At 41.4% G+C, this 72,089-nt stretch overlaps 5 protein-coding genes across 5 annotated transcripts; 4 read left to right on the plus strand and 1 right to left on the minus strand.

The window, feature by feature from the left end:
* Positions 1 to 13,773: 13,773 nt before the first annotated feature.
* On the plus strand, positions 13,774 to 14,667 carry LOC135498405 (uncharacterized). The gene has a single exon (XM_064788660.1). It carries the CDS (start codon positions 13,774 to 13,776, stop codon positions 14,665 to 14,667), a length of 894 nt encoding a protein of 297 aa, XP_064644730.1.
* Positions 14,668 to 15,397: 730 nt separating this feature from the next.
* Positions 15,398 to 40,137, plus strand: LOC135498406 (uncharacterized). Its single transcript, XM_064788661.1, has 2 exons — positions 15,398 to 17,248; positions 39,523 to 40,137. The coding sequence occupies exons 1-2, from the start codon at positions 15,398 to 15,400 to the stop codon at positions 40,135 to 40,137; spliced, it is 2,466 nt and encodes an 821-aa protein (XP_064644731.1).
* A 7,777-nt stretch (positions 40,138 to 47,914) lies between these two features.
* LOC135498407 (uncharacterized) lies at positions 47,915 to 48,979 on the plus strand. Its single transcript, XM_064788662.1, has one exon. It carries the CDS (start codon positions 47,915 to 47,917, stop codon positions 48,977 to 48,979), a length of 1,065 nt encoding a protein of 354 aa, XP_064644732.1.
* A 165-nt stretch (positions 48,980 to 49,144) lies between these two features.
* On the plus strand, positions 49,145 to 50,631 carry LOC135498409 (ATP-dependent DNA helicase PIF1-like). Its single transcript, XM_064788664.1, has 2 exons — positions 49,145 to 49,771; positions 50,002 to 50,631. The coding sequence occupies exons 1-2, from the start codon at positions 49,145 to 49,147 to the stop codon at positions 50,629 to 50,631; spliced, it is 1,257 nt and encodes a 418-aa protein (XP_064644734.1).
* Positions 50,632 to 67,360: 16,729 nt separating this feature from the next.
* On the minus strand, positions 67,361 to 67,909 carry LOC135498410 (uncharacterized). The gene has a single exon (XM_064788665.1). It carries the CDS (start codon positions 67,907 to 67,909, stop codon positions 67,361 to 67,363), a length of 549 nt encoding a protein of 182 aa, XP_064644735.1.
* Positions 67,910 to 72,089: the final 4,180 nt, after the last annotated feature.

Below are 72,089 nucleotides of genomic sequence, written 5' to 3' on the forward strand. Positions count from 1 at the left end.
ATAAATTAATCAAAACTAGAAATATATAACACAATTGGGGCAAATTGCGAATGTATGCCCCCGCTCTGGTGTGTTCGGTGTGTTAATATGTTCATTGCGCGCGTTATTTAGCCTATAAATATGAAATTGTGGCTATAAGCGCACCTCGAATATAAGCGCAGTGCGCTTATAAGCGCATAAATACGATAATATCTTCTCTGTGGCTGTTTATGAAATTTTGTGGAGGCTCTCAAATAACATCCACAATAATATGGCTGTTGACTGGGCTAGTTGGTCTGACAATAGACATGCACGTGAACAGCAGTTTTTGCCGTTTCCAAGGCGATTGCCTGTTAGCAATTTACACAGAAGATCAGTGGGCAAGCTGTTGACCCTGTTACTGGAACAGCATCAATTATGCGATCGCCTGGAATCAGTCACAGAATATCTGGTACTCAGGAAGTTAAAGACTAGTCACTGCCGGGTAGCTAGTGCAATCTGCTAGAATCAGTCACAGAATATCCATTGCTTACATGCTAATGAATAACAACTGTCAGGCTATTTATCCCTTCTCCTGGTGTCAGTCACAGAATATCCAATGCTCGGATATCAATGAATAGGAATTGCCTAGCTATTTATCTCATCTCCTGATGTCTGTCACAGAATATCCAATGCTCGGATATCAATGAATAGCAACTGCGTGGCTATTTATCTCATCTCTTATCTTATCTCATCTCAGCAAAAATCTAAGATGGCGGCTGGATGCCATTTTGGATTCTGGAATGCGCCCAAAATCGATAGAGAAACTCCCCTACTGAAGACCATTACACCACAAAAGTTTGAAGTGTGTCAAACCTCTAGTTCTTCAGTTAACAATCGGAATACCAAAATCTAAGTTGGCAGCTGGCAGCCATATTGGATTTTGGAACATGCCCAAAATTGATAGAGAGCATCCCCTGAATGACCATTGCACCACAAAAGTTTGAAGTGTGTCAAACCTCTAGTTCTTCAGTTAACAATCAGAATACCAAAATCTAAGTTGGCTGCTGGCAGCCATATCGAATTTTGGGTCAGACCCAAAATCGACAGGAAACCTCCCCTACACAACCTCATCACACCACATAAGTTTCAGGTCTGTCACTCACTTGGTTCTTGAGTTACAGGTCGGAATGCGAAAAACCAAGACGGGCCTGGCAGCCATCTTGGATTTCAGATCGGGCCAAAAATGGATAGGGAACCTCCCCTACACTAGGTTATAACACCACATAAGTTTCAGGTCTGTCACTCACTCGGTTCTTAATTTACGGGGCGGAATACAAATCACCAAGTCGGGGACCTGGTGGCCATCTTTGATTTCGGGTCTGGCCCAAAATCGATAGGGAATCTCCCCTACCATAGACCATTACGCCACAAAAGTTTGAAGACTGTTGGACCTCTGGTTGTCCAGTTAACGAGCGGAATGCCAAAATCTAAGATGGTGGCTGGCGGCCATCTTTGATTTCGGGTCGGGCCCAAAATCAAAAGGGAATCTCCCCTACCATAGACCATTACGCCACAAAAGTTTGAAGACTGTTGGACCTCTGGTTCTCCAGTTAACGAGCGGAATGCCAAAATCTAAGATGGTGGCTGGTGGCCATCTTTGATTTCGGGTCGGGCCCAAAATCAAAAGGGAATCTCCACTACCATAGACCATTACGCCACAAAAGTTTGAAGACTGTTGGACCTCCGGTTCTCCAGTTAACGAGCGGAATGCGAAAATCTAAGATGGTGGCTGGCGGCCATCTTTGATTTCGGGTCGGGCCCAAGATCGATAGAGAACCTCCCCTACCATAGACCATCCCACCTCAAAAGTTTGAAGACTGTTGGACCTCTGGTTCTCTAGTAAACGAGCGGAATGCGAAAATCTAAGATGGGGGCTAGCGGCCATATTGGATTTTGGAACGCGCCAAAAAACAATAGGGACCCTTTGACACACTAGGCCTACACCCCCTAAAAATTTCAAGTCAGCCGAGCAAGGGGTTCTTGAGTTATAGTCTGGAATTCAGTGCGGCGGACGCGGACGCGGTGGCGGCGGCGGCCGGAAACCAATTAAGAACATAATGCCCCCACTTAAGCGGGGGCATAATTAATCAAAGAATGCTCTTTATAAACATTGGAAGGAAATTTATGGTGCAATAAATTAATCAAAATTAAAACAGTTTAAAATTAAAACAGTTTTCCATCTCCTAGACTAGTTGCCGGCCAAGGCTTAGGAGGCAAGTCTCCCCCGGAGAACTTCCTCCACTGCCCAAGGTGACTAGTCACTTGTGTGTCAGGTCGCCTGGGTGTCTAGTTCTTTTCAACCTGTTTCAAGCCACATCAAAGTGCATGAACGTTCACTTCCAAGTTAAGAAATAACATAGACAATTTAGAAAGGGAGATGAAGTGCAATACCTATTGCCCCTTTAAGAGTCACTACAGTGTGGTGCTGCCACTTTCATGTCAACGGGTTAACAGATGTAAACAATGCAAGTTTGATAAAAGAAGCAATTACACTGTCTTATATCAAACTTGCATTGTTTACATCTGTCTTATTCAAGTGAAAAGTACCCCCAATCCAGCAAAGGACAATACTTCAACATAATAGTCTGGTAAAACATACATCACATGCTACAATATAAGATGTTATATGATTTGCTCACCAAGGCAAAGGAGGCGGCGCCTGCAAGCACGTGGCTCAGGCAAAACATATTTATGGTACAATAAATTAATCAAAATTAAAATAGAGTTTAAAATTAAAACAGAGTTTTCCATCTCCTAGACTAGTTGCAGGCCAAGGCTAAGGAGGCCAGTCTCCCACGGAGAACTTTCTCCACTGCCCAAGGTGACTAGTCACTTGTGTGTCAGGTCGCCTGGGTGTCTAGTTTCCACGAGGCTATGCTAGTGGAGAACTGGATGGCGGTTGGCTCTAGATGAGCTCATCCGCTCTGGGTGACTAGTCACCCACCTGAGACAGGTGGCACTGGCTTACAGGTTACCAGTGGCAGGTAGCTAGCCTGACCTAACATTAAATCAAAGAATGATCTTCTATAAACATTGGAAGGAAATTTATGGTACAATAAATTAATCAAAATTAATTAAAGAATGATCTTTTATAAACATTGGAAGGAAGTAGGGATAAATTATATTTCAGATTTACTAAGACCAGACAAAACAGTGATACCTTTTGAATCACTGGGACTAAAATCAACCGAATGGTTCAAATGGAGAGGTTTAATGGATGTTATTATAAATAAGATTTGGGGTTATAATTTTAACACTATAACAATAATGTAAGATCTACGCAGAAACCGTAGAAGTCTAAGAGACAATCATGCCCAACGGTATAAATCAGCCTCAAGTGACTGATGCCTACCTGTAATCAGCTACAGGTGACCGATAGCGACATAAGGAGATCAACCGGACTGGTGAAACCAGTAGATCGCTTGGATTTATAAACTGCGAAGGCATCTTAAAGCCATTGACGCTATATTTCCATCAACCAAATTTCAGGTTGCGCAGCGTTATGTTACCTCTATGACGCATGTCCAGGTTATGTCCTAAATTTAGTATTTCTGGTTTAAACTAAAAGTATGGACTTTCATGTATCATGTTCAGATGTCTAAGATAAGTAAGACTTTTCTTTTCAACCTGTTTCAAGCACCATCACAGTGCACGAACGTTCAGTTCCAAGTTAAGAAATAACATAGTGTAATCTCTATTGCCCCTTTAAGAGTCACTACAGTGTGGTGCTGCCACCTTCATGTCAACGGGTTAACAGTGTAATTGCTTCTTTTATCAAACTTGCATTGTTTACATCTGTCTTATTCAAGTGAACCGTACCCCCAATCCAGCAAAGGACGATACTTCCACATAATAGTCTGGTAAAACATACAACACATGCTACAATATAAGATGTTATATGATTGGCTCACTAAGGCAAAGGAGGCGGCGCCTGCAAGCACGTGGCTCAGGAAAAACATATTTATGGAACAATAAATTAATCAAAATTAATCAAAGAATGCTCTTTATAAACACTGGAAGGAAATTTATGGTACAATAAATTAATCAAAATTAAAACAGAGTTTAAAATTAAAACAGTTTTCCATCTCCTAGACTAGTTGCCGGCCAAGGCTTAGGAGGCAAGTCTCCCCCGGAGAACTTTCTCCACTGCCCAAGGTGACTAGTCACTTGTGTGTCAGGTCGCCTGGGTGTCTAGTTCTTTTCAACCTGTTTCAAGCCACATCAAAGTGCACGAACGTTCAGTTCCAAGTTAAGAAATAACACAGACAATTAAGAAAGGGAGATGAAGTGTAATCCCTATTGCCCCTTTAAGAGTCACTACAGTGTGGTGCTGCCACTTTCATGTCAACGGGTTAACAGTGTAATTGCTTCTTTTATCAAACTTGCATTGTTTACATCTGTCTTATTCAAGTGAACCGTACCCCCAATCCAGCAAAGGACGATACTTCCACATAATAGTCTGGTAAAACATACAACACATGCTACAATATAAGATGTTATATGATTGGCTCACTAAGGCAAAGGAGGCGACGCCTGCAAGCACGTGGCTCAGGAAAAACATATTTATGGTATAATAAATTAATCAAAACTAATCAAAGAATGATCTTTTATAAACATTGGAAGGAAATTTATGGTACAATAAATTAATCAAAATTAAAATAGAGTTTAATATTAAAACCGAGTTTTCCGTCTCCTAGACTAGTTGCCGGCCAAGGCTAAGGAGGCCAGTCTCCCACGGAGAACTTTCTCCACTGCTCAAGGTGACTAGTCACTTGTGTGTCAGGTCGCCTGGGTGTCTAGTTTCCACGAGGCTATGCCTGTGGAGAACTAGATGGCCGTTGGCTCTAGATGAGCTCATCCGCTCTGGGGGACTAGTCACCCACCTGAGACAGGTGGCACTGGCTTACAGGTTACCAGTGGCAGGTAGCTAACCCGACCTAACATTAAATCAAAGAATGATCTTCTATAATCATAGGAAGGAAATTTATGGTACAATAAATTAATCAAGATTAATTAAAGAATGATCTTTTATAAACATTGGAAGGAAGTAGGGATAAATTATATTCCAGATTTACTAAGACCAGACAAAACAGTGATACCTTTTGAATCACTGGGACTAAAAGCAACCGAATGGTTCAAATGGAGAGGGTTAATGGATGTTATTATAAATAAGATTTTGGGTTATAATTTTAACACTGATAACAATAATGTAAGATCTACGCAGAAACCGTAGAAGTCTAAGAGACAATCATGCCCAACGGTATAAATCAGCCTCAAGTGACTGATGCCTACCTGTAATCAGCTACAGGTGACCGATAGCGACATAAGGAGATCAACCGGACTGGTGAAACCAGTAGATCGCTTGGATTTATAAACTGCGAAGGCATCTTAAAGCCTTTGACGCTATATTTCCATCAACCAAATTTCAGGTTGCGCAGCGTTATGTAACCTCTATGACGCATGTCCAGGTTATGTCCTAAATTTAGTATTTCTGGTTTAAACTAAAAGTATGGACTTTCATGTATCATGTTCAGATGTCTAAGATAAGTCAGACTTTTCTTTTCAACCTGTTTCAAGCCACATCAAAGTGCACGAACGTTCAGTTCCAAGTTAAGAAATAACATAGTGTAATCCCTATTGCCCCTTTAAGAGTCACTACAGTGTGGTGCTGCCACCTTCATGTCAACGGGTTAACAGTGTAATTGCTTCTTTTATCAAACTTGCATTGTTTACATCTGTCTTATTCAAGTGAACCGTACCCCCAATCCAGCAAAGGACGATACTTCCACATAATAGTCTGGTAAAACATACAACACATGCTACAATATAAGATGTTATATGATTGGCTCACTAAGGCAAAGGAGGCGGCGCCTGCAAGCACGTGGCTCAGGAAAAACATATTTATATTATATTTATACAATAAATTAATCAAAATTAATCAAAGAATGCTCTTTTAGACATTGGAAGGAAATTTATGGTACAATAAATTAATCAAAATAAAAAACAGAGTTTAAAATTAAAACAGTTTTCCATCTCCTAGACTAGTTGCCGGCCAAGGCTTAGGAGGCAAGTCTCCCCCGGAGAACTTTCTCCACTGCCCAAGGTGACTAGTCACTTGTGTGTCAGGTCGCCTGGGTGTCTAGTTCTTTTCAACCTGTTTCAAGCCACATCAAAGTGCACGAACGTTCAGTTCCAAGTTAAGAAATAACATAGACAATTTAGAAAGGGAGATGAAGTGTAATCCCTATTGCCCCTTTAAGAGTCACTACAGTGTGGTGCTGCCACCTTCATGTCAACGGGTTAACAGTGTAATTGCTTCTTTTATCAAACTTGCATTGTTTACATCTGTCTTATTCAAGTGAACCGTACCCCCAATCCAGCAAAGGACAATACTTCAACATAATAGTCTGGTAAAACATACATCACATGCTACAAAATAAGATGTTATATGATTGGCTCACTAAGGCAAAGGAAGCGGCACCTGCAAGCACGTGGCTCAGGAAAAACATATTTATGGTACAATAAATTAATCAAAACTAATCAAAGAATGATCTTTTATAAACATTGGAAGGAAATTTATGGTACAATAAATTAATCAAAATTAAAATAGAGTTTAAAATTAAAACAGAGTTTTCCATCTCCTAGACTAGTTGCCGGCCAAGGCTAAGGAGGCCAGTCTCCCACGGAGAACTTTCTCCACTGCCCAAGGTGACTAGTCACTTGTGTGTCAGGTCGCCTGGGTGTCTAGTTTCCACGAGGCTATGGTAGTGGAGAACTAGATGGCCGTTGGCTCTAGATGAGCTCATCCGCTCTGGGTGACTAGTCACCCACCTGAGACAGGTGGCACTGGCTTACAGGTTACCAGTGGCAGGTTGCTAACCTGACCTAACATTAAATCAAAGAATGATCTTCTATAAACATTGGAAGGAAATTTATGGTACAATAAATTAATCAAAATTAATTAAAGAATGATCTTTTATAAACATTGGAAGGAAGTAGGGATAAATTATATTTCAAATTTACTAAGACCAGACAAAACAGTGATACCTTTTGAATCACTGGGACTAAAAGCAACCGAATGGTTCAAATGGAGAGGGTTAATGAATGTTATTATAAATAAGATTTGGGGTTATAATTTTAACACTGATAACAATAATGTAAGATCTACGCAGAAACCGTAGAAGTCTAAGAGACAATCATGCTAAACGGTAAAAATCAGCCTCAAGTGACTGATGCCTACCTGTAATCAGCTACAGGTGACCGATAGCGACATAAGGAGATCAACCGGACTGGTGAAACCAGTAGATCGCTTGGATTTATAAACTGCGAAGGCATCTTAAAGCCTTTGACGCTATATTTCCATCAACCAAATTTCAGGTTGCGCAGCGTTATGTATCCTCTATGACGCATGTCCAGGTTATGTCCAAAATTTAGTATTTCTGGTTTAAACTAGATGTTATATGATTGGCTCACTAAGGCAAAGGAGGCGGCGCCTGCAAGCACGTGGCTCAGGAAAAACATATTTATATTATATTTATACAATAAATTAATCAAAATTAATCAAAGAATGCTCTTTATAAACATTGGAAGGAAATTTATGGTACAATAAATTAATCAAAATTAAAACAGAGTTTAAAATTAAAACAGTTTTCCATCTCCTAGACTAGTTGCCGGCCAAGGCTTAGGAGGCAAGTCTCCCCCGGAGAACTTTCTCCACTGCCCAAGGTGACTAGTCACTTGTGTGTCAGGTCGCCTGGGTGTCTAGTTCTTTTCAACCTGTTTCAAGCCACATCAAAGTGCACAAACGTTCAGTTCCAAGTTAAGAAATAACATAGACAATTTAGAAAGGGAGATGAAGTGTAATCCCTATTGCCCCTTTAAGAGTCACCACAGTGTGGTGCTGCCACTTTCATGTCAACGGGTTCACAGTGTAATTGCTTCTTTTATCAAACTTGCATTGTTTACATCTGTCTTATTCAAGTGAACCGTACCCCCAATCCAGCAAAGGACAATACTTCAACACAATAGTCTGGTAAAACATACGCCACATGCTACAATATAAGATGTTATATGATTGGCTCACTAAGGCAAAGGAGGCGGCGCCTGCAAGCACGTGGCTCAGGAAAAACATATTTATGGTACAATAAATTAATCAAAACTAATCAAAGAATGATCTTTTATAAACATTGGAAGGAAATTTATGGTACAATAAATTAATCAAAATTAAAATAGAGTTTAATATTAAAACCGAGTTTTCCATCTCCTAGACTAGTTGCCGGCCAAGGCTAAGGAGGCCAGTCTCCCACGGAGAACTTTCTCCACTGCCCAAGGTGACTAGTCACTTGTGTGTCAGGTCGCCTGGGTGTCTAGTTTCCACGAGGCTATGGTAGTGGAGAACTAGATGGCCGTTGGCTCTAGATGAGCTCATCCGCTCTGGGTGACTAGTCACCCACCTGAGACAGGTGGCACTGGCTTACAGGTTACCAGTGGCAGGTAGCTAACCTGACCTAACATTAAATCAAAGAATGATCTTCTATAAACATAGGAAGGAAATTTATGGTACAATAAATTAATCAAAATTAATTAAAGAATGATCTTTTATAAACATTGGAAGGAAGTAGGGATAAATTATATTTCAGATTTACTAAGACCAGACAAAACAGTGATACCTTTTGAATCACTGGGACTAAAAGCAACCGAATGGTTCAAATGGAGAGGGTTAATGGATGTTATTATAAATAAGATTTTGGGTTATAATTTTAACACTGATAACAATAATGTAAGATCTACGCAGAAACCGTAGAAGTCTAAGAGACAATCATGCCCAACGGTATAAATCAGCCTCAAGTGACTGATGCCTACCTGTAATCAGCTACAGGTGACCGATAGCGACATAAGGAGATCAACCGGACTGGTGAAACCAGTAGATCGCTTGGATTTATAAACTGCGAAGGCATCTTAAAGCCTTTGACGCTATATTTCCATCAACCAAATTTCAGGTTGCGCAGCGTTATGTAACCTCTATGACGCATGTCCAGGTTATGTCCTAAATTTAGTATTTCTGGTTTAAACTAAAAGTATGGACTTTCATGTATCATGTTCAGATGTCTAAGATAAGTCAGACTTTTCTTTTCAACCTGTTTCAAGCCACATCAAAGTGCATGAACGTTCAGTTCCAAGTTAAGAAATAACATAGTGTAATCCCTATTGCCCCTTTAAGAGTCACTACAGTGTGGTGCTGCCACCTTCATGTCAACGGGTTAACAGTGTAATTGCTTCTTTTATCAAACTTGCATTGTTTACATCTGTCTTATTCAAGTGAACCGTACCCCCAATCCAGCAAAGGACGATACTTCCACATAATAGTCTGGTAAAACATACATCACATGCTACAATATAAGATGTTATATGATTGGCTCACTAAGGCAAAGGAGGCGGCGCCTGCAAGCACGTGGCTCAGGAAAAACATATTTATGGTACAATAAATTAATCAAAACTAATCAAAGAATGATCTTTTATAAACTTTGGAAGGAAATTTATGGTACAATAAATTAATCAAAATTAAAATAGAGTTTAAAATTAAAACAGAGTTTTCCATCTCCTAGACTAGTTGCCGGCCAAGGCTAAGGAGGCCAGTCTCCCACGGAGAACTTTCTCCACTGCCCAAGGTGACTAGTCACTTGTGTGTCAGGTCGCCTGGGTGTCTAGTTTCCACGAGGCTATGGTAGTGGAGAACTAGATGGCCGTTGGCTCTAGATGAGCTCATCCGCTCTGGGTGACTAGTCACCCACCTGAGACAGGTGGCACTGGCTTACAGGTTACCAGTGGCAGGTTGCTAACCTGACCTAACATTAAATCAAAGAATGATCTTCTATAAACATTGGAAGGAAATTTATGGTACAATAAATTAATCAAAATTAATTAAAGAATGATCTTTTATAAACATTGGAAGGAAGTAGGGATAAATTATATTTCAGATTTACTAAGACCAGACAAAACAGTGATACCTTTTGAATCACTGGGACTAAAAGCAACCGAATGGTTCAAATGGAGAGGGTTAATGAATGTTATTATAAATAAGATTTGGGGTTATAATTTTAACACTGATAACAATAATGTAAGATCTACGCAGAAACCGTAGAAGTCTAAGAGACAATCATGCCCAACGGTATAAATCAGCCTCAAGTGACTGATGCCTACCTGTAATCAGCTACAGGTGACCGATAGCGACATAAGGAGATCAACCGGACTGGTGAAACCAGTAGATCGCTTGGATTTATAAACTGCGAAGGCATCTTAAAGCCTTTGACGCTATATTTCCATCAACCAAATTTAAGGTTGCGCAGCGTTATGTAAACTCTATGACGCATGTCTAGGTTATGTCCTAAATTTGGTATTTCTGGTTTAAACTAAAAGTATGGACTTTCATGTATCGTGTTCAGATGTCTAAGATAAGTCAGACTTTTCTTTTCAACCTGTTTCAAGCCACATCAAAGTGCACGAACGTTCAGTTCCAAGTTAAGAAATAACACAGTGTAATCCCTATTGCCCCTTTAAGAGTCACTACAGTGTGGTGCTGCCACTTTCATGTCAACGGGTTAACAGTGTAATTGCTTCTTTTATCAAACTTGCATTGTTTACATCTGTCTTATTCAAGTGAACCGTACCCCCAATCCAGCAAAGGACGATACTTCCACATAATAGTCTGGTAAAACATACAACACATGCTACAATATAAGATGTTATATGATTGGCTCACTAAGGCAAAGGAGGCGGCGCCTGCAAGCACGTGGCTCAGGAAAAACATATTTATGGTACAATAAATTAATCAAAATTAATCAAAGAATGCTCTTTATAAACATTGGAAGGAAATTTATGGTACAATAAATTAATCTATATATTAATACCGAGTTCGGATATTTGTGATGGCTCCTGTTTGAGTTACACCCGTTAGAATTGCATGTGAATTGAGGTGCAAGTGTAGTTTTGAGTGCTGTTTGTTTTGAAACCAGAACCGCCGTCCCACGTTCACTGAAAGACCTGATTGAGCCCCTTTCTGGGGAATGTACGCTACGCAAAGCGGGTCGCTTGGTTCGACTAGCCGCCGTCAGCAGGAGTGGCAGCAGTGGATGGTCTGCGAACGGTGGCTAGCAGTACCAACAGCGGGGAGCGTGCATTTTTGGCAAAGTACGCCGTGTACGAAGTGTATTTGGCATCTTGGTGGTATATATTGTGAGGTGAATGACAGCATTGAAGAATTAGTGAAGCCAAATCGGAATTACCGCCGCTTGAATTACCGCCGCTTGAATTTTTACGATTGATTTTGACAACGCTGCGATAGACAAATGACTGCTCCCCATCGGACTTCGACATCCGCCCCCCTCAGTCATCATTGCTAGAGTATTCGATCGACCACGACTACAGTTTGAATGTAAGAATTTTTACCACCACTTACATCATTCCCACTTACATCATTTCATGTCGAAAGTGATGAAATATACCCCTTGACTAAAACTCCTGTTGACATGGGCCTATACGCATGACGCCCGTGTCGTGCGAGTACGGTGTCTGGAAATACACACAGTGCCACAGTGCATTGTACAATCGATTGTCGGACGCTTCACGTTATTCGTTCACTACGGGCGTACCTGCATGGTATGATACCGAGCCCGTACTTCACATGCTCAGCTCACCGCCCTATTGTATATATATCTACATTGACATGCATGTATCTAGGGTCAACTGGGTACGAGGCCTACTTACTAGGCCCTCACACACTTCCATGACCATGGCCCCCTGACAGATAGACATCACTGCCCTTTGTCTTCGGCACTGCTCCAGCCATTCAAGGCCGACCTCCCACGCAGGCCTGCATATCGGTCCATGGTTTATTAAACAGCATTACATAACTGCCACTGCATAATCATCCCCCTAAATTCACACTTTCTTTCCCAGACCGTCCTTCACCAACTGCCATCCAAACAACACCTCCTCTACCTACTCACTACTGCCACCCCAACGCCTCCAAGGTAAGAATCCGCATCATCAAATATCAACGACTGCGCATGTCCCGGCGATGTTTGCGATGGCCCCTGTTTCAGTAATACAACTTCGTCGAATTAAAACGACCCCACTATAAAGTACTGTATTACATAACTACCACTGCATCATCATTCCCCTAAATTCACACTTTCTTTTCCAGACCACCCTTCACCAACTGCCATTCGGACAACACATCCTCCACCAACTGCTGGCGCAACGCCTTAAAGGTAAGAATCCACATCATCAACAACTGCACATGTACCGGCGATGTTTGTGATGGTTCCTATTTCAGTAATACAACTTCGCCCAGTTAAACCCACCCCACTATCAAGTGCAAACCCCTCTTTACCCCATTCCTAAATATTTCTTACTGACTCAACAATCCATCCTTCTTTTTCAGATGTCAACGCCTATCAACTTTGATGTCCTCAAGGACCTGGAAAACCTTCATGACGACATCGACCACCACCTCGCTTACCTGAAGGTAAATTTTAACGAGTCCTTCATCCCACGAATCCACGACAATCCGCCTCCACGCACCACTGCAACCGAAAAGTCCGCCATGCAGAAACTCCACCGCCAGCTGCTCAAAATGAGTGAAACTCGCACCTCCTTCACAGAGGCCTTCCATCACCTGGCAGGAGACATTGCGAAAATGCGCACCCAAGTCTCGCACCTAACAGCGGCTGACAAGGTCAAGAAGCGTCGACTAGCCACCCTCGAAGCAGAGTTACAGACGGCCAAAAGAACATGCGCCAACTCCCGCAACGTTACTCACTTGCCTTCAACTACCCCAGTTGCAGCTACCTCTGCCCCAGCCACCGCGCCAGAAAACCTGCCCTCTACTTCCAGTCTCCCACCGACCTCGCCGAAATCACCAGCCTCTCTGTTTGGCGACCTAGATGACAACACGCTCGCCGAAGCCACCGACAGTATTCTCTCCGAAACACTCCCCTTCGACCAACCATTCCAACCCCTAGCATCCTCCACAGTTGATGAAAAAGGCTGTTCACCACGCGCAGATAGCAGCGCAGATGGCCACAACACAGACGACAACAATAATAACCGACATGATCGCATCTCAGAAGATGAAGCTCTGCAACTCCTATCACAATAGCTTACCAGCACTGACCTGCCCACTTTCAAGCAGTCTCAGATGACATTTCACTCCTAGCGCAGCGTATATTCATTTCTTAGAATTACTACTTTCTTACTTGCCATATAGAAAATGTGCTTTTCAGGACACAGCTATCCTAAGGCACTTCCAATGTGCAATCACACAAAATTTAAACTGCTGATATGTACTATGTACCGTGCAATTTCATGACAACAAAGATGAATGCGAATCACTCAGCTTCATTTCCTTTCTTCGTAAGCTCATTCACAAGATGCAAACAGCCATTCCAGCTAGCTGCTCATCAAAATATCTACCTCCTACCTAATGCATCCATCAGCCATGTACAAAGAGTGAAGACGCAAGCAGGAACTCGCAAACAACTGGCCTCCAAAACCTGCAACATTCAAACAGGTTCTGATTGACCCAACAACTGCGCCCAGATTCAGCAGGATGTCAAGCCCCACTTAAACACTTCAGTGCAGTTAACTGAAGGCAGTCTTCAGCGTCATGAATTCAATACCTCCAGGCCAATGGTCCCCTCCCACCAATATTCGTTTACCACATTTCAGGTCGACCACTAAATCCAGGACAACATGCAGCGACGTAAAAGATCCTGCTCTCTGGATGGGCTCACCGCCCGTAGACGCCACCAACAACATGTACAGCAACAACGCCAGCTGCAGCCACCGACCAATCAAAATGATGACCATAATCTGCTCCCGGAGGAATTTACGCTTGGCGCAATGAACACTGTCTGTCAGTTCTGCAAAGCTCTGCGCTTCAAAAAGGAACCACTGAACTGTTGCCACAATGGCAAGATCAACCTCCTGCCGCTACCTCAATATCCACATCAGTTGGAACCACTGTTCACCACCAACACAGCCATGACCAGAAATTTCTTAGACAACATTCGCCAATATAATAGCTCCGTCGCCTTCGCATCCTTCGGTGGTAATGTCGTCCATCTCCCCGGCCGCGGCCCATACACTTTCCGCATTCATGGCCAAATCTACCATCGTGCAGGCACCCTTCATCCACCACCTAACACAGCTTCCTCTTATAGCCAGCTATACATCATTGAGGCAAGAGACGCCGTTGAAACTCGACTCCAGCATCCAGAAAACCGACACTGCCGCCAGGATGTCATGACCTTGCTGACGGATACCCTCAATGAAGTCAACCCATACGCAGCGGCATACAAGAAGATGTTTGAAGTCGAACAACAGGAGATACGATCAGCAACTGAAAACAACACACCTATTCCAAAGGTCACAATGAATATCTTGCGAGGCCCAGACCAGCGCCGCTACAACACTCCCACCCAGACCGATGAAGTCGCTGCAATCTTCGTTTCCCCAGATGGTGCACCACCCCCAGACCGTGATATTGTAGTCTACTCCCAAGGACAAGAACCACAGAACATATCATTCCTATCGGCGAATATTGATCCAATGGTATACCCAGTTCTATTCCATATGGTACCCTAGGCTGGGACTGTGCAATGCAGCACAATGCTGGAAGGGCTACACCCCACAGGCATAAAGTTTCATGCCTCCAGTTCTATGCCTACCGCCTCGCTGCCCGCACTGGATTCAACCCCATCTTCTACGGCAATAAACTTTTCCAACAGTATGTGGTCGATTCGTATGTCCGAACAGAATCAACACGTCTCAGTTGGATACGACAAAACCAGCAGAACCTAAGAGTTGAAATGTACCAGGGTCTAATGGACCACATTGCAACCCAAGTCGCTAATGCCAACCTCAATCCTGGTAGGATTGTCATCCTCCCATCCAGTTTCCAAGGCTCACCTAGGGCAATGCAACAGAACTTCCAAGATGCCATGGCAGTTGTTTCTAAGTTCGGCCGCCCAGACCTCTTCCTGACTTTCACCTGCAACCCTAGATGTCGAGATATTGCCAACGCACTGCCACCGTCCCAGCAGGCACAACATAGACCAGACATCGTCAGCCGCGTCTTTAAAATGCACCTCCGTGAGCTATTGGATGATATACTCAAGAAACATGTCCTCGGTATCCCTGTGGCATATGTCTATGTCATAGAATTCCAGAAACGAGGCCTCCCTCATTGTCACCTCCTCATAATTCTGACTGAGGCCACAAAAATCAAAGAGCCATCGGACATTGACCGACTTTACGCGCCGAAATACCAAATCCCGACACAAAACCCACCCTCTTCAACATTGTGAAATCAACAATGGTACATGGCCCATGCGGGCCACTCAACACATCATCCCCTTGCATGTTCGATGGTGCATGTTCCAAGGATTACCCCAAACAGTTTCAGAACGCCACCATGCTGGCTGTCAACGGCTATCCACTTTATCGCAGGAGAGATAACGGTCAGACAATCCAAATTGGACGCCATGAAGTCGACAACCGCTGGATTGTACCATACAATCCATACCTAACCCAGAAATTCAATGCACATATCAATCTCGAGGCATGCACATCCATAAAGTCAGTGAAGTACCTCTTCAAGTACGTCTACAAGGGACACGACTGCGCCAACATCAGAATTACAGAAACCAATCAGTTAACACACGACGAAATCCACACCTTCCTTGATACGAGGTACATCAGCCCCCCTGAAGCCTTCTGGAGACTATCCAAATTTAAAATGCAGGACAAATCCCACACAATTTACAGGCTAGCTATTCATCTCCGAAACCAGCAACCAGTCTACTTCGAGGAAGGTCACCATCAAGATGCAGTTGCAGCAGCCACAGGTAAACATACCATGCTCACCGCATATTTCAGCATCAATGCTCAGGAACAGACACCTTACCTTTACACAGAATTCCCACAATATTACGTCTGGGATAAAGCCCACAGGACATGGAAACCAAGGAAACAGAGAGGGGACAAGATAATAACTAGGATCTACTCCGTCACCCCTAAAGACCATGAAAAGTACTGCCTCCGCATATTATTGCATCACACACCAGGCGCCACAAGTTTCTTATTCCTAAGAACCGTACAAGATCAAGTCGTCGATACATACAAAGAAGCGTGCATACTACGAAACCTCCTGCTCGATGACCGTCAATGGAACACAGCACTGGAAGACGCCAGCCAATTCCAAATGCCATCACAACTCCGAGCATTGTTCGCCACGATATGCATCTACTGTGCTCCAACTGATGCCCTACAACTATGGGAAACCCACAAGCCAGCCCTCTTTAAGGACTTCCTCGACCTGCACCACATGCCCCCAGAAGCTGCAGAACAAGAAGCCCTACTGCATCTTCAATCCATATTAGAACAACACGGCCTATCATGTGCACATTTCAAGCTACCAACACCGCAAGCAACTAACAGTGTGGCATTTCATGCACAATTCAACACAGTCGCCGAGCAAAAAGAAGCAGACGAATTGATGGCAATGCTGAACTCTGACCAACGCCAATTCGTCGACAGAATCTTAACTGACCTTTGTGAAGTATGCACGGCAGCCAAGCCTAAATGCCGAGCTTATTTCTTGGACGGCCCTGGTGGAAGCGGCAAGACCACATGTTACAATGCAATCATTTCAGCTTTCCGTAGCCAACAAGTACCTGTCGCTCCCACAGCTTGGACTGGGATTGCTGCAACACTCCTCAAAGGCGGTCGAACTGTACATAATCTCTTCAAACTACCAGTCCCAGTACTGGATACAAGTGTATGCAATGTGAAACCAACATCAAAACACGCCCAGTACCTCCGCTCCGTCACTTTGTTCATCATAGACGAAGCTTCCATGATCCCAGTCCATGCACTCACAGCCATTGACAAAATGTTGCGTGATATCCTCACCTCAGACTGCCCATTCGGAGGCAAAATATTCGTCCTCGGAGGAGACTTCCGGCAAGTGCTGCCAGTCATGCCAAGAAAACCACCAAGAGTAGTCATAGAAAACTGCCTGAAACAATCACACTTATGGAGTCAGTTCCAAATCTTCCACTTAACAAAGAACATGAGAGCTGGCGACGAAGAACAGGCTTTTGCGAAATGGTTTCTGGAACTAGGGAATGGTGAACTCTCCACCAGTACGAATATCCACAATTCTGTACAAATCCCGGATCAGTGCAACATCGTCCAGACAAATTAGTTGACACCATTTTCAAAGACAACTTGCAAAATCCACGTACTCTAACAAACACAGTCATCCTAACCCCAACAAATGACCATTCCCTCCGTATCAATGACTCAGTCATTGCCAAACTACCTGGTGATGCCAAACTCTACCCAAGTGCAGACAGCGCCATTTGCGAAAGTGATGAGGAGGCACAACAATACCCCTTGGAGTTCTTGAATTCAATCACCCCCTCTGGCATGCCACCACACCGCCTACTTCTAAAGCCCGGAGCAATTGTTATGCTACTCCTACTCCTGGATATTCGTCAAGGCATGTGCAATGGAACTCGACTGATTATTCGCCGCTTACACTCAAACGTCATCGATGCCGAAATACTAACTGGTGCTAACAAGGGCGACTTCGTTCTGATACCTCGGATCAAATTAGCCCCGTCCGACACTAACTTACCATTCGTTCTTGAAAGGACACATTTCCCCCTACACGGCAGCTACTGCATGACTATCAACAAGTCGCAGGGCCAAACTTTCCAGACACTCGGCATTTACCTACCAAGCCCCGTCTTCTCCCATGGACAATTATATGTAGCATTCTCAAGGGCCCGCCGCTTCAAAGATGTGACAGTCCAAATACACCAAACTACCAACCAGGGCATATTCCACAACAAGGCAATAACACAAAATATCGTGTATCGCGAAGTACTGTAAAAAAAACCATGTCACGACTCTCCTCCATATAACCTTCTCATGCACCAGGACTATATAGCACGCCTAGCACAGGACATCACAACCTCACTATATATATATATATATATATATATACTACATATGTCCTCAAAACCCCACCTCGACATTGCGTGCGGAGAGCGGGTTATGCTAGTCAAAATTAAAACAGACTTTAAAATTAAAACAGTTTTCCATCTCCTAGACTAGTTGCCGGCCAAGGCTTAGGAGGCAAGTCTCCCCCGGAGAACTTTCTCCACTGCCCAAGGTGACTAGTCACTTGTGTGTCAGGTCGCCTGGGTGTCTAGTTCTTTTCAACTTGTTTCAAGCCACATCAAAGTGCACGAACGTTCAGTTCCAAGTTAAGAAATAACATAGACAATTTAGAAAGGGAGATGAAGTGTAATCCCTATTGCCCCTTTAAGAGTCACTACAGTGTGGTGCTGCCACTTTCATGTCAACGGGTTCACAGTGTAATTGCTTCTTTTATCAAACTTGCATTGTTTACATCTGTCTTATTCAAGTGAACCGTACCCCCAATCCAGCAAAGGACAATACTTCAACATAATTGTCTGGTAAAACATACATCACATGCTACAATATAAGATGTTATATGATTGGCTCACTAAGGCAAAGGAGGCGGCGCCTGCAAGCACGTGGCTCAGGAAAAACATATTTATGGTACAATAAATTAATCAAAACTAATCAAAGAATGATCTTTTATAAACATTGGAAGGAAATTTATGGTACAATAAATTAATCAAAATTAAAATAGAGTTTAAAATTAAAACAGAGTTTTCCATCTCCTAGACTAGTTGCCGGCCAAGGCTAAGGAGGCCAGTCTCCCATGGAGAACTTTCTCCACTGCCCAAGGTGACTAGTCACTTGTGTGTCAGGTCGCCTGGGTGTCTAGTTTCCACGAGGCTATGCTAGTGGAGAACTAGATGGCCGTTGGCTCTAGATGAGCTCATCCGCTCTGGGTGACTAGTCACCCACCTGAGACAGGTGGCACTGGCTTACAGGTTACCAGTGGCAGGTAGCTAACCTGACCTAACATTAAATCAAAGAATGATCTTCTATAAACATTGGAAGGAAATTTATGGTACAATAAATTAATCAAAATTAATTAAAGAATGATATTTTATAAACATTGGAAGGAAGTAGGGATAAATTATATTTCAGATTTACTAAGACCAGACAAAACAGTGATACCTTTTGAATAACTGGGACTAAAAGCAACCGAATGGTTCAAATGGAGAGGGTTAATGGATGTTATTATAAATAAGATTTGGGGTTATAATTTTAACACTGATAACAATAATGTAAGATCTACGCAGAAACCGTAGAAGTCTAAGAGACAATCATGCCCAACGGTATAAATCAGCCTCAAGTGACTGATGCCTACCTGTAATCAGCTACAGGTGACCGATAGCGACATAAGGAGATCAACCGGACTGGTGAAACCAGTAGATCGCTTGGATTTATAAACTGCGAAGGCATCTTAAAGCCTTTGACGCTATATTTCCATCAACCAAATTTCAGGTTGCGCAGCGTTATGTAACCTCTATGACGCATGTCCAGGTTATGTCCTAAATTTAGTATTTCTGGTTTAAACTAAAAGTATGGACTTTCATGTATCATGTTCAGATGTCTAAGATAAGTCAGACTTTTCTTTTCAACCTGTTTCAAGCCACATCAAAGTGCACGAACGTTCAGTTCCAAGTTAAGAAATAACATAGTGTAATCCCTATTGCCCCTTTAAGAGTCACTACAGTGTGGTGCTGCCACCTTCATGTCAACGGGTTAACAGTGTAATTGCTTCTTTTATCAAACTTGCATTGTTTACATCTGTCTTATTCAAGTGAACCGTACCCCCAATCCAGCAAAGGACAATACTTCCACATAATAGTCTGGTAAAACATACAACACATGCTACAATATAAGACGTTATATGATTGGCTCACTAAGGCAAAGGAGGCGGCGCCTGCAAGCACGTGGCTCAGGAAAAACATATTTCTGGTAGAATAAATTAATCAAGATTAATCAAAGAATGCTCTTTATAAACATTGGAAAGAAATTTATGGTACAATAAATTAATCAAAATTAAAACAGAGTTTAAAATTAAAACAGTTTTCCATCTCCTAGACTAGTTGCCGGCCAAGGCTTAGGAGGCAAGTCTCCCCCGGAGAACTTTCTCCACTGCCCAAGGTGACTAGTCACTTGTGTGTCAGGTCGCCTGGGTGTCTAGTTCTTTTCAACCTGTTTCAAGCCACATCAAAGTGCACGAACGTTCAGTTCCAAGTTAAGAAATAACATAGACAATTTAGAAAGGGAGATGAAGTGTAATCCCTATTGCCCCTTTAAGAGTCACTACAGTGTGGTGCTGCCACTTTCATGTCAACGGGTTCACAGTGTAATTGCTTCTTTTATCAAACTTGCATTGTTTACATCTGTCTTATTCAAGTGAACCGTACCCCCAATCCAGCAAAGGACAATACTTCAACATAATAGTCTGGTAAAACATACATCACATGCTACAATATAAGATGTTATATGATTGGCTCACTAAGGCAAAGGAGGCGGCGCCTGCAAGCACGTGGCTCAGGAAAAACATATTTATGGTACAATAAATTAATCAAAACTAATCAAAGAATGATCTTTTATAAACATTGGAAGGAAATTTATGGTACAATAAATTAATCAAAATTAAAATAGAGTTTAAAATTAAAACAGAGTTTTCCATCTCCTAGACTAGTTGCCGGCCAAGGCTAAGGAGGCCAGTCTCCCATGGAGAACTTTCTCCACTGCCCAAGGTGACTAGTCACTTGTGTGTCAGGTCGCCTGGGTGTCTAGTTCTTTTCAACCTGTTTCAAGCCACATCAAAGTGCACGAACGTTCAGTTCCAAGTTAAGAAATAACACAGACAATTTAGAAAGGGAGATGAAGTGTAATCCCTATTGCCCCTTTAAGAGTCACTACAGTGTGGTGCTGCCACTTTCATGTCAACGGGTTAACAGTGTAATTGCTTCTTTTATCAAACTTGCATTGTTTACATCTGTCTTATTCAAGTGAACCGTACCCCCAATCCAGCAAAGGACAATACTTCAACATAATAGTCTGGTAAAACATACATCACATGCTACAATATAAGATGTTACATGATTGGCTCACTAAGGCAAAGGAGGTGGCGCCTGCAAGCACGTGGCTCAGGAAAAACATATTTATGGTACAATAAATTAATCAAAACTAATCAAAGAATGATCTTTTATAAACATTGGAAGGATATTTATGGTACAATAAATTAATCAAAATTAAAATAGAGTTTAAAATTAAAACAGAGTTTTCCATCTCCTAGACTAGTTGCCGGCCAAGGCTAAGGAGGCCAGTCTCCCACGGAGAACTTTCTCCACTGCCCAAGGTGACTAGTCACTTGTGTGTCAGGTCGCCTGGGTGTCTAGTTCTTTTCAACCTGTTTCAAGCCACATCAAAGTGCACGAACGTTCAGTTCCAAGTTAAGAAATAACACAGACAATTTAGAAAGGGAGATGAAGTGTAATCCCTATTGCCCCTTTAAGAGTCACTACAGTGTGGTGCTGCCACTTTCATGTCAACGGGTTAACAGTGTAATTGCTTCTTTTATCAAACTTGCATTGTTTACATCTGTCTTATTCAAGTGAACCGTACCCCCAATCCAGCAAAGGACAATACTTCAACATAATAGTCTGGTAAAACATACATCACATGCTACAATATAAGATGTTATATGATTGGCTCACTAAGGCAAAGGAGGCGGCGCCTGCAAGCACGTGGCTCAGGAAAAACATATTTATGGTACAATAAATTAATCAAAACTAATCAAAGAATGATCTTTTATAAACATTGGAAGGAAATTTATGGTACAATAAATTAATCAAAATTAAAATAGAGTTTAAAATTAAAACAGAGTTTTCCATCTCCTAGACTAGTTGCCGGCCAAGGCTAAGGAGACCAGTCTCCCACGGAGAACTTTCTCCACTGCCCAAGGTGACTAGTCACTTGTGTGTCAGGTCGCCTGGGTGTCTAGTTTCCACGAGGCCATGCTAGTGGAGAACTAGATGGCCGTTGGCTCTAGATGAGCTCATCCGCTCTGGGTGACTAGTCACCCACCTGAGACAGGTGGCACTGGCATACAGGTTACCAGTGGCAGGTAGCTAACCCGACCTAACATTAAATCAAAGAATGATCTTCTATAAACATTGAAGGAAATTTATGGTACAATAAATTAATCAAAATTAATTAAAGAATGATATTTTATAAACATTGGATGGAAGTAGGGATAAATTATATTTCAGATTTACTAAGACCAGACAAAACAGTGATACCTTTTGAATCACTGGGACTAAAAGCAACCGAATGGTTCAAATGGAGAGGGTTAATGGATGTTATTATAAATAAGATTTGGGGTTATAATTTTAACACTGATAACAATAATGTAAGATCTACGCAGAAACCGTAGAAGTCTAAGAGACAATCATGCCCAACGGTATAAATCAGCCTCAAGTGACTGATGCCTACCTGTAATCAGCTACAGGTGACCGATAGCGACATAAGGAGATCAACCGGACAGGTGAAACCAGTAGATCGCTTGGATTTATAAACTGCGAAGGCATCTTAAAGCCTTTGACGCTATATTTCCATCAACCAAATTTCAGGTTGCGCAGCGTTATGTAAACTCTATGACGCATGTCTAGGTTATGTCCTAAATTTGGTATTTCTGGTTTAAACTAAAAGTATGGACTTTCATGTATCATGTTCAGATGTCTAAGATAAGTCAGACTTTTCTTTTCAACCTGTCTCAAGCCACATCAAAGTGCACGAACGTTCAGTTCCAAGTTAAGAAATAACATAGTGTAATCCCTATTGCCCCTTTAAGAGTCACTACAGTGTGGTGCTGCCACCTTCATGTCAACGGGTTAACAGTGTAATTGCTTCTTTTATCAAACTTGCATTGTTTACATCTGTCTTATTCAAGTGAACCGTACCCCCAATCCAGCAAAGGACAATACTTCAACATAATAGTCTGGTAAAACATACAACACATGCTACAATATAAGATGTTATATGATTGGCTCACTAAGGCAAAGGAGGCGGCGCCTGCAAGCACGTGGCTCAGGAAAAACATATTTATGGTACAATAAATTAATCAAAATTAATCAAAGAATGCTCTTTATAAACATTGGAAGGAAATTTATGGTACAATAAATTAATCAAAATTAAAACAGAGTTTAAAATTAAAACAGTTTTCCATCTCCTAGACTAGTTGCCGGCCAAGGCTTAGGAGGCAAGTCTCCCCCGGAGAACTTTCTCCACTGCCCAAGGTGACTAGTCACTTGTGTGTCAGGTCGCCTGGGTGTCTAGTTCTTTTCAACCTGTTTCAAGCCACATCAAAGTGCACGAACATTCAGTTCCAAGTTAAGAAATAACATAGACAATTTAGAAAGGGAGATGAAGTGTAATCCCTATTGCCCCTTTAAGAGTCACTACAGTGTGGTGCTTCCACTTTCATGTCAACGGGTTCACAGTGTAATTGCTTCTTTTATCAAACTTGCATTGTTTACATCTGTCTTATTCAAGTGAACCGTACCCCCAATCCAGCAAAGGACAATACTTCAACATAATAGTCTGGTAAAACATACATCACATGCTACAATATAAGATGTTATATGATTGGCTCACTAAGGCAAAGGAGGTGGCGCCTGCAAGCACGTGGCTCAGGAAAAACATATTTATGGTACAATAAATTAATCAAAACTAATCAAAGAATGATCTTTTATAAACATTGGAAGGATATTTATGGTACAATAAATTAATCAAAATTAAAGTAGAGTTTAAAATTAAAACAGAGTTTTCCATCTCCTAGACTAGTTGCCGGCCAAGGCTAAGGAGGCCAGTCTCCCACGGAGAACTTTCTCCACTGCCCAAGGTGACTAGTCACTTGTGTGTCAGGTCGCCTGGGTGTCTAGTTCTTTTCAACCTGTTTCAAGCCACATCAAAGTGCACGAACGTTCAGTTCCAAGTTAAGAAATAACACAGACAATTTAGAAAGGGAGATGAAGTGTAATCCCTATTGCCCCTTTAAGAGTCACTACAGTGTGGTGCTGCCACTTTCATGTCAACGGGTTAACAGTGTAATTGCTTCTTTTATCAAACTTGCATTGTTTACATCTGTCTTATTCAAGTGAACCGTACCCCCAATCCAGCAAAGGACAATACTTCAACATAATAGTCTGGTAAAACATACATCACATGCTACAATATAAGATGTTATATGATTGGCTCACTAAGGCAAAGGAGGCGGCGCCTGCAAGCACGTGGCTCAGGAAAAACATATTTATGGTACAATAAATTAATCAAAACTAATCAAAGAATGATCTTTTATAAACATTGGAAGGAAATTTATGGTACAATAAATTAATCAAAATTAAAATAGAGTTTAAAATTAAAACAGAGTTTTCCATCTCCTAGACTAGTTGCCGGCCAAGGCTAAGGAGACCAGTCTCCCATGGAGAACTTTCTCCACTGCCCAAGGTGACTAGTCACTTGTGTGTCAGGTCGCCTGGGTGTCTAGTTTCCACGAGGCCATGCTAGTGGAGAACTAGATGGCCGTTGGCTCTAGATGAGCTCATCCGCTCTGGGTGACTAGTCACCCACCTGAGACAGGTGGCACTGGCATACAGGTTACCAGTGGCAGGTAGCTAACCCGACCTAACATTAAATCAAAGAATGATCTTCTATAAACATTGAAGGAAATTTATGGTACAATAAATTAATCAAAATTAATTAAAGAATGATATTTTATAAACATTGGATGGAAGTAGGGATAAATTATATTTCAGATTTACTAAGACCAGACAAAACAGTGATACCTTTTGAATCACTGGGACTAAAAGCAACCGAATGGTTCAAATGGAGAGGGTTAATGGATGTTATTATAAATAAGATTTGGGGTTATAATTTTAACACTGATAACAATAATGTAAGATCTACGCAGAAACCGTAGAAGTCTAAGAGACAATCATGCCCAACGGTATAAATCAGCCTCAAGTGACTGATGCCTACCTGTAATCAGCTACAGGTGACCGATAGCGACATAAGGAGATCAACCGGACAGGTGAAACCAGTAGATCGCTTGGATTTATAAACTGCGAAGGCATCTTAAAGCCTTTGACGCTATATTTCCATCAACCAAATTTCAGGTTGCGCAGCGTTATGTAAACTCTATGACGCATGTCTAGGTTATGTCCTAAATTTGGTATTTCTGGTTTAAACTAAAAGTATGGACTTTCATGTATCATGTTCAGATGTCTAAGATAAGTCAGACTTTTCTTTTCAACCTGTCTCAAGCCACATCAAAGTGCACGAACGTTCAGTTCCAAGTTAAGAAATAACATAGTGTAATCCCTATTGCCCCTTTAAGAGTCACTACAGTGTGGTGCTGCCACCTTCATGTCAACGGGTTAACAGTGTAATTGCTTCTTTTATCAAACTTGCATTGTTTACATCTGTCTTATTCAAGTGAACCGTACCCCCAATCCAGCAAAGGACAATACTTCAACATAATAGTCTGGTAAAACATACAACACATGCTACAATATAAGATGTTATATGATTGGCTCACTAAGGCAAAGGAGGCGGCGCCTGCAAGCACGTGGCTCAGGAAAAACATATTTATGGTACAATAAATTAATCAAAATTAATCAAAGAATGCTCTTTATAAACATTGGAAGGAAATTTATGGTACAATAAATTAATCAAAATTAAAACAGAGTTTAAAATTAAAACAGTTTTCCATCTCCTAGACTAGTTGCCGGCCAAGGCTTAGGAGGCAAGTCTCCCCCGGAGAACTTTCTCCACTGCCCAAGGTGACTAGTCACTTGTGTGTCAGGTCGCCTGGGTGTCTAGTTCTTTTCAACCTGTTTCAAGCCACATCAAAGTGCACGAACATTCAGTTCCAAGTTAAGAAATAACATAGACAATTTAGAAAGGGAGATGAAGTGTAATCCCTATTGCCCCTTTAAGAGTCACTACAGTGTGGTGCTTCCACTTTCATGTCAACGGGTTCACAGTGTAATTGCTTCTTTTATCAAACTTGCATTGTTTACATCTGTCTTATTCAAGTGAACCGTACCCCCAATCCAGCAAAGGACAATACTTCAACATAATAGTCTGGTAAAACATACATCACATGCTACAATATAAGATGTTATATGATTGGCTCACTAAGGCAAAGGAGGTGGCGCCTGCAAGCACGTGGCTCAGGAAAAACATATTTATGGTACAATAAATTAATCAAAACTAATCAAAGAATGATCTTTTATAAACATTGGAAGGATATTTATGGTACAATAAATTAATCAAAATTAAAATAGAGTTTAAAATTAAAACAGAGTTTTCCATCTCCTAGACTAGTTGCCGGCCAAGGCTAAGGAGGCCAGTCTCCCACGGAGAACTTTCTCCACTGCCCAAGGTGACTAGTCACTTGTGTGTCAGGTCGCCTGGGTGTCTAGTTCTTTTCAACCTGTTTCAAGCCACATCAAAGTGCACGAACGTTCAGTTCCAAGTTAAGAAATAACACAGACAATTTAGAAAGGGAGATGAAGTGTAATCCCTATTGCCCCTTTAAGAGTCACTACAGTGTGGTGCTGCCACTTTCATGTCAACGGGTTAACAGTGTAATTGCTTCTTTTATCAAACTTGCATTGTTTACATCTGTCTTATTCAAGTGAACCGTACCCCCAATCCAGCAAAGGACAATACTTCAACATAATAGTCTGGTAAAACATACATCACATGCTACAATATAAGATGTTATATGATTGGCTCACTAAGGCAAAGGAGGCGGCGCCTGCAAGCACGTGGCTCAGGAAAAACATATTTATGGTACAATAAATTAATCAAAACTAATCAAAGAATGATCTTTTATAAACATTGGAAGGAAATTTATGGTACAATAAATTAATCAAAATTAAAATAGAGTTTAAGATTAAAACAGAGTTTTCCATCTCCTAGACTAGTTGCCGGCCAAGGCTAAGGAGACCAGTCTCCCACGGAGAACTTTCTCCACTGCCCAAGGTGACTAGTCACTTGTGTGTCAGGTCGCCTGGGTGTCTAGTTTCCACGAGGCCATGCTAGTGGAGAACTAGATGGCCGTTGGCTCTAGATGAGCTCATCCGCTCTGGGTGACTAGTCACCCACCTGAGACAGGTGGCACTGGCTTACAGGTTACCAGTGGCAGGTAGCTAACCCGACCTAACATTAAATCAAAGAATGATCTTCTATAAACATTGAAGGAAATTTATGGTACAATAAATTAATCAAAATTAATTAAAGAATGATATTTTATAAACATTGGATGGAAGTAGGGATAAATTATATTTCAGATTTACTAAGACCAGACAAAACAGTGATACCTTTTGAATCACTGGGACTAAAAGCAACCGAATGGTTCAAATGGAGAGGGTTAATGGATGTTATTATAAATAAGATTTGGGGTTATAATTTTAACACTGATAACAATAATGTAAGATCTACGCAGAAACCGTAGAAGTCTAAGAGACAATCATGCCCAACGGTATAAATCAGCCTCAAGTGACTGATGCCTACCTGTAATCAGCTACAGGTGACCGATAGCGACATAAGGAGATCAACCGGACTGGTGAAACCAGTAGATCGCTTGGATTTATAAACTGCGAAGGCATCTTAAAGCCTTTGACGCTATATTTCCATCAACCAAATTTCAGGTTGCGCAGCGTTATGTAAACTCTATGACGCATGTCCAGGTTATGTCCTAAATTTGGTATTTCTGGTTTAAACTAAAAGTATGGACTTTCATGTATCATGTTCAGATGTCTAAGATAAGTCAGACTTTTCTTTTCAACCTGTTTCAAGCCACATCAAAGTGCACGAACGTTCAGTTCCAAGTTAAGAAATAACATAGTGTAATCCCTATTGCCCCTTTAAGAGTCACTACAGTGTGGTGCTGCCACCTTCATGTCAACGGGTTAACAGTGTAATTGCTTCTTTTATCAAACTTGCATTGTTTACATCTGTCTTATTCAAGTGAACCGTACCCCCAATCCAGCAAAGGACAATACTTCCACATAACAGTCTGGTAAAACATACAACACATGCTACAATATAAGATGTTATATGATTGGCTCACTAAGGCAAAGGAGGCGGCGCCTGCAAGCACGTGGCTCAGGAAAAACATATTTATGGTACAATAAATTAATCAAAATTAATCAAAGAATGCTCTTTATAAATATTGGAAGGAAATTTATGGTACAATAAATTAATCAAAATTAAAACAGAGTTTAAAATTAAAACAGTTTTCCATCTCCTAGACTAGTTGCCGGCCAAGGCTTAGGAGGCAAGTCTCCCCCGGAGAACTTTCTCCACTGCCCAAGGTGACTAGTCACTTGTGTGTCAGGTCGCCTGGGTGTCTAGTTCTTTTCAACCTGTTTCAAGCCACATCAAAGTGCACGAACATTCAGTTCCAAGTTAAGAAATAACATAGACAATTTAGAAAGGGAGATGAAGTGTAATCCCTATTGCCCCTTTAAGAGTCACTACAGTGTGGTGCTGCCACTTTCATGTCAACGGGTTCACAGTGTAATTGCTTCTTTTATCAAACTTGCATTGTTTACATCTGTCTTATTCAAGTGAACCGTACCCCCAATCCAGCAAAGGACAATACTTCAACATAATAGTCTGGTAAAACATACATCACATGCTACAATATAAGATGTTATATGATTGGCTCACTAAGGCAAAGGAGGTGGCGCCTGCAAGCACGTGGCTCAGGAAAAACATATTTATGGTACAATAAATTAATCAAAACTAATCAAAGAATGATCTTTTATAAACATTGGAAGGATATTTATGGTACAATAAATTAATCAAAATTAAAATAGAGTTTAAAATTAAAACAGAGTTTTCCATCTCCTAGACTAGTTGCCGGCCAAGGCTAAGGAGGCCAGTCTCCCACGGAGAACTTTCTCCACTGCCCAAGGTGACTAGTCACTTGTGTGTCAGGTCGCCTGGGTGTCTAGTTCTTTTCAACCTGTTTCAAGCCACATCAAAGTGCACGAACGTTCAGTTCCAAGTTAAGAAATAACACAGACAATTTAGAAAGGGAGATGAAGTGTAATCCCTATTGCCCCTTTAAGAGTCACTACAGTGTGGTGCTGCCACTTTCATGTCAACGGGTTAACAGTGTAATTGCTTCTTTTATCAAACTTGCATTGTTTACATCTGTCTTATTCAAGTGAACCGTACCCCCAATCCAGCAAAGGACAATACTTCAACATAATAGTCTGGTAAAACATACATCACATGCTACAATATAAGATGTTATATGATTGGCTCACTAAGGCAAAGGAGGCGGCGCCTGCAAGCACGTGGCTCAGGAAAAACATATTTATGGTACAATAAATTAATCAAAACTAATCAAAGAATGATCTTTTATAAACATTGGAAGGAAATTTATGGTACAATAAATTAATCAAAATTAAAATAGAGTTTAAAATTAAAACAGAGTTTTCCATCTCCTAGACTAGTTGCCGGCCAAGGCTAAGGAGACCAGTCTCCCACGGAGAACTTTCTCCACTGCCCAAGGTGACTAGTCACTTGTGTGTCAGGTCGCCTGGGTGTCTAGTTTCCACGAGGCCATGCTAGTGGAGAACTAGATGGCCGTTGGCTCTAGATGAGCTCATCCGCTCTGGGTGACTAGTCACCCACCTGAGACAGGTGGCACTGGCTTACAGGTTACCAGTGGCAGGTAGCTAACCCGACCTAACATTAAATCAAAGAATGATCTTCTATAAACATTGAAGGAAATTTATGGTACAATAAATTAATCAAAATTAATTAAAGAATGATATTTTATAAACATTGGATGGAAGTAGGGATAAATTATATTTCAGATTTACTAAGACCAGACAAAACAGTGATACCTTTTGAATCACTGGGACTAAAAGCAACCGAATGGTTCAAATGGAGAGGGTTAATGGATGTTATTATAAATAAGATTTGGGGTTATAATTTTAACACTGATAACAATAATGTAAGATCTACGCAGAAACCGTAGAAGTCTAAGAGACAATCATGCCCAACGGTATAAATCAGCCTCAAGTGACTGATGCCTACCTGTAATCAGCTACAGGTGACCGATAGCGACATAAGGAGATCAACCGGACAGGTGAAACCAGTAGATCGCTTGGATTTATAAACTGCGAAGGCATCTTAAAGCCTTTGACGCTATATTTCCATCAACCAAATTTCAGGTTGCGCAGCGTTATGTAAACTCTATGACGCATGTCTAGGTTATGTCCTAAATTTGGTATTTCTGGTTTAAACTAAAAGTATGGACTTTCATGTATCATGTTCAGATGTCTAAGATAAGTCAGACTTTTCTTTTCAACCTGTCTCAAGCCACATCAAAGTGCACGAACGTTCAGTTCCAAGTTAAGAAATAACATAGTGTAATCCCTATTGCCCCTTTAAGAGTCACTACAGTGTGGTGCTGCCACCTTCATGTCAACGGGTTAACAGTGTAATTGCTTCTTTTATCAAACTTGCATTGTTTACATCTGTCTTATTCAAGTGAACCGTACCCCCAATCCAGCAAAGGACAATACTTCCACATAATAGTCTGGTAAAACATACAACACATGCTACAATATAAGATGTTATATGATTGGCTCACTAAGGCAAAGGAGGCGGCGCCTGCAAGCACGTGGCTCAGGAAAAACATATTTATGGTACAATAAATTAATCAAAATCAATCAAAGAATGCTCTTTATAAACATTGGAAGGAAATTTATGGTACAATAAATTAATCAAAATTAAAACAGAGTTTAAAATTAAAACAGTTTTCCATCTCCTAGACTAGTTGCCGGCCAAGGCTTAGGAGGCAAGTCTCCCCCGGAGAACTTTCTCCACTGCCCAAGGTGACTAGTCACTTGTGTGTCAGGTCGCCTGGGTGTCTAGTTCTTTTCAACCTGTTTCAAGCCACATCAAAGTGCACGAACATTCAGTTCCAAGTTAAGAAATAACATAGACAATTTAGAAAGGGAGATGAAGTGTAATCCCTATTGCCCCTTTAAGAGTCACTACAGTGTGGTGCTGCCACTTTCATGTCAACGGGTTCACAGTGTAATTGCTTCTTTTATCAAACTTGCATTGTTTACATCTGTCTTATTCAAGTGAACCGTACCCCCAATCCAGCAAAGGACAATACTTCAACATAATAGTCTGGTAAAACATACATCACATGCTACAATATAAGATGTTATATGATTGGCTCACTAAGGCAAAGGAGGCGGCGCCTGCAAGCACGTGGCTCAGGAAAAACATATTTATGGTACAATAAATTAATCAAAACTAATCAAAGAATGATCTTTTATAAACATTGGAAGGAAATTTATGGTACAATAAATTAATCAAAATTAAAATAGAGTTTAAAATTAAAACAGAGTTTTCCATCTCCTAGACTAGTTGCCGGCCAAGGCTAAGGAGACCAGTCTCCCACGGAGAACTTTCTCCACTGCCCAAGGTGACTAGTCACTTGTGTGTCAGGTCGCCTGGGTGTCTAGTTTCCACGAGGCCATGCTAGTGGAGAACTAGATGGCCGTTGGCTCTAGATGAGCTCATCCGCTCTGGGTGACTAGTAACCCACCTGAGACAGGTGGCACTGGCTTACAGGTTACCAGTGGCAGGTAGCTAACCCGACCTAACATTAAATCAAAGAATGATCTTCTATAAACATTGAAGGAAATTTATGGTACAATAAATTAATCAAAATTAATTAAAGAATGATATTTTATAAACATTGGAAGGAAGTAGGGATAAATTATATTTCAGATTTACTAAGACCAGACAAAACAGTGATACCTTATGAATCACTGGGACTAAAAGCAACCGAATGGTTCAAATGGAGAGGGTTAATGGATGTTATTATAAATAAGATTTGGGGTTATAATTTTAACACTGATAACAATAATGTAAGATCTACGCAGAAACCGTAGAAGTCTAAGAGACAATCATGCCCAACGGTATAAATCAGCCTCAAGTGACTGATGCCTACCTGTAATCAGCTACAGGTGACCGATAGCGACATAAGGAGATCAACCGGACTGGTGAAACCAGTAGATCGCTTGGATTTATAAACTGCGAAGGCATCTTAAAGCCTTTGACGCTATATTTCCATCAACCAAATTTCAGGTTGCGCAGCATTATGTAAACTCTATGACGCATGTCCAGGTTATGTCCTAAATTTGGTATTTCTGGTTTAAACTAAAAGTATGGACTTTCATGTATCATATTCAGATGTCTAAGATAAGTCAGACTTTTCTTTTCAACCTGTTTCAAGCCACATCAAAGTGCACGAACGTTCAGTTCCAAGTTAAGAAATAACATAGTGTAATCCCTATTGCCCCTTTAAGAGTCACTACAGTGTGGTGCTGCCACCTTCATGTCAACGGGTTAACAGTGTAATTGCTTCTTTTATCAAACTTGCATTGTTTACATCTGTCTTATTCAAGTGAACCGTACCCCCAATCCAGCAAAGGACAATACTTCCACATAACAGTCTGGTAAAACATACAACACATGCTACAATATAAGATGTTATATGATTGGCTCACTAAGGCAAAGGAGGCGGCGCCTGCAAGCACGTGGCTCAGGAAAAACATATTTATGGTACAATAAATTAATCAAAATTAATCAAAGAATGCTCTTTATAAACATTGGAAGGAAATTTATGGTACAATAAATTAATCAAAATTAAAACAGAGTTTAAAATTAAAACAATTTTCCATCTCCTAGACTAGTTGCCGGCCAAGGCTTAGGAGGCAAGTCTCCCCCGGAGAACTTTCTCCACTGCCCAAGGTGACTAGTCACTTGTGTGTCAGGTCGCCTGGGTGTCTAGTTCTTTTCAACCTGTTTCAAGCCACATCAAAGTGCACGAACATTCAGTTCCAAGTTAAGAAATAACATAGACAATTTAGAAAGGGAGATGAAGTGTAATCCCTATTGCCCCTTTAAGAGTCACTACAGTGTGGTGCTGCCACTTTCATGTCAACGGGTTCACAGTGTAATTGCTTCTTTTATCAAACTTGCATTGTTTACATCTGTCTTATTCAAGTGAACCGTACCCCCAATCCAGCAAAGGACAATACTTCAACATAATAGTCTGGTAAAACATACATCACATGCTACAATATAAGATGTTATATGATTGGCTCACTAAGGCAAAGGAGGTGGCGCCTGCAAGCACGTGGCTCAGGAAAAACATATTTATGGTACAATAAATTAATCAAAACTAATCAAAGAATGATCTTTTATAAACATTGGAAGGATATTTATGGTACAATAAATTAATCAAAATTAAAATAGAGTTTAAAATTAAAACAGAGTTTTCCATCTCCTAGACTAGTTGCCAGCCAAGGCTAAGGAGGCCAGTCTCCCACGGAGAACTTTCTCCACTGCCCAAGGTGACTAGTCACTTGTGTGTCAGGTCGCCTGGGTGTCTAGTTCTTTTCAACCTGTTTCAAGCCACATCAAAGTGCACGAACGTTCAGTTCCAAGTTAAGAAATAACACAGACAATTTAGAAAGGGAGATGAAGTGTAATCCCTATTGCCCCTTTAAGAGTCACTACAGTGTGGTGCTGCCACTTTCATGTCAACGGGTTAACAGTGTAATTGCTTCTTTTATCAAACTTGCATTATTTACATCTGTCTTATTCAAGTGAACCGTACCCCCAATCCAGCAAAGGACAATACTTCAACATAATAGTCTGGTAAAACATACATCACATGCTACAATATAAGATGTTATATGATTGGCTCACTAAGGCAAAGGAGGCGGCGCCTGCAAGCACGTGGCTCAGGAAAAACATATTTATGGTACAATAAATTAATCAAAACTAATCAAAGAATGATCTTTTATAAACATTGGAAGGAAATTTATGGTACAATAAATTAATCAAAATTAAAATAGAGTTTAAAATTAAAACAGAGTTTTCCATCTCCTAGACTAGTTGCCGGCCAAGGCTAAGGAGACCAGTCTCCCACGGAGAACTTTCTCCACTGCCCAAGGTGACTAGTCACTTGTGTGTCAGGTCGCCTGGGTGTCTAGTTTCCACGGGGCTATGCTAGTGGAGAACTAGATGGCCGTTGGCTCTAGATGAGCTCATCCGCTCTGGGTGACTAGTCACCCACCTGAGACAGGTGGCACTGGCTTACAGGTTACCAGTGGCAGGTAGCTAACCCGACCTAACATTAAATCAAAGAATGATCTTCTATAAACATTGAAGGAAATTTATGGTACAATAAATTAATCAAAATTAATTAAAGAATGATATTTTATAAACATTGGAAGGAAGTAGGGATAAATTATATTTCAGATTTACTAAGACCAGACAAAACAGTGATACCTTTTGAATCACTGGGACTAAAAGCAACCGAATGGTTCAAATGGAGAGGGTTTATGGATGTTATTATGAATAAGATTTGGGGTTATAATTTTAACACTGATAACAATAATGTAAGATCTACGCAGAAACCGTAGAAGTCTAAGAGACAATCATGCCCAACGGTATAAATCAGCCTCAAGTGACATAGTGACACAGGAAAAACATATTTATGGTACCCCCAATCCAGTAAAGGACAATACTTCCACATAATAGTCTGGTAAAACATACATCACATGCTACAATATAAGATGTTATATGATTGGCTCACTAAGGCAAAAGAGGCGGCGCCTGCAAGCACGTGGCTCAGGAAAAACATATTTATGGTACCCCCAATCCAGCAAAGGACAATACTTCCACATAATAGTCTGGTAAAACATACATCACATGCTACAATATAAGATGTTATATGATTGGCTCACTAAGGCAAAGTAGGCGGCGCCTGCAAGCACGTGGCTCAGGAAAAACATATTTATGGTACAATAAATTAATCAAAATTAATCAAAGAATGATCTTCTATAAACATTGGAAGGAAATTTAAATTTATGGTACAATAAATTAATCAAAATTAATCAAAGAATGATCTTATATAAACATTGGAAGGAAGTAGGGATAAATTATATTTCAGATTTGCTAAGACCAGACAAAACAGTGATACCTTTTGAATCACTGGGACTAAAAGCAACCGAATGGTTCAAATGGAGAGGGTTAATGGATGTTATTATTTATAAGATTTGGGGTTATAATTGATAACTGATAACAATGATGTAAGATCTACGCAGAAACCGTAGAAGTCTAAGAGACAATCATGACCAACGCTATAAATCAGCCTGAAGTGACTGATGCCTACCTGTAATCAGCTACAGGTGACCGATTGAGACATTAGGAGATCAACCGGACTGGTGAAACCAGTAGATCGCTTGGATTTATAAACTGCGAAGGCATCTTAAAGTCTTTGACGCTATATTTCCATCAACCAAATTTCAGGTTGCGCAGCGTTATGTAACCTCTATGACGCATGTCCAGGTTATGTCCTAAATTTAGTATTTCTGGTTTAAACTAAAAGTATGGACTTTCATGTATCATGTTCAGATGTCTAAGATAAGTCAGACTTTTCTTTTCAACCTGTTTCAAGCCACATCAAAGTGCACGAACGTTCAGTTCCAAGTTAAGAAATAACATAGTGTAATCCCTATTGCCCCTATAAGAGTCACTACAGTGTGGTGCTGCCACCTTCATGTCAACGGGTTAACAGTGTAATTGCTTCTTTTATCAAACTTGCATTGTTTACATCGGTCTTATTCAAGTGAACCATACCCCCAATCCAGCAAAGGACGATACTTCCACATAATAGTCTGGTAAAACATACAACACATGCTACAATATAAGATGTTATATGATTGGCTCACTAAGGCAAAGGAGGCAGCGCCTGCAAGCACTTGGCTCAGGAAAAACATATTTATGGTACAATAAATTAATCAAAATTAATCAAAGAATGCTCTTTATAAACATTGGAAGGAAATTTATGGTACAATAAATTAATCAAAATTAAAACAGAGTTTAAAATTAAAACAGTTTTCCATCTCCTAGACTAGTTGCCGGCCAAGGCTTAGGAGGCAAGTCTCCCCCCGGAGAACTTTCTCCACTGCCCAAGGTGACTAGTCACTTGTGTGTCAGGTCGCCTGGGTGTCTAGTTCTTTTCAACCTGTTTCAAGCCACATCAAAGTGCACGAACGTTCAGTTCCAAGTTAAGAAATAACACAGACAATTTAGAAAGGGAGATGAAGTGTAATCCCTATTGCCCCTTTAAGAGTCACTACAGTGTGGTGCTGCCACTTTCATGTCAACGGGTTAACAGTGTAATTGCTTCTTTTATCAAACTTGCATTGTTTACATCTGTCTTATTCAAGTGAACCGTACCCCCAATCCAGCAAAGGACAATACTTCAACATAATAGTCTGGTAAAACATAAATCACATGCTACAATATAAGATGTTATATGATTGGCTCACTAAGGCAAAGGAGGCGGCGCCTGCAAGCACGTGGCTCAGGAAAAACATATTTATAGTACAATAAATTAATCAAAACTAATCAAAGAATGATCTTTTATAAACATTGGAAGGAAATTTAAATTTATGGTACAATAAATTAATCAAAATTAATCAAAGAATGATCTTATATAAACATTGGAAGGAAGTAGGGATAAATTATATTTCAGATTTGCTAAGACCAGACAAAACAGTGATACCTTTTGAATCACTGGGACTAAAAGCAACCGAATGGTTCAAATGGAGAGGGTTAATGGATGTTATTATTTATAAGATTTGGGGTTATAATTGATAACTGATAACAATGATGTAAGATCTACGCAGAAACCGTAGAAGTCTAAGAGACAATCATGCCCAACGCTATAAATCAGCCTGAAGTGACTGATGCCTACCTGTAATCAGCTACAGGTGACCGATTGAGACATTAGGAGATCAACCGGACTGGTGAAACCAGTAGATCGCTTGGATTTATAAACTGCGAAGGCATCTTAAAGCCTTAGACGCTATATTTCCATCAACCAAATTTCAGGTTGCGCAGCGTTATGTAACCTCTATGACGCATGTCCAGGTTATGTCCTAAATTTAGTATTTCTGGTTTAAACTAAAAGTATGGACTTTGACTTATCTTAGACATCTGAGCATGATACATGAGACTTTTCTTTTCAAAGTGTTTCAAGCCACATCAAAGTGCACGAATGTTCAGTTCCAAGTTCAGAAATAACATAGACTATTTAGAAAGGGAGATGTAGTGTAATCCCTATTTCCCCTTTAAGAGTCACTACAGTATGGTGCTGCCACCTTCATGTCAACAGGTTAACAGTGTAATTGCTTCTTTTATCAAACTTGCATTGTTTACATCTGTCATATTCAAGTGAACCGTACCCCCAATCCAGCAAAGGACAATACTTCCACATAATAGTCTGGTAAAACATACATCACATGCTACAATATAAGATGTTATATGATTGGCTCACTAAGGGAAAGGAGGCGGCGCCTGCAAGTACGTGGCTCGGGAAAAACATATTTGTGGTACAATAAATTAATCAAAATTAATCAAAGAATGATCTTTTATCTATACTATTAAAGCAACAGACTGGCACTCACAGCTGGTGACTGCCGGAATCTATGATCCTCAAACCTGTGCCCATATGTGGCTCAAGGTCCAGCGTGCTGTACCTCCCTCTGTCGATCGAAAAAAATTCTGATAAAGATGCTTTCAGTTTTGGTTCATTCCGAGTACTTCCGATGTTTGCCGATCGATCAGCAGCGTACAGCCACAATTCTTTTTTTTTTTGGTTCAGGCTGTGTGCGAGACCACTTCCATTCCCGCCGTTTTGCCCCATTTCCAGCCTCGGCCACGACCGCTAACGGCGGCAGCAAAGATTTATGTCCGCATACTGTACGAAAGGTTATAATAAAGGTTATAAGGTTATAAACGTAGTAGTTTACTGATTCGTCATCTGACAGGAGAAGTAGACTCGGCGTCTTCGCAATGACAATCGGCGTCTCTGCTTCCGCCCGGCTGCTGCGGAAATGGTCAACACAGTTTACAAAAAAAAGTATCGGCAAAAGATTTTCAGCGCGGCCTGTTCACAATTGGCGTGTTGTTTTCACGATTTCCACTGAGATTTTTACAGCGCAGGTGAATATACATTTGTATATGCTTCAACAACACAGGCACTTACTGCTTATATTATTGCCAGTTACAAGGAAGCATTTCAAAGCACAAAACAAAGAGCTACAAAGCCGATACGGCCTACAACATGTACAGTCCTTCAAAAAAGTAAATGGACACACACAAATCAAATTTTCTTGAAAACGGCTGGTGATAAATCGATTCGGTTTGCTGCATTTGATAGGACATTTAGTTGTGCATCATGGTATCTACCACATAAAAATTAGCCATTTTATCTAATACCGACTTTTATTGATTTACAAAAGGCCCCAAAATCAACTTTTTCGTTTCCGATTTTTTTCGTACTTTTTCTTGATAGGATGAATCACCATGATGAAAAACCCACGTCCCCATCAAGGTGATGAAAATATCTTGTGTTAATTGGTGGGAAAACAGCATTTTATGTCAAAATTTTGCACCTTGTTTATTGACTTTGGAATTACTTTGGAGAAACCCCCTGGTGATCTTCACCACCAAGCCTATTGAATTCGAACATGCTGGTTTTGAATGGGGGTGGAAATGTTGTTAACATTGATGTATTGTAAACGCGAGGGTAAAGTAATATTGGTGAACCCATTGTCCAGCTGCCAAATCCAGGCCTGGGAGAGCTATTCATAGGCATATTAAACAAGGCCATTGAAATGGTGACATGATTCCGGTTGTCTGGGCCAGGTGAATAATATCAAGGGGGCATCTCCGCAGTAGAAGACCGGGTAACAAAACCCTTTTGCACAAATGGGTTAATAAGTTGCAGATTCAAGTGAAAACTGTGGAATTTCTTAGGTATTCACTCATAACTCAACAGAAGCTTCCAGTCAATATAAAATTTGCCCCCAAAAAATGCGTGATAAAAAAGTTGATTTTGGGACCTTTCATAAATCGAAAAAATTGACTTATAGGTAAAATAGCAAATTTCCAAGTGGTAGATATCATGATGCACAACTAAATGCCTATCAAATGCAGCAAACCGCATCGATTTATCACCAGCCGTTTTCAAGAAAATTTGATTTTTGTGTGTCCATTTACTTTTTTGAAGGACTGTACATTACTCACCCTTTGTAACCATCATCATGTACATTACTCACCCTTTGTAACCATAATCATGTACATTACTCACCCTCTGTAACCATAATCATGTCAGATTTGTTCAATTATTGCATCTCACAATTCTCACACTTTACCTTCCAGATGACTGCACCATAAATCCCTCCGCACACAATTGCTGCAAACTTAGAAGACGACGTCAAAGCCCTCAAAACCCAATTACAGAAAGACCTCGCCCTCTTGCAGGTAAACCTCTTAGAAGGCGATATTGTCAATGCCAAGAATGATATCCCACAGATACGAAAAGACACCAACAAAAAAGTCAATGTCATCCTTGGCAAAGTCCAAGTTTGCAAGAGGGAATTGATCTTCCAAGACAAAGCCAGGCAAAAGGCACTGCAGAGAAGAGAATCCTCAAGCCCCTCCTGCAAAACCCCTCTCCGCTACCTCTCGCCACCACCAATGTCACCTGCAAAATATTCACCACAACAACCATCCCCTTATAAGCAAGCACCAATGACACCATCGCCAACGTTCAGGCCTGTCACACGCCATCTAAACGCTCCTCGCCCCAAAATACCAAAACTCAGCTTAGAACTCTTCCAAGACGACGACATGGACGACGCCACCCTATCCGAAGCCACTGAGCCTGAAGGACCAGCAAACAAAGTTGCCACCCCTACCCTAACCAAAGCCACTGACCCTGAAGTACCACCAAACAAAGTTGCCGCTGACGCAAAGATTCAACACCATGACAAAGAGGCCACCACTACCACAGTTGCCACCACCACCACTTCCAGTCACAACAAAGAAACCACTCAACCTATAGTGACAGAGGAACCACCCAAGAAAATGCAATAAACATGACGTCACACTTGAACTTTAACTCAAGTCACACTCCTCAACTCATACTGCTGAATTCCCAAACTCTACATTATTTCATACTGCTGACTTACGGCAATAGGCAGCATCAGCTGACATGCTCAAGACTTATGCTGCTTATTCTGCTGACATCCAAAGTTACTGCTGAATTCTCAAACCACACCATTATGTACAATCAAAGTTAAATAAATTTTATTTTCCAGAAATAAAGTCTTCTTTCCTTCACTCGCGCACATCACATCAGGCGCAAGCACCAACCATGCCATTGCCTGCTGGCCAAATGAAATGGCCAGGGCCATTGTGCTCACCTCATGAGGAGGAAAGATGGATAAAGAGCATGGTCTTGTGTCATGTAGTGTTAGGTTTGATGTAGGTCCAAGCAATTACAATTTCCCCAAAATGGCCAATTTACAGTACATTCGACCTCTGTGACCTTGAAAAGTAGGTCAAATCAAAGAAAACCCGGGTGACACATTGAATGGTTGTTAAAATTAGATGTACCTATGATATAAAATTGGTGCCAATCGGGCAAGTCATTACTAGGAATAATGGCATTTTGAAGAATTTAGGATTTGGCCCCCTCCCTGGAGGCCAAACGGCAAATCAGATCGCACCAAACTTCGGTACCTGAGATCACCTGACCAAGGGGTACATGTGTACTTAATTTGTGATCAATAGTCATTGCAGTTAAGAATCGTGCCATAGTTACGGCCTGACGGCGAATTTACGCCATTTGACCTCTGTGACCTTGACAAGAAGGTCAAATTAAAAACCTGTGTGACATATACTGTATGGTGGTTAGATGTACCCATGATATCAAATTGGTGGCAATCGGGCAAGAAGTTAAGGAATAATCACATTTTTAAGGTTTTTGGATTTTGCCCCCTGGTGGTCAAGTGGTGAATCATATTGGACCAAACTTCGGTCCCTGAGATCACCTGACTAAGGGGTAAATGTGTACCAAATTTGGTATCAATAGTCCTTGCAGTTTATAAACGTGCCATCGTTACATCATAACGGCCAATTTACACCATTTGACCTCTGTGACCTTGAAAAGGAGGTCAAATCAAAAACCCGGAGGATATATGATGCACCTTTGCTAGAAGAACCTACCATATTTTTTTCAAAATTTCCCGACTACTATTAAGGGAGATATTGCATATTTTCACTTTTAACGTTTGGCCCCCTGGTGGCCAAACCATGAAACGAATCGGACCGAAACTTGGTCTCCCAGGTGTCATTACATAAGGGTACATGTGTCCCAAGTTTCAACTCAATAGCTCTAACAGTTACGAAACGTGCCCTGCTAACGGACGACGGACGACGACGACGACGACGACGACGACGACGACGACGACGACGACGACGACGACGACGACGACGACGACGACGACGACGGACGACGGACGCCACGGTATGGGATAAGCTCACCTCTGCTAAGAGGTGAGCTAAAAAGGAAAAGCATCGAAACCCAAAGAAGATTAAAACGTCAAAGAGCTACACAAGCCAATCGAACTCAACACCTCGCTCTTGGTAACATTGATGACTATAATGTCCAATCTGGCCGCCATCTACCTACACCCCATGACCTCGGCACAATGTCCCAACAAGTGCACACCATGCGACGCTCTCATGTGGAAAAACGAAACCCATTCTGGCAAATTAGGGCAAAACGCAAAGTTTTCCCTCTGCTGCAATCAAGGTCAAATTTCCCTTCCACAAATCAATGACCCACCAAATGAACTCCAAGCACTTCTCACCTCTAACACTAATGAAGCAAAACAATTTCGTACAAATATATGTGCTTACAACTCCAGTCTCGCATTTACATCGCCCGGTGTACATGAGGAAAAACTCCCAAACAGAGGACCATACACTTTCCGTATTCAAGGCAACGTGAACCATCGCATCGGCCATCTTCTACCAGCGCAAGGTGCAGAACCAAAATTTGCACAACTCTACATCTGCGACACTGAAAATGAGGCAAATAATCGCATCGCATCGCATGGAATACAACTCTATCAGTGGATACAATACAAACATTGCAAACGATGCTCCATAACTGCAGCCCATATGTTGAAGCATATAAACATGCAGCCGAATGCATTACAAATGACCCTTCCACACCACTCAAATTCGTGTTACGAGCAGATCCTACCACCGATCTAAGGCGGTACAATACACCCACAGCATCAGAAGTCAAAGCCATTATCCCAGAGTCATCAACCTCAACTTCAAATCGAGACATTGTCCTATATCAACGAGCAATTGACAGTCCGACCGGCCACCAAATACAGCACATAAATGAGACTACCGTATTTTTCTGACTAAAGGGCGCACTCTACTATGAGGCACACCTTTGATTTCTCAGTTAAAATCCACTGATAAGGCGCACCGAACTATAGGGCGCACCCATTTTTCGAGAAGTTACCGTCATGACAGTCCGGTACTCAGCCATTACGTTGGTGTTGTCGATATCTTGTAAAATTGATGTTCCAGCGCGGCCGGACAATTTTAGACTTGGGGACTGTCTCAACGTCTTCGGCATGCACTGGAGGGCCGGAGGTTTCCATTTCTTGTTTCAGGTGATGCTTTAGCCGTGGAAACATAACAACCCTGTTTTAGATTCAGATTGTTGTCATCAAAATGCACAAATAGAATGCTCTTTACTGATGTGAAATAAAACCTGTTTATCTCACAGTTTGGTGACGAGAAAACAATATTAACTGATCTTGTTTTTTCTGCCACCAAACTTGCCTCAGAGTTATTCTTTGCAGAAAATAAAAAACAAAGGATTTGTTATCAAATTTATTGTTTATTTTAACTTTTCATGACTAAAACTTTAGGCATTTACAAATTCGTTAGAGTATGAGTACAAAGGTTAAAACAATTAAAAGAACAATGCTTTCTTGCCGTTGCCATGAGTTATGCCTCGGTTAGCGAGTTAATTGGACTCTGATCAACGCAGAATAAACAATCCAAGCCAATTAAGTTCACTTGAGTCCAATTTAAGAACAATACTTTCCAGTATCACAAGTAATTAACAGTCTAGCACAGTAACGAATATGATAGTCCAATTATCAAAATTAAAGTCCATAATAATTCAGTTCTCCTGGCAATCGTCACTCACGAATCCTTCGAAATCCTCATCTTCCGTATCCGAATGGAACAGTTGAGCGATTGCTGGGTCTAATACACGTGGCCCTTCAGTGTCCATATCGTCATCATCTTCGTCATCCTCACTCGTGTAGTCCACAGGCCTCTCGATGATGCCCGCCTTCACGAAACCGTTTACGATGGTCTTCTCCTTTATCGATTTCCATGCATCTGCTACCCAAGTTGTAACCTCTGCGTAGGTTGCCCGTCGCTGCCTGCCAGTTTTCGTAAAAGTGTGCTCCCCACTCGTCATCCAGGATTCCCAGGCAGTACGAATGTGGTTCTTGAACGGCTTGTTGACGCTGATGTCGAGGGGCTGCAGCTTCTTCGGCGGGGGTGCTGTTGTTGGTCTTAATCTCATTCTTCACGCCATCGGTCTTGTGGGCAGTCATGGAGTCACATATCAGGAGCGCTGGTGTTGTCTTGAAGAAACCATCGGGCCGCTTAGCATAGGATTCACGAATCCACTCTCCCATCTTTTCTTCATCCATCCACCCTTTCTTGTTGGCCTTGACAACGACACCAGCGGGAAACTTCTCTTTCGGGATTGTCTTTCTCATGAAAATTACCATGGGCGGTAACTTCTTGCCATTGGCCGTACATGCCTAGACGCAGGTAAAACTCGTCTTTTCGTGACCGGTGGTGCGGATGGGGATCGTCTTGGTACCTTCCTTGTCAACCGTTCTTGTCATCGGGATGTCAAATGTCATCGGGACCTCGTCCATGTTCGACACATGGTCTGGCTTTATCTTCTTCTCACGAATCTTGTCTCGGCAGTACTTCTGGAAAGACTCGACCTTCTCCTCCCAGTCGGCTGATAGACGCTGGCAGAGGGTTGTCCTGGTCCGAATAGAGAGGTTCTTTTGTTTCATGAAGCGAAAGCACCAGGACGGCCCGCCCAGGAAGTCTGCCAGATCCATCTCTTTTGCAACGGTCTGTGCCCTCAAACGTATGGTGACTGTAGACACGCCTCTAGCCTCTTCTCGTTGCCGCAATACCCATTCTTCTATTCTGTTCTCCAGCTCTGGCCATCTCGCTTTGTGCCCCCTGAATGATTTCTGTGACTTCTTCACTTGGCGTAAGGGTTCGTGCTGTTGCCTCCATTTTCGGACCATTGACTCGTTGATGCTGAATTCCCTCCCTGCGGCGCGATTTCCATGCTCTTCTGCAAACTTGATGGCTTTCAATTTGAAGTCGGCTCGGTAGGCGTAGGTTTTCTCTCTGAGTTGACCGATGATGTTGGTATTGGGGTAATCAGGTGTAATCACAGATAGTCTAATCGCCTCTGGCATATCTGGTTGACGGCAGACGGTAATAAAGGCACTGGAAAAAAGGCACTAGGTAAAAAAGGCACTAGAAAAAAGGCACTAGGTAAAAAAGGCACTAGGCAAAAAAGGCACTGGGTAAAAAAAAGGCACCAGGTAAAAAACGCACTGGAAAAAAAGGCACCAGGAAACTAGGTTAAAAATTCATTTGGGGTGCCCCCCCCCCGTGCATTTCTATATGTGTAATCTGCAATGTGTAATGTGCTTCGAGGGCTTTCTCACCAATAAAACTGCAATGAGACTCATCAAGAATGTTTTGCTAGATGTCAATAGCCACTCTTGTGAAACTATTGTATCTTGTAGAAATAGGTTATTGGTGAGGGAACCCTGAATCTAACTTGATTAAACTACTGGACCAAATCGGATGATCTTTGTATTATTTTTTATAAGGATTCCCTGCCTATCCAAGCTAGTTTTTCTGGTCGGAGGGTACTGAAAATAGGCTGCTCCGTTTTTTTGGACCACCCAGTATTCTGTTGATGTAGAAAAAAACTACACATAGAAATGCACATAGAAATTTTTATTTTTATTTTTTATCTATGTAGTAGAGATTTCTCAGAGATTTCCCATACATTTTTTTGGTGCCATTTTTTCCAGTGCCTTTTTAACCTAGTGCCTTTTTTTCCGTACCTTTTTTTCCAGTGCCTTTTTTTCCAGTGCCTTTTTTTCCAGTGCCTTTATTACCTACATTCCTGGCTGACTGCTTGCCACAGCACGTGTTACCTATATATAAGCTGACAAGATGTTGAGTTTAGTAATGGTCAACGGTGTAACTTTTATGTGTTTGCTTTGTGGTTATGTTGGCTGAACTTTTGAAACAACTTTTAACCCCTCAGGACCATTCTCCTTAATGGTCAAGCCATGCTGCTGCGTAAAATGTAGTGTTGTTAAAGGGAATATCTCGTAGCAGCGATAAGAAACGAGATTTTAATTTTTGGTTTTTGCGGGCTACTTTAAAAACAAAAATTAACTTAGTCACAGCATTTTTCTTCTTCTATATGTGTGTATGTGAGGGGGCGTCTACACTTAGCTTTAATGTTTTGACATTGCTCATGTTCCGGACACTTGCGTATGGGCGGAGGCTACGGAAACAGTACCCCTGGAAGTGTATGGCTTTCAGGGGGGTTAGAGATAAAGATATATAAAATAATCATTTGTTCCCCGGACATTCAACTTTTGGAACGTCAGTTCCCGTCAGAAATTTTAGGGAAATCCCAAGGGTGTCTATAACAGTTCATGCCTTTGCGTCACCACTATATCGGGCTCCACAAATCCATGACAGATTCCATGCTATATACCTGTTCCATTTCAGTTTCAAGCACACTGTGACGAAGCGTGTGCCATACAATATTCAAATATCCCAGTACATTTATCCTGTGATAGAGTGGTCTAGTCTATAAAAGAGCCAATATTACAGCCTTGCCTCTATCTCGACCTAACTTGAAAATAGTACACATCCCTACGGCCTATATAATGTATGCTATTGCATGGCCTACTTACTGACACAGACTCCCTGTAGCCAGGTCAGAGCTATCCATCCAATTTCAACTTAAGCTAAAATAATTGCAATGCATCAGGTGTGGATATACTGCCTATCATGTGATGTCCAGTTTAGCATTAAGCATGCTGTTTCATCTTTACCTGTTCTGTTAACACACAGACCATGCATACCTTGGCCTAGGAATTTTATGGTCAGTCTGGGGTGAAATCCCAAGGTGTATTGTAACAGCGACAAACAGGAATATTGCTTCAAATCTGCAAAGGGTTTGTGGATGAAAATGTGACTCCTGAGGGTTGAAAGTGGGTAGAAGGCCAGGGGCAGGGGTAGACGGGAGTGAGAACTCTGGCCTTATGATAGTCATCCTCGGTCATCTTGAAGTCACTATCACTATCAGGTTTTCAGTTCTTTCATGATAGACTCCTTCATGAATATGATGATGAATACTTGTTTCATCATCTCTGCCTCAGCTTACAATATTTGAACGAAATTTCATGGACATCAGATAGAAACCAATGCAGAAGCATACACTGCTTCTCCGCATCAAAATCATTGAAGAGATACAGCAACTGTTCCTTGACCAATCCATGACTCATCATTATATAACACTAGCATATACCCATAGAGCGGGCAAAGTTGAAATGTAATATACATTGGTTAAATGGGCACGATGATTGAACTACATTAAATTTCTAACGTTACTGAAGTTTTATTAAAGGTTAAACACGAAATGAACTGCATTTAGGGACTTATTGCTGCTATCTACATGCAACCCCCAATAGATTGATTGGAGTACGCTATTTTGCACAATGCATTGAGACCAGTGACAGCAGGTCCTGTTCCAAATAAGGGCCTCACATATTAGGCATATCACCTACCCACTCCCGTACCCAATGCCACTGTCGGACCAAAGCCAGGCGCATGGAGAGATGCAGAACGCAATTCAAACTGACAACATCAATCAGTAAAGAATAAATCAAAGAGCAAGCGCTGGCCACTGTACATATTTTGTCCATCCTGGCATAACTGTTTATTGATACCCTGCTGCATGTTCCGGTAGGCCACCCTGCAGAATTTGCCTTATCACTCCGGTCAGTGTTTCCCGAATAGAACTAAAATAGAATAGGCTAATCATTAATCTCCCTGCTAATACCCTGCACCATGGACCTGGTTGTATAGCACTACATACGTGCTGGAAGCTAATATCGATGTGGCAGGGAGAATATGCGTGAAGTTTGTGTATGCTTTTGAGAATAAGCGGAGCTCTCCAGTCGACGTGCTCTCTGAAAAGTTGTTATTTATTCCAAAACCACCAAGATATTCGACGTATGACACCCTCAGTGACACTCTTACTTATGATCCACACCTACGAAGCCAAAAGTTGCAAGAATTCGACGCATTTCCGAGGCCCAATTTTGAAACAAAAATCGCCTCCTATTTAGCGGCCACAACGCGCATTATAGTATAGATTATATAACAATTCATGGCAGGAATTCAGCAACACATTGAGTTCATTCGATCTAATCCACTAATCCACTAATCCACATACCCATATTGCACCAAGTGTAATGAACCCAGTAAGATAGGTAAACCTGACACAGTAGGTGGTGTCTGTAGTGCAATAGCAGATGTCAAGGAGGAAGGCCTTGGAGTGCAATAAATCAGCTTATCTGACCTATTATAAACATCCAGCTGAGAGGCATTCCACCTATTTTGCTCATCTTTCGCTAACGGGGTCTGGCTGTCATGATAATTTCAGAAACGAGGGCTCCCTCACATGCATCTTCTCCTCATACTCCATCCAGACGATAAACCTTGCTCTCCAGATGACTACAACAAGTATGTCACAGCAGAAATCCCTCGACCATCACAAACATCATTGTTCAACACCATCACGCAAAGTATGAAACATGGCCCCTGTGGTACCGCCAACCCCAACTCGCCCTGTATGGACCAAGGGCAATGCACCAAAAACTATCCAAAAACATTCTCCGAAACCACCGAGCAATCGCCTGATGGTTACCCCATTTACAGGCGCAGAGACAATGGCGAGGAAATCGACAAAAATGGTGTCCTCCTCGACAATCGTTGGGTTGTCCCATATAACCCACACTTAGCAGCCAAGTACCAAGCACACATAAATGTTGAAATATGCTCAACAGTTACCGCAGTCAAGCACTTATACAAGTATGTCTACAAGGGACAAGACCGCATCATGGCATCCATACAAGAACCAAACGAAAACAACGCTGTCAATGAAATCCACCGCTTCATCGACGCAAGATACATCTCACCAGGAGAGGCAACATTGCGCCTCTTCCACTATGATCTCAACAGTCGATCACCAGCAATTCAACGTCTAGCTGTACACCTCCCAAACCAGCAATCAATTGTATTCACACCAGGCAGTGCACAAGAAGCACTCGATCGAGCCAAAGACACCACACTCACCGCATGGTTTCAAGCAAACAAGATGTACCCAGAGGCACGCAACATCCTATACCATGAGTTCCCCGAACACTACACTTGGAACAAATCCCCTGCCACATGGACACCACGTAAGCGCATGTTCGCCATTGGAAGAATGTACACAGCATCACCTGCACAAGGCGAACGCTATTACCTCCGTCTCCTCCTACTCCACATACCAGGTTGCACATGTTTTGAAGACCTTCGCCGCCAGGAAAATGGAGACGTTGCTCCAACATTCAAAATGGCCGCCGTGTTACGAGGATACCTAGAGGACGACAGAGAATGGGACACCTGCCTCCAAGAAGCTAAAGCAACTGCACATCCAAAACAAATCCGCAATTTGTTTGCTATTATCCTCATCTTCTGCTAGCCAGCTGACCCATCCACCCTCTTCTATTCCTACTTGGACTCTTTGTCAGAGGACATCCGCCACTCAACACCATCGCTGACACAGCACCAAGTCACAGAGCATACCTTGAATGACACCAACATCTTCCTCCAGCGCCACAACAAGTCCTTAGCCAATTATTTCGACATGCCGCAGTTAACACTTACCCTGCCATCACCCAACGACAACAATGAAGACTTCAATCCGGCGGTAGAAAAGGAAAAAGCAGACCACAACACCGCACTTCTAAATGATGATCAACTGCAAATATACAACGCTGTCATCCAGTCAATCACGTCACAACAACCAGCCTTCTACTTCTTAGATGGCCCAGGAGGAACTGGGAAAACGTTCACCTACAACACCATAATGCAACGCGTACGTTCAACAAACCAACCCATCATTGTCGTAGCATCATCCGGCATAGCTTCCGAACTGTTAGAAGGCGGCCGAACAGCACACTCAAAATTCAAAATACCAATACTGATACAACCCCACAGCACATGCAGCATCTCAAAGAACTCCTCTCTTGCAACAAATATCAAGAACGCTGCACTCATCGTCTGGGACGAAGCACCCATGATGCACAAACACGTCTTCGAGGCACTTCACCGTTCACTTTGTGACATTATGGACGTACCGGACAACATACCCTTTGGAGGCAAAACAATACTTCTTGGAGGAGACTTCCGCCAAGTCCTCCCGGTCATACGACATGGCAAGGAGGCAGACGTACTAGCCAGCAGCCTCAAAAACTCCTTCCTCTGGCCAAATGTACAACTCTTCCACCTTACCACAAACATGCGCACCACACTAAATTCGTCCCAAACTATTCTACAAGCTCAACATTTCCAGACATTCCTACTATCCATTGGAGATGGCACACAACCAACCCATCATGAAATAGGACCATGCATGATTCAACTCCCAGCAGATATATGTATTGATCCAATCGAAGGCGGTCTCAAAGAACTCATCCATCAGGTCTTTCCTGACCCTCACAGATCGACTACACCAGAGCGATACTTTGTCCAACAAATGAGGATGTCGACAACATCAACAACATCATCATCAACAACCAACCACAACAAACCACAACCTACCTCAGCACCGATACACTCACAGACACCACTCAGCGCTTCGTCTACCCAACAGAATTCCTCAACACCCTGACCCCCTCAGGTCTGCCACCACACAAACTAACTCTACAAAAGAACACACCTGTCCTTCTACTCAGGAAACTAGATCCTAAAAACGGCCTCCTAAATGGAACACGCCTCCGCATTGTCAACCTTGGACAACGCCTTCTCGAAGCAGAAATCATGACCGGCAAAAAAACAGGCAAATTCGTTTTCATCCCAAGGATATCCATAATCCCATCAGACTCAGGACTCCCATTCGACTTCAAACGCCGCCAGTTCCCAGTTAAGCCAGCATACGCAATGACTATTAACAAAAGTCAAGGACAAACCCTCTCCTTCGTCGGCATCAACCTCACCCGTCCAGTCTTCACACATGGCCAACTGTACGTCGCCATGTCCAGAGCAACCTCACTACAGAACATCTGCATATTAACCGCAACAACCAACGACAACCAGTACTACACCAGAAACATTGTCTACAGCTCCATATAATCCACAACAAGACAAGACCCACACCCTCACCACTTCCACCAGGTAACACTTCTCAATAACTAACATTGGCGCATTCAAGTTGTTCATTTTCAAATCGGCTGACATTCATGCAATGACATTACAGCATAACAACACTACTCATTCAACACCCCTCTCAACAACGTGCTCGCGCAACATCATGCTCGCCTCGGGTAATATGCTAGTAAACATTGGAAGGAAGTAGGGATAAATTATATTTCAGATTTGCTAAGACCAGACAAAACAGTGATACCTTTTGAATCACTGGGACTAAAAGCAACCGAATGGTTCAAATGGAGAGGGTTAATGGATGTTATTATAAATAAGATTTGGGGTTATAATTTTAACACTGATAACAATAATGTAAGATCTACGCAGAAACCGTAGAAGTCTAAGAGACAATCATGCCCAACGGTATAAATCAGCCTCAAGTGACTGATGCCTACCTGTAATCAGCTACAGGTGACCAATACATTAGGAGATCAACCGGACTGGTGAAACCAGAAGATCGCTTGGATTTATAAACTGCAAAGGCATCTTAAAGCCTTAGATGCTATATTTCCATCAACCAAATTTCAGGTTGCGCAGCGTTATGTAGCCTCTATGACACATGTCCAAGTTATGTCCTAAATTTAGTATTTCTGGTTTAAACTAAAAGTATGGACTTTCATGTATCATGTTCAGATGTCTAAGATAAGTCAGACTTTTCTTTTCAACGTGTTTCAAGCCACATCAAAGTGCACGAAGGTTCAGTTCTAAGTTCAGAAATAACATAGACAATTTAGAAAGGGAGATGTAGTGTAATCCCTATTGCCCCTTTAAGAGTCACTACAGTATGGTGCTGCCACCTTCATGTCAACGGGTTATCAGTGCAATTGCTTCTTTTATCAAACATCAAAGTTGCATTGTTTATATCTGTCTTATTCAAATGAACCGTACCCCCAATCCAGCAAAAGACAATACTTCCACGTAATAGTCTGGTAAAACATACATCACATGCTACAAAAAAAAGATGTTATATGATTGGCTCACTTAGGCAAAGGAGGCAGTGCCTGCAACATATTTATGGTACAATAAATTAATCAAAATTAATCAAAGAATGATCTTTTATAAACATTGAAAGGAAATTTATGGTACAATAAATTAATCAAAATTAATCAAAGAATGATCTTTTATAAACATTGGAAGGAAGTAGGAATAAATCATATTTCAGATTTGCTAAGACCAGACAAAACAGTGATACCTTTTGAATCACTGGGACTAAAAGCAACCAAATGGTTCAAATGGAGAGGGTTAATGGATGTTATTATAAATAAGATTTGGGGTTATAATTTTAACACTGATAACAATAATGTAAGATCTACGCAGAAACCGTAGAAGTCTAAGAGACAATCATGCCCAACGGTATAAATCAGCCTCAAGTGACTGATGCCTAACTGTAATCAGCTACAGGTGACCAATACATTAGGAGATCAACCGGACTGGTGAAACCAGTAGATCGCTTGGATTTATAAACTGCAAAGGCATCTTAAAGCCTATATTTCCATCAACCAAATTTCAGGTTGCGCAGCGTTATGTAACCTCTATGACGCATGTCCAGGTTATGTCCTAAATTTAGTATTTCTGGTTTAAACTAAAAGTATGGACTTTCATGTATCATGATCAGATGTCTCATGTATCATGTATCATGATCAGATGTCTCAAGCCACATCAAAGTGCACGAACGTTCAGTTCCAAGTTCAGAAATAACATAGACAATTTAGAAAGGGAGATGTAGTGTTATCCCTTTTGCCCCTTTAAGAGTCACTACAGTATGGTGCTGCCACCTTCATGTCAACGGGTTAACAGTGTAATTGCTTCTTTTATCAAACTTGCATTGTTTACATCTGTCTTATTCAAGTGAACCGTACCCCCAATCCAGCAAAGGACAATACTTCCACATAAAAGTCTGGGAAAACATTCATCATATGCTACAATATAAGATGTTATATGATTGGCTCACTAAGGCAAAGAAGGCGGCGCCTGCAAGCACGTGGCTCGGGAAACACATATTTATGGTACAATAAGTCAAAATTAATCAAAGAATGATCTTTTATAAACATTGGAAGGAAATTTATGGTACAATAAATTAATCAAAATTAATCAAGGAATGATCTTTTATAAACATTGGAAGGAAGTAGGGATGAATTATATTTCAGATTTACTAAGACCAGACAAAACAGTGATAGCAGTGCTGCCACCTTCATGTCAACGGGTTAACAGTGTAATTGCTTCTTTTATCGTCCATAGCTGTGACGTCACAGATAATTTTAACCATGTCTATCTTGTTCAGAGGTATAATATTCCTATCTATCAATAATACATTTATGGGGTATAAATCGAACCATTAAAAAGTTTCTAGTACATTGATATTTCAGGGCGCGGCCATTTTTAATTTATGCTAATTAACCCCTTTCCCGTGGTTAGAAATTGGGAGACTTTTTTTCTGGGGTTCACTATGACCCCCCCAATACATTTAAAGCAATAAAACCTTTTGTTGCAAGTTTTTTGGGTAAGGCCATATTTTTCATATATTGACTCGCCTACTAATGCAGCAGTCAATCAGACGTCTGTACCCCCCGGGGTCAGCGGTCGACACGCACTCGACGTCGAGTGCTGTGGTGTCTGATCATTTTCAAACGTCGAGTTTCTGGCGAATGGGATTGGGAAAGGTGTCGAAAATTCGATGAATGTCTGGGGTTGCCAGATTTTGCAAATGTCAAGTTTCTGTCAAGCGATAAACCACAAGAAATAAAATTTAAAAGAAAATGCGGATCGTCGGCTGACGCACATGTTACGCACAGAACCGGAAAGATGGCTGCCGGTAGCAAAAGGTTGGTAATTTTTGTAGTGTTTACAACGGTTTTTACAAAATGTGTTGCTCTAACAATGAAATCAAAGTGGCACAGTGTTTAAGGAAGGCTTTCAAGATACAATTGATTTATAGCTGAGAACTGTACGGAAGAATCTACCGAGTATTCAGAAGAAGTTGCTACCTGCCGATCGATCTGCACACTCACACTGCAGAACACGCTTCATTCAATGCTTGGTGCATGCACATGTGCATGGAATGTGTACATCTCGTGTGTGTATCAATGTGTATAGGCTAGTGCATTGCATGTCGAACGGTTTTATTCTGAAGGGCTCGATTCAGTAATCTATTTCCTTTTGTAAAATCTAGCAATATGCCTTAGTGTGTGGGCCTACTTAAATCAGACACTATATAGTGTTGTCACTGGGTTAGATTTGATGGCGGTGCCTGTTGGTTAGGCCCATGGCCATGCATAAGCCCCTTACGTTTCGCTGCGTGAGTGTCAACAAAAGCCTCGCCCTAGCCTAGGCAAAAAAACACTGACAATGTACATAAAAGTACAATAGGGCCTACATCGGCAATACGCGAGGTTGATTGTTGACACCCACAACTCTCGACTTCCAACAAATGACAATAATTTCATTATTTCCTTTTCAGTTTGGTTTTTCGAGTTGAGATAGGCAAGACAAAGCATGGAATATCGTGTTTCAGCCATGAAGACCTCTTGCAGAAAGGTAAGTTTGAGCACCAAAGAGCAGATGTCATGATAAAACAGAAACAGGCCTCCATAAAATGGTGTGCTTGATCATTTAAACGTGGTTTCAGCTGGTACCTGCAATATCCGGGCTAGCCTAGCTGTACCCCAGGGCCTATTTGGGGGGTCTGGCAGGGTCACAGCAATGGACATTTTGTCTGCCATTGATAATTCGGTATTCCCAATGGTGTGATTGATCATTAAAACCTGGTTTCAGCTGGTACCTACAATATCTAAGCTAGCCTAGTTGGACTCTGGGGGCGAGGGGTCAATTTTTGGGGGTGTCTGGTACTGCTTGTGCAACGGACAATTTATCTGGAGTTACCTGTTTTACACACAGTGGACAGTGCTTAATCATTTGGCATTAATTTTACTTGGTATCTCGCTCGTCTATGCTAGCCCATTTTTTGGGCCCTTTTTGGGGGGTCTGGCGGACCCTTAGCGACGCGAAAAATGTCTGTCTTTAGCACGTTTGATGTATGTTTAGTAGTAAGCACAGAGTGTTATTGGTTACAAGTGGTATCTCAGTCAACTATCTTGGGACCATTTTTAGGTCCTTTTGGGGGGTCACCAGACCCACATGCAGGGTACCCGGCAGACTGCCACATCTATTCATCTCAGATGACCCTTTACCCACTCCCACACTCAGATATTGGTACCTAGTTCAACTAACCCGAGGGCCCTGGGCTGCTGGTCTATTGCTGTAAATAAGTGTGAGGTTCGTGTCCTTTGATCAAATTGTAAGAATTTCTCAAGTAGACCAGTTTGTGGCATGTGCCGGTTCTGTTATTTTCTAGTTAATGTTCATGAATTTTAAACTTGTTACATATTACAAACTATGTTTCTGGTTATATAAGTTACTTGTTTGAATAAAACAACCCTATTTTGTGGTAATTTTTGGAGTTTTTCTTCTGATATTTCTATCAATTATGACATACGTGAATCTCCACCTTAGTGAAGTTGCACCCGAATATCTCGTCAACCCTGAATGACAGTGATTAGAACAACACTTATTATTGAAGTTGATTTTATTTACCTTTAAAAAAACTGATACAGCATGTTCTGCAATGGGTTTGGAAATTTACCCTTCCTGTCACATATATGTATCACATTAGCAAATTGTGACTCATATAATATAGCATGTAACTAGGTCAACTGAGGTGAAAAAGGTCAACAAAATTGGGATCCTGATTAAGTTAATACTGATTAACAAAAGGATAAAGAAAAGCCAATGGTTCCCTCGATCAAAAACATCGCCAGAGAATTATTTTCAGATTATTTACAGGTTAGATATGCTTAAAACAATCATTTGGATGACTTGATAGCCAAGGATTTGGTTGTTACTCTCAGGGGCATAAAAAAAGGGATGCTCCCCAGCAGTCTGTAGTTGGACAGGGTTCAATATCCAATGCCGGGACAACATTGCTGTTACACAGGACACGGTAGCTTATCTTCCAACAGTCAATGCACCAGCTACACAGCTATTTACGGTAAATGAAGTCTTGAACCAAACCCTCAGAATCATGGAGTCATTGGAACTGTCAGAAGTAGTTTGTGTTTTCGACCAAGCGCTGTATGCAAAAGCACTAGAAGTTGCATGGAAACACCAAGACAAGTTTGGTTGTATCATATTCAGAATGGGTGTTTTCCATACGTCATGCACATTGCTGGCAGTTCTAGGCAAAAGCTTTGGAGATGCTGGCTTAAAAGATCTGTGCGTCGAATCGGGCATTGTTGCTGATGGTTCAATAGGCGGTGTTCTGGATGGAAGGAAGTACAATCGTGCTATTCGAATGCACAAGATAATGTACGAATCATTGATGAGAATAGCATGGGACGGATTCCTTCAGTGGCTGAGAACGAGAGAAGCAGACTCCCTGAATCAAGCCCTGTCAGTGCTAAAATCTCTGGTGGACAATGTTTCAGGAGTCGTCCTACATGATGTGATGTCCAATCCGTCTTACTTACGCATAGTTCACCTTTTCCAACAGTATCTTGATTTCCTCAGGAGCAACAATGGCAGTCTTTCAGCATTTTGGATGTCATATATAGATATGGTGGATATTGTCTTTCTATTTCTATTGGTACGCGCAACAAGAGAAGGTGATTGGCTGTACATCTTTCCTCGATCAAGGCGATGATTCAGTGGTGTTTTGCATACGATAGGCTGAACTACGCACGTTACTTGACATTATACTATGCACAAATGTCAAGGCTGCACATCGATCACCCTGATACGTTTTCTCATTTCATGAGTGGGGGGGGGGGGGGGGGGGTTCTCAGTTCAACTAGGGCCAGACAACCCTTTTGGAAAGATTCCAGTTGACCAGACCATTGAAGAAACGGTCAACAAGTATACCGAAACACCTGGGGGCACTCGTGGATTTAGCCTAAATCCTGGAGCAGTTCGGCGTTATTACCTGAACGCAGAGTACCGAAGCATGTTCCTCCGCCAACTGAGAGCCGTGATAGGAATGAGTTCGTCATCGTTGAACCATCCGGACCTGCATAGCACACGAATCACCAAGGATGAATCAGATGTCAAGGCCGTGATTGAAATGATCCAGGAGGCAAAGATAAACGCATTTAAGTCGGAAGATGAATCCCTTGTCAGTATTTCAAACAGCACTCTCGATCCAGATGAGGTAACCAAGGATCTCCTCAACGGTCGCACAATTGGGGGGAAGGCTTACACAGATTTCCGATCTGAGCGCCTTGAAAAGGAAGAACCAGATGCAAAAGACTTTTTCGCAACAGTTATGAAACAGAAACTGAAATCCTTCACTGATGTATGTACGAAGAAAGTGAAGTGCAATGGTAAAGAAATAATCCTTCGGGCTGACCGGGATCTATTTGCTCGCATGATTATCATTGCACAAGGAAGAGCGTTGGACATGGAGATCGTCTTATCATATCCACTGGGACCGATACCTCTGGGCTCTAGCAAATGAAAGTGGTTTACTAAGGAAAACGGATAAGACCAAACTCATGAACAGTATCGGGGACACCATACCCCCTGCAGAAAATCTTCCAAGTCATTCCGCAGGCATTGTCGATGGCATGAGCCTGGTGCAGAAACTGAATGTCAAAAACAATACATTCTTGGAGGTCTACAACTCTCTTCTGAAATGGGTATTGATTGAAGGAGGTACAAGTCAGAGAATTGATGTAGTCTTCGATGTCTACAGAGAAACATCTATCAAGGATGCGGAACAGCAGAAATGTGGCTCAGGCACTGGTATCAAATTCAGTACAATTGTACCTGGACACAAGATCAAGAAGTGGAGGAACTTTCTTTCAGAGGCGGACAATAAGACACGACTTGTTGAGTTTTTCGTTTCTGACTGAAGTCAACTGGTGAGTGGGGACTGATCAAAGAAAAGGTACTGCTTGTCACTTGTGGTACTAAATGCTTCAAGGTTACTGGCAGCTGTTGTAGTGAGGTCGAGGAACTTGAGTGATCACAAGAAAAGGCGGATACACGAATGATTTTGCATGCAAAACATGCCGCAGAAAGCGGGTACAAAAGTGTTATAGTAGTGTCTGAGGACACAGACGTCTTCGTGCTTCTTCTCTCGTTCACAAAGGATATTCCTGCCACCTTGTACCAAAAGCGGGGAACAAAGACTAGAACGCAGTTCGTTGAAGTCTCTCAGTTACAGGTGTCTCTTGGAGATGATGTTTGTGACGCACTCATCGGCTTTCACAGCTTTTCTGGATGCGATACAGTTAGTGCATTTGTTGGACGCGGCAAGATAGGGCCTTTGGACAAGATGCGATCTAGCGAGTTGTTCCTGCAAGCATTCGCACAACTTGGAAACACGTGGGAGCAGTCCGCTGATTTATTGGGAACATTACAGCACTCTACGTGTGTCATGTACGCTCTGACCACGAAGACTGTGTTGGTGAATAAAATGCGGCATGATCTGTTCATGGCAAAGAGGGGAGAGGTAGAATTAAGTATGCTTCCACCATGCGAGGACACCCTAAACAAGCATGCCCAGCGCGCAAATTATCAAGCTCGTGTTTGGAAACTAAGCCTTGAGAATAAACCAGTGGTTCCAGACCCTGATGGGTATGGATGGGTACAGGATGAGAAAGGAAACCCAGGGCTGCTCACCCCAGATTTTTTTTGTGTGTATTGTGACCCCCAGAATTGAGTATTTTTCCTCTTAATTGAGTATTTTTGATATTTTGAATGAAAGAAATGAGTATTATTTGCAATAAATGAGTATCCATAAAAACACCTCTATTTTCAATTATTTTAATGCAATATTGAACACAGAAAATACAATGAGCGAACGAAACCCACTTTTTGAATGGTTTTTCACACCAAAACATTGCTGATTTGTCGACACAGCTATACAACCTAATACCTTTCATTAAATGGATGCACACTTGGCGCTTTGACTGCAACTTTCACTTTTCAGACACACACATACACAAAATTCAAATCTTACAGGCACGTTTAAGTGCTTTGAGGTATACATAAAAGTAAAAAAAATCACTGAGTGGCCTTTTCAAAATGTTCCAGCAGCAGCCAATCATTAAATTTAATTTAATGTTGGAAGAAATAAAATAATCACCAAGGCTTGAAATAAGAGGTATTGCATAGCAATTATGCTGCCTAAATGTCTTGAATTGCTCCACAATGGATGAGTGTTGGATCAAATTTTCTACACTACCGGTAGCTTTTGGTCAAAAGGAACAGTAGAACTGCTACACAAGACTAGAAAAAATTTAATCACAGGCAAACCATGCCTAAAATAATCATACAGCAGCATCTTAATCACTTTTATCAAAACATATAGTACCCTAGGAAAGATTGCCACATTCCAGATTCCATACACATTCCGCTGTCAAAATCGGAATGCATTGCATTTTAAGATCTCAAGCAACGCCTCAAGCAAACCAAACCTCCAGATACACCGCACACATACACAGCCTTTCGAGTACAGCGAGCGAGACTGGATTGGTTCGATTGTCTGCTGATAGGCGCCACTACTAACTTCTTCTAGGGTGGGAACTGGCAGGCGGGAATCGGGAAGCTTTCGTTGGACCGGGGGCGGCGGACCGGGGCGGGGTTTGAAATCGTTGGGGGTTGTTAAAGAAAACGTACAAAGCACATGAAATAACGTACAATTTTAACAAACATCAATGCGTATTTTGAAAAATATTTGCGTACTTAATTAATGAAATGAAATGCGTACAAATTCTTACAATTACGTACTTGCGTATTCAGACATCACAATGCGTACCAAATACGTTAATTACGTATGGGTGCGAAGCCCTGGAAACCTCACCATTGATTGGATGGTGGGAAAGACTGCTCCAGATGCTGTCATTGAATTGATGGCCTGCCGATGCAAACGCATTTGTCAGGAAGGGGAATGCATATGTCTTGATAAAGGACTAAAGTGCACACCAATGTGCAAATTGCCAACATGTGGAAATATGAGAGATGATGATGATGTCGTTGTTGAGACCGAAGTAGATATGGAATCATGTAGTGATGACGAGGATGATTGACTTTTTTGGAGAAGGGACCTTTGGCATTTGCATCTTTTCCAGTGGCTCATCTTTTAAAGACGTTAGATCCTATTTAGAAGAAAAGTTCAGTGAACTTTACTTTTTGGTTTAATAGGATATTTGGCACTAAATTTTAACACATTTATTACATAAACTGTCGGTGTAGTGGGCCTACACAGCATTGCCTTTGTCGTATGTGGCCAATGTTTTAAGCAGCCCCCGTAATTCATGACCTTTTGACCTCTGTTGACCTATTTACATGCATTATATTAGAACACACCTTACGGTTTTATCAGAGGCAGCTATGCTAAACATTTGAGGTCTTAAACTAATAATTGGGTCCATCCATTGCGATTTAACAGTCGGTTATGTTTCCCTTACCCCATATTCTGAAATTTCATAATTTCAGATTTTAAGCATTCCGTACAGTTGTTTTGGATTCCAAATCTATCAAAATAATTTCCTATAGCCCCTCTGAAATTATATCTAGAGCATTAGAAAACACTAAAAAACAGATTTCAAGTGTAAAATGTTTGAATAATTGACCCTCAGCATTACTTTTTCGTCACGTGTTTGACTGTCACAGATTTTGAGCAACCCTCAAAATTCGTGACCTTTTGACCTCTGTTGACCTAATTACATGCATTACATCAAAACACATCTTAGAACCTGTTAGAGGCATCCTAGCTGAAAATTTTGAGGTATAATAATAATGATTTGGTCCATCCGTTACCAAATGGCAGCTTCTTTTGTTTCCCCTACCCCATTATTCAGGGCCCCCGAAATTGACCATACCCCATCATGAAAACCGGCTGAAAACTACCAAAAAGCTACCCATTGGGCAGGGCTATCATTTGAATTCATAAACTAGATATACCAAGGAATAAAAAAATCACTATGAGACTTTGCCACCAGAGATGGTACCCGTTGGTCCAATTTTGAGACTTGGCCCATGGACTAATAGCTGAGAAAGCTGTACAATCAGCAAAGCGTCTCCTAGAGAAATCACACAGCGATGGTACAGACTTTTACATGAACTTGCTCAATTGGAGGAAAACTCCCAGAGACTCGGTACTGGGCTCTCAGGCACAGCAAAATCTGTCCAGGCGTACACGGTCAACATTACCCATAGCTGAGGCCCTGCTGGAACCACAAGCATTAGACACGAAGATTGTTCAGAACCGTTTGTCTGAACTTCGGCAGACTCAGCAGAAATCAGCGGACAAGTCATCAAGGCCACTAACACCACTGGCACCAGGGGACAGCGTCCGCATACAGACCAGCAAGGGCTATGACAAGGAAGCCGTTATCACCAGGAGGGCGGACCAACCCAGATCCTACTACGCCCAAGCAACACCTGGCGGATTTGAATATCGAAGGAATCAGAGACATCTTTTAAAAGTGCCCAATGACAATATTCCCACTGGCACACAATCATCACCATCTGCGCCAGTGCTATCTCCGCAATCTCCACCAGAGATCCAGACGGACTCAGGACACTCGCCAATCACACCGCAGGCACCCAATCCAACTCCTGAATCCGCAACTGCGCCCGCAGCAGGGGTTAATAACACTAACAACACTCCGTATACCACCAGAAGTGGTAGGTCTGTTGTGCCACCGGCAAGGCTAACTGATTATGACTTAAAGGGTTAATCCGACCCTAGGTGTTGGTTTTGCTGATATCATTGGCAAAAATGACATTTGGTATTCTCCCGCTATATAGGGATAGTTAGACTGTTCAGACAATTAGTGTTGAATTACGTTACAGTTGTTTACTTCTGTGGTTTAACTCTTTCAGCCCGGAGACCGTATATATACGGTTTGCCATGTTTGATTTCACTGCCGAAAACCGTATATACACAGTTTTTCATAATTCGAATTTCCCGCACTGTCACGTGACATGTAAACCGCATAAACAAATATAGCGACTCGAGCAAGATATGCCAGAGTACATCGACGATCTTTTCAAAGAATAATGGTGTGTTTGGGAGTTGTTAGACGGCGCTGCAATCAGTTACAATCGTATGCTGATTTGACTTGTTTTGAGAGATGGCGGGGATATAAGACAAAATAAGTCAAAACACTCTTGTAAATAAGTTACTGTTTTATTAGGTGTTCACATTTAATTTACACACAGTTATGGAGTATCAGAATAACATTTGGACAGTATTTCCAAGTATTTTATTCAAGTTTGTGGATGTAAATACATTCCGCCAATTCTTCGGAAAAAAATTGAGGACCGAAAACATGACATTTGTCAGTGATTAGTGAAATTTTTGTATTGTGGATAAAAGGACTTTATATACACCATTTTGTTGCTGAAAGGAAGAGCTATCAGTGGAACCAAGTTTGTTGAGGTAGGGTGAGTAGTTTTTGTTTGACAACTTTTTGAAAAACTCTAATTTTCAGAAATTTGCCTCGGTTTTCGGATTAAATGGCGCGAAACAGGTTACGGGCTGAAAGAGTTAAGACAATGCTTTGGACATTTTGGGCGTATTCGAATCATTCGTTCGTGTCAACCCGGGTGTGAGATATGGGGTTGGTCATTCCGAAGAAGGAAGTGCTCGTTCGGGTGTTGACGTCAGTGGCAAGATGGCGGCGAATGTAAACTTCGATGCGCTGGTGGCCTATGAAATGATGGATTCCGACGAAGAAGATGATGAAAATGATGATATATGTATTATAGCCATTGTTCTGGCAAGAGAGAAGAGGGCCAGGATGCGAAATTTCGCCGAGGAGGTGGTGCCTTCCATGTCTTGGAAGGAATTCAGCAGCCATTTCAGGTGGGCTCTTCTGCAAAATCATCGTCCTGCCTCATGCATGCCTGCACAGAACATGATCATGTACATACATGTACACCACTGCACTGCATTGCATTGGTTTCATTGCATTGCAGCATATGCACACATCTGGTTCTGGTTCTGGTTCTGGTTCTGGTTCACGACATGCAATGCAATGATGCATAGCACTATAGGCCTATTCACACACACAGTAGTAGGCATATCATTATTATAAGGCGCTTTTAAAAAATAGTCAATGCCCCAAGCACTTCAAACATGGTCAACAGGCCACACACACACCAGACACTGCCTTTTTTGCCGTTCTGACCTACCACTCTAAGCCTATACCAGGGATGAGGAAGAAGACGATCGATTAGGGTAGGGGGAAGGCACCCTCCTCCCTAACCAGTCTAGACTATGCCATCTCTGAAAGCAGAGAAAACGATATGGCTGCCAAGTGGGATTTATAGTTGGCCCAACTTCAAAAAGTCCTACTCCCATGAAAAAAAGTACTACTCGGGCAAATTTTAATTTTCCCCACTACATTGACATAATTCTATCCTTTCTGACTGGTTTTACAAACAGTTCTCCTGTATGATGGCGCCATCCCCTGGCTGATGTTCTAAACTGATCCTCAATGAGACAATGGCCAGTAGTCGGATCACGATACATGAAGATAGATGAGGTCTACATTCGACTTCCAGAGACATGAGTGAAACAAATTGGATGACATTATACTGTTCCTGTGGATCATTCGTGCACTATTCTGTTTTACTTGTATTTGACACTTTCCATTTATTTCATTTTCAGGATATCACCAAGGACATTTGACTTCATTCAGTCAGTTGTTGAAATGGACCTACTTCCGAAAGCACCCGGTGGCCCTCTAGATGCGATCCTGCCAACGAAACAAATTATGGTCTTCCTTTGGTACCTAGCGAACCAGGATGTGATGCGCAGCGTTGCTGTCAAGTTCGGTGTTTCTGAGAGCACAGTCCACAAGATTGTCCAGAACGTGGCAGAAGGGCTCATCAGAAGGAAGAAGCAATTCATCAGGTGGCCAACACCAGAACGGAGACGTGAAATCTCTGCATCATTTCAGGTAGGGTTACTTTCCATTTAAGGGTCAACCTCTAGGCACAGCCAGGTGAAAGTGTACCAAGTGCATTTTAGTTCGTATTTTCATGTGGTTGCGTCACGCTGCAAGCACAGTGAAAGGATGCAATATCTGTTGAAGAATCTGATAATCGAAAGTGTTTATTTAGAGAGGAAGAATGAAGTTGGTACACAGTTTGCAGGCTGTGCCTATAGTGTTTTCACATGACAACAAATACAAATTAGTGTTTCTTCCAGATAAATAATTCCAGTCCAGACAAACTGTTCAGAACAATCTGTGACTTAGTAAGGGAAGTTGTCAGTTGAAGTCCGATATCATACTACATAACTCTAGAATTAAAGAAAAATAGAAATATTCATTCTGACACCAGTCCACCCTTTTCTTTGTTAATATCCGAAAGCCCTGTTCTTCTATTTGCACCACCTTCTCAAGGGGGACAGTATTTACTTCTACACTTGCATAAACAATTGGCAGTGCCGGCTCAAAATTTACTTTATCTTACCCAGGAATGAGTCTTTCTAATTCTTTCAACCTGTCAAGATATCTAACTAGTATGCTCTATCTTTACAGGAATCCAGTGGTCTTGTCGGTGTTGTAGGTGCCGTTGATGGCTCTCATATTCGCATAATGAACCTGCCAGGTGGTGAAAGTGACTATTACAACAGGAAAAAGTTTCCATCTTTGCAACTACAGCTTGTTGCCGATGACAGGCTCCTGATCATCAATACCAATGTCGGTTGGCCAGGTTAGTAAAGATTACTGAGTATGTGTAGTTAGTAGCATGTAGTAGACTAGTACTAGCATAGAATATTGGTGCAAAGTTCGTTTCATTGTTTTTCTGAGCGGTAGAAAAAATTGCTTGCAAAAATTTAATTTGGATCAAAACCATGCAGCAAATTCAAGTCAAAGAGGTGTGAGTCCTACAGTCAAATCTGAAATTGTCTTTACTCTGTCGTAAGAAATCATACTGGATTTACTTGAGCAAGTGCCAGTTTAGTAGTCAATTTTGTCCTATGATGACTAAATAACATTTCTGTTCTATTGCAGGTTGTGCTCATGATGGCAGAGTTTTCCGAAATAGCCAGTTGGCAGCTGATGCCGATGCCGGGAAACTTTTTTCGCAGGATGAATTCCTGATAGGAGATTCTGCGTACCCGCTCCATACATACCTGATGGCTGTGATGAAAGAGAATCGTCTTCTCTCAAGGGAGGAGAGAGTGCTGAACAAAAAACTTAGTTCATGTCGGCAGGTTGTTGAGCGGGCAATTGGGTTGATGAAGGGACGCTTTCGCAGACTGCGTGAACTCTACTCTAGAAAAGTGAAAGACATGTGTAAATTGATCACTTGTGCAGCCATCTTACACAACATGTGTATCTTAGCAGATGATGAGGTGGAGGTCTACGTTGAAGAAGAGGAGGTGAACAATTTCGACAATATATATCACTGCCCTGCCCCAGCAATTGCACTGCGAAGGAGGCTAGTGCAATATTGCTAGGCTGCATCAGTCGTCAGGTGTTCAGGATATTCACGGATCAATGGGGGGGGGGGGGTCACTGTGCTATTTCCTCCCCAGAGAGAACTGGATGATTTTTATCTTGTTAAATGTTACTAGCAGTTGACCCGTTTGATGCCGGTTGGCTGGCACTGATGAATCTTGGATGAACAAACAAACAATACAACGCGGCGAAGACGACATCGCACCTTGTTGGCGGCGGTCAACGTCTGTTAGGAGTCCGATTCAATCCCCAGAGTCACCTATTGGCGATGAAATGCATGATTCAATTCAGATGCAAATTGTGGGTGTCACCTCTTAGCAAACCATTGCGTCACTACAGTTCCAATTATGGCAACTGCGAATCAAATTGGCCCGACGTATTACCTGACACGAGAAGGTTGTAAATTGACATCTTTCATCTGGTACTGTAAGATCTTGCATGTCTTGTCACGTCATTATCCTGAGATTGTGATAATATAGTATCAAACTGGCTATCTATCTTATGTTATATTTCTAGGATTCCCCCCCCCCCTGGACATGTCCAGGGGGGTATCAGGACACTTCCCCACTGGCAAAGTCCCCTGCCCCGTAAAACACCTGACCCATGGCTCATAGTGCTGCCATCTTCGAAAAACTGGCAGAACTGAACGAAACATTGTCTTCGATCTTTGGAGGTCCTGCTGCGAGTTTGTGAGTGGAGCAAGTGTGGAAGCAACTGGTTCCAAGGGTTGTTCCAAAACATCAACAAAAGCTATGGCACAATCGCTTTAGAAAAGTATGCGAGGACATGAGAAATTTTTTTCCAGAAGAAGACGTCCTCACCCTAAAAAAATTGTTTCTCATGTCCTCGCATGCTTTTACTACTCCCCCTATGTGTCACCATGAGTGAGAGTTTGTTGCCAAGGTTAGTCCAAGCAGGCCTGGATGTGCGGCTGTCTATTCCTTAGGAAAGTGTGTCACTGCTAGTATGCCAGATCAGGATAGCGTCCAAGGCTGGACCAAGATAACGCCAGTGGAGAAACTATAACAAGTCCTACTGGAGAGGACTGTGTACATGTATGGGACCATAGCAAAATTATGTCGAGGCCAAGAGAACTAAAAATTTTAGTTTTGGGGGAGGGGAGGGGTAAAGGCATTAGAAACTAAGAAAAATCTCTTTAGTTTCTCAGCGGGGGGGGGGGGGGGGGGTTATGGGAGACACTAATTTTTTTCGTTTCTGCTGGCTTTACTTTAATTTTGCTACAGCCCCTAAGAGCACCAGATTTCCTCAGGATAAGGCCAGTGGAGAAACTGGAACATTATCCAAGTCGCCAGTCCTAGAGGGCCATACAGGACAAGGAGCACTTCCAACATTTTCATAAGCCTACTAACTCGCCACACTTTAGGGGGAGGGGCTAGTGATTGTATTGTAACAACAATTCTGTACACTAGTAGTAGTAGTTCATAAAGTTAATGTACAAAATTTGGGGGACGCCTGATGAAGATGTGCTTTTTGCAGACTTGTGAAAATGTTCTGCCACTATTCCTGGGGACACCGAATCTCCATAAAGATGCATTCCTGTTGAGTCCATATAGAGAACATTTTGGGGAACTATGAAAATTAAAGAATCAGGATTTTCCAAAATGTATTTTATTGAAATAAAACGAAATAAAGTACAAAATTTACAAAAATATATGTTTCAGAATTTGTAAAACCTGAGAACACTGTTGTGTAACTGTAAAATCAAAATGTTCATTTTATATACAAGAATAAGTCCAGCAGATTGCCTTTCAAAAAAATATGAACAGTAACAAGAATAACTCTTTAGCTATTTCCAAACAATAACAACATTAACAACAATACATGTAAAACGTTTGCTTTTACCCTTTCAAATAACATCAACAGTAACAATAATAAGAGCCCGCCCATAGTTAACACTTCCAAAAGAATACTAATTGTACAATGGGGGGGGGGATACTCCATAATACGCTTTGCCATTTTCTACAAATACTGATCAATTACTGCCATCGCACACAAAAGCATTCAGTGCCACATGTCTCTCAACTAGTCTGCAGCTCAAATGAAGGCAGAGTAATGACATGACTGAGAGCCCCCTCCCTTTCCCAAGGAGTGAAACATTGTACAGTGTACCCAGAGGGTATAACCTCAGCTATTACACATTGTATTGGCATTGCGCCATCCTAATTCTGTTTCTTTTCAAATATATCCAAAAGTCGATCGAACCTCTGCATTTTTTCATCATGACGCTTACTTCGTGACTCTTCCTGTTTTTCTGTATATTCCTTAAGGAACTGAACGGTTGAAGATTTACCAGGAGTTTTACTCGGTGTCTTACATTTCTTTCCTTTTTTCTGTACCTTTGTTGGTGTTGGGTTTGGGGTTGTTTCTTCATGCTCATCATTTTCATCATCGTTGGAGTCATTTTGATTTCCAAGTGTATCTAGTATAAATGCTGGGTTGGTAGAGTCCTTATTGCCGTATAACTGATTAAGTTCCTCAAAGAATTTACAGTTTTTCGGATCATTACCTGTTTTGCTGTTGTGGTCAACCGTTTCCATGTAAACTCTCTTCACTGCCTTCCATTTGTTAGCACATTGCTCCCATGAGCACTTCAAACCACTTGCTACCATCTCCCTGGCAATTTTGTCCCAAAGCAGTTTGTGAGTTCTGGTTTTTTCGAAATTCTTCATCACTGTCACTTCTTCATCACTGTGAATGTTAACAAGCATTTTGGCATACTTGTCTGGCCATACCATTGGGGCTGCTTTCGCTGGGGTAGGGGTTTCATGGTGGGCTGTCACTGTGTCACCACATGCTGGTACTGAAAAAGAGAGTGAACAGTGTACATTTTGTAAGTTTGCGCACGTTGTTCGAGTTCCTCTGTGATTGGGGCCACCTGGAATCACTCAATACTATGTCATACTATTGTCACCATCATCATTGTTGTAACTCTTAAGAAAATCAAAATAAATGCAATACCAATAGCTTCTAAATGATTCAAATATGGCTTGCTGACTAGAAATCTGTACATGGACATGTATTACACATGTATTCTTCAGGCTCAATAATGCCCTCAACTAAAACACATTGTGCACTGTACTCTTGTAAATTGAATTCTAATTGGAAGAAAATGCCATTGAGGACACATAATTTGTCAGATATTGCCCACTTTTTTTGCATATACATGTAGAATTGTTTTTTATTCATCTAATATCTGAAGCCCTCAAAAGCTATGTTAAAGTCTGACATGTGACTGTTACTGCTACTTACATGTACATGACTTAGACTTAACAGCAAAAACATCTTCTTGATCAGCCAATGATATTTCCAAGTATGTCCTTTTCAAATTCTGTATTATGTCTTGGTCTGTAAATTAGAAAGAACCACAATTTTATGATATAAAAAGACAATTAAAACGGGTTCTGAACATTATCAATGAAGGCCAAAATACAAATTTTATACAATTCCTATTGCATGATTGGAATATGAAGTTGCAGGAAAAATACCTGCATGACAATATTTTTGGAAGAAGGGATACTCCGCAAGCTTTGGTTTGCATTGTCAGATGAAGTTCAGTTGTCTGTGTATTTACAGTCCAAACATCTCATGTTACATGCCCAAAACTTGAGGGATTTTACCAGCATAGGGCCATAGGGCCATCCATCATAATGATAATGCCTGTTGTATGGGAAGAATCAAGTCTGAAAATAAATAAATAAATAAATCGGACCTACCCTTTCTCTGAACAGCATTATACGTCGGTAAATCCACATTGAATGTCACAAGTTGGCCATCACCAGAGTCCATCTCGAGTTCACGATAATAGCTAAAGATGGAATGGAAGATAAAAATAATATAAAAAACATGAAATTGAAAGAGTAGTAACACTAACAGAAAGAAGGTAGGCCTAGCCAGTGTGATCAACAGTAGTATTCACACAGACACAGGGCGGGGAGAGAATAGACGGGTCACCATGATTTGAGTCTTGACAGGAGGGTATCGGGTAATAACAAACATAGGCCGCACGTGCATAGGCCTTTTGTAGGAAGATGGCGGCTCCATTGTTCTCTGGACATACGCCGCCTGGGGAGGGTCCGAGACATCATTTTACATGCATACCCAAATACATTATGGGCCAAGAGGAAAGCTGCTTCCCCAAAAAGCGCTCCTTTTATCTAGGGCCGACCCTCTCTCTAGCCTGAGAAAGCTAAGTAAAGGTGATTGATGGATGAGCCCAAATATCAATGCCAATTGGGTAAATTCAGCAGCCAGGTATCACCTGTCCTACACCTAGAGGGCACCTAGGCCTACATGACCTAGGCCTATACACGCAGTTGATCCCTGCACATGCATAGTGCATTGTGCTGTACACTACAGTAATTGGTAATATGTAGGCGCACAATATTTGACGGTTTTTACCAAATTGCTGCAACATCAAATCAGGTAACGGGGCTAAAAGTTATATCATGCTTCTGTACATAGTTTATTGCCATTTTAACTACTTATTCTCATGAGAAGAGCGTCATTAACAAGATTAATTGGTGAAATAAACGAAATTTTCACATACGGTTCAAATGTGTCCGCCATCTTGGAACCTGTCAACACTCGCTGTACCCTCCAGAAAGTCGGGAGTGATAAGAACGCGTTCTCGTGTCGGTTCTTGGGTGTTCGGAACGTTACTCTCGTGTCGAGTCGACCCGAGTGTTGCCAAGAACAGGGATTCGAATACGCCCTTTGGGTTAATAGATATGACATCATAACTTCATGGTTGATCTTACTGAAATAAGCATCTGCAGTCAAGTGTGTTAGACTCTACAGCATTGAGCAGGTATTGGACTTTAATCAGTAACAATGTGTTCTTCTAAAGAGGGGAGGATGTAAAGCAGGCTAGGTCCTACCACGACTTCACAACAGTGTCTCCACCAACACTTACTGTCGTACACTATATACATTGTATGTAAATGATGTTACTCCAAACCTAGGCTCAGCCTCATGTCTTGGCTGGAATAAAGAATCAGATCAGTTGAGATTCTATCGTACTTTCATTCCTTTGATGAGCAGAATCTACAGTATGGTGCTGCCACCTTCATGTCAACGGGTTATCAGTGCAATTGCTTCTTTTATCAAACATCAAAGTTGCATTGTTTATATCTGTCATATTCAAATGAACCGTACCCCCAATCCAGCAAAAGACAATACTTCCACGTAATAGTCTGGTAAAACATACATCACATGCTACAAAAAAAAGATGTTATATGATTGGCTCACTTAGGCAAAGGAGGCAGTGCCTGCAACATATTTATGGTACAATAAATTAATCAAAATTAATCAAAGAATGATCTTTTATAAACATTGAAAGGAAATTTATGGTACAATAAATTAATCAAAATTAATCAAAGAATGATCTTTTATAAACATTGGAAGGAAGTAGGAATAAATCATATTTCAGATTTGCTAAGACCAGACAAAACAGTGATACCTTTTGAATCACTGGGACTAAAAGCAACCAAATGGTTCAAATGGAGAGGGTTAATGGATGTTATTATAAATAAGATTTGGGGTTATAATTTTAACACTGATAACAATAATGTAAGATCTACGCAGAAACCGTAGAAGTCTAAGAGACAATCATGCCCAACGGTATAAATCAGCCTCAAGTGACTGATGCCTACCTGTAATCAGCTACAGGTGACTGATAGCGACATTAGGAGATCAACCGGACTGGTGAAACCAGTAGATCGCTTGGATTTATAAACTGCAAAGGCATCTTAAAGCCTTAGACGCTATATTTCCATCAAGCAAATTTCAGGTTGCGCAGCGTTATGTAGCCTCTATGACGCATGTCCAGGTTATGTCCTAAATTTAGTATTTCTGGTTTAAACTAAAAGTATGGACTTTCATGTATCATGTTCAGATGTCTAAGATAAGTCAGACTTTTCTTTTCAACGTGTTTCAAGCCACATCAAAGTGCACGAACATTCAGTTCTAAGTTCAGAAATAACATAGACAATTTAGAAAGGGAGATGTAGTGTAATCCCTATTGCCCCTTTAAGAGTCACTACAGTATGGTGCTGCCACCTTCATGTCAACGGGTTATCAGTGCAATTGCTTCTTTTATCAAACTTGCATTGTTTATATCTGTCTTATTCAAATGAACCGTACCCCCAATCCAGCAAAGGACAATACTTAAACGTAATAGTCTGGTAAAACATACATCACATGCTACAATATAAGATGTTATATGATTGGCTCACTTAGGCAAAGGAGGCAGCGCCTGCAACATATTAATGGTACAATAAATTAATCAAAATTGATCAAAGAATGATCTTTTATAAACATTGAAAGGAAATTTATGGTACAATAAATTAATCAAAATTAATCAAAGAATGATCTATTATAAACATTGGAAGGAAGTAGGGATAAATTATATTTCAGATTTACTAAGACCAGACAAAACAGTGATACCTTTTGAATCACTGGGACTAAAAGCAACCGAATGGTTCAAATGGAGAGGGGTAATGGATGTTATTATAAATAAGATTTGGGTCTATAATTTTGACACTGATAACAATAATGTATTCGTGGTACAGGATGTTGAATTACGGAAAGTAAAGTACAAGTTTCTATATAATATTTTTTTGAGAGAGGTTATTGACAAGAAAGATGAATATTACCCGAGAATTTTGAAATATTTGATGTTAAAGATGTTAAAGATGATGCAGAAAATTTATTTAGTATATGTCATAGGATGACCACTGATGTGAGGCTGAGTGCTTTTCAATTCAAGTTTCTACATGTTAATAATAGTTAATAATTATTGGCTTCACAAATGGAAAATAAAAGACAGTAACCTGTGCACTTGATGTCAAATGGAGGTAGATAACATCATACATTGTTTTTGGAACTGTC

The sequence above is a fragment of the Lineus longissimus genome, chromosome 13, assembly GCF_910592395.1.
Source record: "Lineus longissimus chromosome 13, tnLinLong1.2, whole genome shotgun sequence".
In the NCBI taxonomy this organism is placed as follows: domain Eukaryota; kingdom Metazoa; phylum Nemertea; class Pilidiophora; order Heteronemertea; family Lineidae; genus Lineus; species Lineus longissimus.

What these genes read in the sequence shown, in the direction of transcription:
- LOC135498405 (XM_064788660.1), top strand. Translation starts at nt 13,774, where the DNA reads ATGCAGCGACGTAAAAGATCCTGCTCTCTGGATGGGCTCACCGCCCGT.
- LOC135498406 (XM_064788661.1), top strand. Translation starts at nt 15,398, where the DNA reads ATGGTACATGGCCCATGCGGGCCACTCAACACATCATCCCCTTGCATG. An exon ending in GTACGAATATCCACAATTCT is followed by an intron (nt 17,249 to 39,522) that starts GTACAAATCCCG and finishes GCCCTCTTGCAG; the next exon opens with GTAAACCTCTTAGAAGGCGA.
- LOC135498407 (XM_064788662.1), top strand. Translation starts at nt 47,915, where the DNA reads ATGCATCTTCTCCTCATACTCCATCCAGACGATAAACCTTGCTCTCCA.
- LOC135498409 (XM_064788664.1), top strand. Translation starts at nt 49,145, where the DNA reads ATGCCGCAGTTAACACTTACCCTGCCATCACCCAACGACAACAATGAA. An exon ending in ACTCCTTCCTCTGGCCAAAT is followed by an intron (nt 49,772 to 50,001) that starts GTACAACTCTTC and finishes TGACCCTCACAG; the next exon opens with ATCGACTACACCAGAGCGAT.
- LOC135498410 (XM_064788665.1), bottom strand. Translation starts at nt 67,909, where the DNA reads ATGCTTGTTAACATTCACAGTGATGAAGAAGTGACAGTGATGAAGAAT.